Source organism: Mercenaria mercenaria, chromosome 18 (assembly GCF_021730395.1).
Source record: "Mercenaria mercenaria strain notata chromosome 18, MADL_Memer_1, whole genome shotgun sequence".
Lineage (NCBI taxonomy): Eukaryota > Metazoa > Mollusca > Bivalvia > Venerida > Veneridae > Mercenaria > Mercenaria mercenaria.
In genome coordinates this window covers 48332431-48393378 of record NC_069378.1, presented here as the reverse complement: position 1 = coordinate 48393378, position 60948 = coordinate 48332431, and the positions used below count along the sequence as shown (strand labels likewise).

Below are 60948 nucleotides of genomic sequence, written 5' to 3'. Positions count from 1 at the left end.
ACTCCAGGGCCTACAGCATAAACAAATTCTTATATTTTTAAATGTAAGTTTCAATTTGAGCCACTTTGCCAATCAATATGAAAATCATAAACAAGAATAGGAGAATACAAAGGTGTACATGTATAGTTACGTAACTTTGTTTTTGTTTCATTTCTCACAAAAATTATCACCTTAATTTGTCTGTGTCAAAATGTTATATAGTTTAGAAGAATAACATGTTATAGAATGATATGCAGATCTTTATAGTTTTTACATTTAAATTTCACTACAAACACTTTTCGTTAAACATATAGATGCATTATTTTAATGTACGTGCATGGATTTTAATTTATAACTGTAGCAATTAAATCAAAAAGTTATTGAGGCGGTTTGGTTTTAAATATATCAAGGTTTTAAAAAATGTTTTAAAGTTTGTCATGATTAAGATATAGAATTTCAGTGTACGGATCGGTGCAGTTCGCTTTGAAATTGATATGAGAAGATCAATAGCTTAAGTTCAAAAGTCAAAATAATTTGCACACAGAAGTAAAAAGAAAAGAAAAAGAAAGCAATAGCTGGAACGTAGTTGACTGTTTTACACCGACCTCGCCGAATGAACTTCTTTATTTGTTTATGTTACACCTTAGAGGCCTCCTAACATATGTTCTGAAAATTATGGAATAATTGGATTAAAATACTGAAAGTAAGCGCCTTTTTTTATATTTCTGTGTTCCACAACTTTAAAATACCCAGCCAAGAAGTTAATTGAGAGTAATGAAGACGCCATTTTTTGTTTTTTTTTTTTTGTTTCATTTTTCCCGAAGATTCCGTATTATAATATATACAGAAGTTCTATTTAAAAAACAACAACAACAACAACGTATAGAAAAATGATCATGTAACTGCAAAACCGTAACTGGCGTCAACGACTGTGAAAGAAAATGTGTCCATTAATGATTTAAATTACAAAATAGCGTTCTTGGTAAATCGATTCAATCACACTCTTTCTTTAAAGAGATCAAAGATATAGAGAGTAATTATAGTTATAAGAAAATGTCGCCTAATGCCACTTTGAACTGAATTCTGTCACAGAAACTTGATATTTAGTCAGAAAATAAAAAAAGAACCATATATATGCCGAAAAAATGACCCAATCTATATAAAAAATCGTAACTTTTTTTATATAGTGGGTGTTATTTTTCGGAAGATGCATGATTCTGTGAAAAAAAGAAAGAGTAAATAAAAAGAGTGTATGTACTAGTCTAAAATTCAAGTCCATTTTCTCAGCGTGATTAGTTTTGAAAATATATAACTGCAAATAGATAGCCCCGACCGTTTAGAGTAAGGTTAGCATTTAAGCTTTTTAAGAAATTTAAAAAAAAACGAAGTTTGGGTCACTGTTGATAAGGATGCTGCATTTTAAAGTTTAAGAAAATTACCAACCATAGAGGCAGCCATTTTCAAGTTTATGATGTCATTTACACACTTAACTGGCAAATTATTTATTTAGCAGATAAATGAATTACTGTAATAGTTTTTTTAATAAGTTTAAGATGCAATGCGTTATTTTGTGACGTATTAATTGGACAAAGTAGGTCAGTTTTTTTAGAATTAAGAAATACATTTCAAATATATATAAAGAAACTGAATCCGCAAGTTTGTCTTACATTGCCTTTCAAACAGAATGACTGTCATTTTGATCAAATTTTGAAGTTTCGATCATAACTTTCTCAATTTTAATTCCACTTCAAAAATTTTACTACCTTTAAATATGTAAGGGCACCAAGCAGACAGAGTGGAACTTAGAATAAAAATCCATATTCCTTTATTTTTTGTAGTTTTCCGAATAGGATAGTTGTCTTCATATTCAGCCGGTTCAGAAATGGCAGACACAGACGTACAGCCTACGGACTTAAATACAGGGAGAACCCAGACCCCAGCTGAAGTAATTACAGGAACAGACCAACAACATGGTGACGGAGAACCAAAACAAACAGTTGGAGAATTGCAAAATATCCACAACGGTCATCGTGAAGAAAATGAACAGCCTGACAAGAGCGAGTTACTCGAGTTGAATAAAGAGCACGGAGAGACGACCCTTACACTTCCAGAAGTGGTATGTTAATTTAAATCACCCTTACAGGTCCAAAAGAACCAGGTGCTATATTGTATATACTATTTTACTGCATCTAATGTAATGTATTATGCACATGCCACTATGATAAAAGACTTATATTTACTTATTGTACTTTAAGTCTTTTTCATCCTACACCCTTTTCTGCTTAAGGAACGTCTGATTTTAATTCTAAGCGCAATTTTCGACAAAACCTGTTTCCTATCTTTAAAGGAACTAACATTTCTATTGTAAAATAAGGTTCAACCAGCAGGAAACAGACGTCTCAGTGGATCTGTGGGGAGCAAGAAAGACAAAAGTCCTGGTTCAGATACCATGGACACTGCAAGACACGAACAAACACACCAAATTAACCAGGTTCATTCCTTTTTTTATCAAGAACAAGAATTTATAGATCCTATATATCATTGCATTTCTTGATGGTAATATATTCTGAATGACAGTTGGAATACATAAGGAAATGTGAATGTTGATATAGTTTTATATGTCATTCGTTACAGAACCGGTGTGTTTTAATCATTTTAATAATCTAGTAATTTAATACCCAGTACTTGTCCCACCTCCGCAAGTTACATTTTATATAATAAATTTAATCCCTAATACTTGCCTCAAGTGGCATTTTATAATTATAACAATTTGCAAATGTATTTGCAACAATACATAATTCTACTCTGTCATTACTTTCTGAAATATTGACCATAATGTTTTTTTCACCGCTTTCTGTTACACTCTTTTTTGTTAAATTAATATCATTTAAATCCATTTCATGTCTTTCGAAATTTCCAGCCATCAGGAGTCACTCCGACATTGTCAATTTCTGCAATACTTAACGACGTAGAGTTTGAGGACAACAGAAAGACACCGGAGTATACAACCGGCTGGGACGACAGTGTTTTATCCTCGCAACGTTCTCAGGTTGCCCGTTCAAAAGGTAACACATTCTAAAGTCAGTTTGCTGGTTGGTTGGATGGCTGGTATATAATTAAACTTACTAAAGTCTAGAATTAACTCTAGATAAAATGAAACTGATTTGGTTAAAGGGTTAACGTTGAAAAAGTACCAAGTTTCATTTCTGTTATGATCAGAATTCAATTTAACCGTAGCCGGCATAAAAAGCAAGTGTTTTATGAAAGAGCTTACTGGTTCTACAACACATCAGATATTAAATAGTGATTTGAATACCGACAATTTCCCATTAATCGTCCCGCAGGTAGGAAAGATGGCCCAAGACATCAGTATGTCAGAAGTTTTTATCACGGAATGTTTTACTACATAACAATGCTCTAGAAATAATTGTGTTCAGTTCAAAGCATATTCAGAATTTTGTTCAATAGGAATTTCGTGGTTTATGCCAAAAGAATATAAATACGAGGATTTCAATCTTTGAGAATGAAATGATTTTATAGCTTCACACAATCACAGAAGCCACAGAATCAGTCGCCTACGAGTATTTATGCTGTCACAGTATCGCATTTTAAATAAATGGCATGGGGTTGGAGGAGCGGGAGTTTAATAACATATGGTCAAAATTGATAAAAACTATGTATATTTCAGACAAAGAAGATGTTGTCGCACTACCAGACATCACACCTCGCCGGTTCACTAAGCGGAAACGTCCGGCTAAAAAGCGTATATCAAACTCGCCGCCTAAACATTACTTTGAATACAGATATATACTACATAACAGGATACGACTGACAAAAGTTTACACAAGACCACCTAAGTTTGCTGTAGATATATATTAATATATATTCATTTATTGAAAAGCTTGCCGGTCAATAGTCAAGACTATTGAACGGGGCCCGAAATTGTTCTATAACATAACATCATAAATGAGAATTTTTTAGTTATTTTTTTCTTCAAGTTTTGACTTAAGACCAGCAAAATTTGTTGAATTTGGACCAGTCAATGACACAAACTTTTAACAGGAAATTTGTACAAGGGGCCAAACAATAATCTATATTTGTAGACGCTGATCTCACTTTTTTAACTGATTTGATACCGTGGTATACAGATTGAATATACCTTTTAGGCACGGAAATTATATTGTCTATTTAAATATCCTCTGCAGTTCTGACAAATGGAACAGACATTTTTGTTTTGGGTTTAACGCCATTTTTCAACAGTATTTCAGTTATGTAAAGGCTGACAGTTAACCAAACCAGTGTTCCTGGATTCTGTACTAGTACAAACCTGTTCTCCACAAGTAACTTCCAACCTCCCTAGATGAATCAGACGTGGAGGACGAATGATTTCAGACAAAATGTATTTTATGAAATCGTTACGGAGAACATACGCCTCTCCCGTGGATCGAACTCACGACCAGTCGATTCGTAGATCTGCCCTCTAAAGAATCAACCAATCTAAAAAGTTGTTTCATTAACATAATTATTTATGGAGAATATTTTATTGATTTTTTAAATTATCAATATATATATATTATAGCTGCTTAAGAGTGAGGCGAACTTCATTCGGATGAGTAAAATGATCGTCATTCTCGGTACCATGCTTCTACGATATGTGTTGAGAACCTACATGGACCGCATATACCCGCCTAAAGACCTGAGACAGTTTCTACAGTACTATAAACGCAGGCTTATCAGCTTCGCATCCACACAAAAACTTCTCCAAAACAGGTACAGTGTACAACTATAACTCCTATACAAACTGGACACTCGTCTAAACCGGACAAGGTCTTGGTCTCTAGATCGATCAGTTAAGAGAGGTTCTACAGTATAATTATACCACAAGAAAGCATAATGAAAGCTCTATAAGGCTTTAAATTCAAATGTAAAAAAAACAACAAAAAACAGATGATATAGCTGTCCAAATATATGTAGAGTCGTAAAATGAGGTCATCAAGAATAACAGATTCAATAAAACATTCCAGTATATTTAAAGAATATCCTTTTTTCTTGATTTCCATTTTCACTCGTACTATCTCAGCAAAATTCTGGTCACAGCTGATGTAAGCAGTGATAGTTTTTGAAGTTTTATTTCCGTTCTACAAATTATAAGGTATCAACAGGACAAACCTATTTTCAATTTATTCAAACAAATTCTGAGACATAAACAAACACTAAAAGCATATTTAATCTGTATGATTTACCAAATCACATATTGAAAAGTGTTAGTTTGTTTTGGGTTTAACGCCGTTTTTGCAACAGTATTTCAGTAACTGTTATGTAACGACGGGTAGTTAACCTGAATTCTGTACCAGTACAAACTTATTCTCCGCAAGTAACTGCCAACTTCCCCATTTGGATTAGAGGTGGAAGACGAATGATATCAGACACAATGTCTCTTATTAAATCGTCACACACATACGCCCCGCCCGGGGATCGAACTACCGACCTCACGATCCGTTTATCTGCGCTGTCCCTATTGAGCTGAGCGGGCGGGTTATTGAAAAGTCATTCTAGAGTTCAATGTCATCCACACTCCCTTTTATTTACACTCACTTTCGCAAAAACACTTTGTACTTTGGAACGGTCGAAAATTTCATTTACAAGTACTAGTATATGTTATTTCAAACAACAAAATAATGAAATTAACAGAATATGTTATAATTCTTGTTGGTGAGTAATGCATCATTGCAAGGTTTATATAAACACACTAAAACGTACATAGAAGGATCGAATTTTGTTTTGTAGGTGGAGAGTCCTTTTTGATGACGAAAGCTACGAGGTAAAACTTGAAGATCTGGATCCTGCTTTGATATTCTGGTTCCTTCGTCATGTCTGTCACTTTAAGAAACAGACTGACCTTGTTTGGAAATGGAAACCAGCCAACAATGACCTTAGCATTGCTGCTGATATCACTAGAATTCGCGACTTGAGAAATGGTTTGTTAAATGCGACGAACTATGCTCTGCACGACGAGGAATATGAACGAAAGATAGAAGAATTCAAAACGGTAATACATATTTAGGTTCAATTTGATTTCAGATGATACATAAATTGCCTTGTTGATAAAATAAACGCAAGGTATGGTTTTACCATACCGTAAAGGCTTTTTAAACTCAAATCTAGACTGACATTGATTAATATATGTCATAAGAATCCTTTGAAATAAATACCTCTGCCATGTAAACATATACACATGGGATGTTGCGAGGCTTACTTATATGGATATATACTATGTATTACGGATTTTGTCTATCACCAAGTTTTGAAAGAGACATCTCGCACGATACCAAACTTAAGGTCTATGATCATGTATAAACTCGAACATTTTAACTAGGTTCCAAGATGCATTTTTGTTTGTTATTTGGATGCATCTTCATGACAAAAAGCAATCGCTGTATCGCTACAGCTTTGTATTATGTTCCTCGTTATATCTTATGCAGGTAACAGCTAGGTTAAGCAGCGAGAAAAGATCGGCGGAGATGTTTGAACTGGTCAATGAAATGAAGACTATTACAGTTAAAGTAACAGACAGAGAAGAAAACTTAGACCTACTGAAGAAATGGGCTGAAGAAACGAAAGACCGATACATTGAGAAAATTGGTATATATAGCACTTTTATTAAAACAAAACACAGTACTATAGTGAATGCTCAGACGATGTACATTTGACTACGACTTTAAACAGCTTAAACTTGAAGTGATTTACCTGAGAAATTCAGGGAGAAAACGATGATACGTCTTTCGGTACATTATAATATGACAACCTCTCTTAAAGTGTCATGTAACAATACAGAATTTGTGTAGTACATCGTTAACCAAAAGTCCTTTTTCACACATTTGAGCTTTTCCTAACAAAACACAATGTAGAATGTATCTTTTTGTTGAAAATTGTCAACAAATGACAATTGTCATAATTGTAATAAAAAAAACAGCTATCTGCGTAATTCCTGTGTAGAAACGCCTAGCATGCTTCATAATGACTTTGCCATGGTTGCTTGTGATGGTTATGATGATATTTGTATTGTCTTTGCTTTAACACACTCGGACATATTTCTGTTGTAAGATATTATAATAATTATATAGTTTTACATAACCAAGATGCTATTGCTCCTCTGATTATATGTTATTATACACATTGTATGGCTTGTTAACCGGTAGTCAGAACTACAGCACCAGGTCAGACGGCAAACCATTCAATAGATGTTTTAAATTATTATACAAATTCAGATGAAAAAATAGATTTTCACAGTTTTATTTTCAGTTTGGGTTGAATATAGACCGGTCATACAACACAAATATATGGACCGACTATTTGTATATGTGCTTACCTTATAAACAATTTATGTTGCTTATATCATATTATTTACAGCCCCTGCTAAGCAAGACTGGAAAACAGTGAAAGAATGTAAAGGTTAGTTAAATACAATTTTATAGACATACTGTTTTGGAATAGGGAAGTAGAGAGTAACACCAAACCAAGAGAGTAAGCGCCATAGAATGTCAAACTGAAAAGCAGCCTGGTGATGATTGGATCGAAAGGTTTTCGAATAAGTAAGTTTTTTTTCAAATGCAGATTCCTTGTCTTTAGACGGATATTAAGGATGCTGTACTTTAAAATGATTCATATTTTGAAGTTCGCTTTTAACAGCTTTGTCTTCATACGTGCCAATATATTGAAACATGAATACAATCTGATACACACATTATCAAAGCATCAACAAATCTTAGAAATCTAAGTAAGTCATTGATTTTTCTCGAATGTGAGGAAGGACCATTTCCTTAGTGATCACTACTTTTTTTATCATTTTCAGAAATGACAAGGCGGTTTCTGAAACGATTTAACAGAGCAAAAGTATTTGTAAAGACAAATATCTACCAGCAGGCGAAGAAAAAGTTGCTGAAAAAAGGAGTTGTAGTAATCAAAGGTCCTTGTTTGAACACTGTTTGCATATATTTCACTTACCAAATGTAAATTCATGGTTATAAGAACAGTACGTGTTTTTACACGTTGCCTGAAAAATGCTATACGTGAACATTAAAACTTGTACGGTTTTTGTTTTCATCTATCGTACTTTAACATTACCAAATGTCTACAACGTTTTACTAATCTTCGATATCATCATGATCATCATGATCATCATCATTCCTCCCATCTTCCTACCCCTCCTGTTCCTTCTGCTCCGCCTCATCTCCATAATCAACAAACCAACAATAACTTCCTCATCACCATCGTCATTATCATTATTGCAATCATCATAATTATTAGTGATTAGATATGTCACGACTAAATGCATCAATTCATATGATTTGTCTATCAGGCAATACAGGAGAAGGGAAAACCACGACAGCCTTAGCCTTGATGGCGGCTTTATATGAAGAAGATGAGGTGTTAGTCATGTCTTCAACAGAACAGTGGAAATATATCAACAAACATTCTGTGGGTGCAATACTATTTGATGATTTACTGGGCAGCATGCATTTTGAAGAAAAACAGCTGACTGATTGGGAGGGTTACTTTGACGAGGTGAGTCTGTAACTGATATTTCTATCTCGCCAGAAACGAGTTTGGAGTTTAGAGGGTTGAAAATACCAGATGCCTGATAAAGTAGAGTATGTAAAGAGAGGATTAAGCTATAACTGGCTGAGATGCAAAGAATACAGAATACCATGATCTGGATTTTGCCACAAAATGAAAAACCAAAGAAACAGTTAACTAAGAATGAACATTTTACAATAAATCAAGTTTTTGACCGGCATCATCTGTTAGAATCCTTTAAAAGACAGTCTCTATGCCATTAAATTCTCGTAAATGGCTCTTTTTAAGAGAAAAAAAACCGCATGATTTCTTATTAAGTTTTGTCGCGAAAGGCATTTTAAATAGGTTTAAAATTTGATAAAGAAATAGGTTAAGAAGAATGAAGAGTTCTAGCTTGATCTCAACAGACTTTTGCGTGAATATTTTCAGATGTACCGTGGATGTGCGGGCAGAATAAGTAAATCTGGTACACCGAGAATTTGTGAGATATGCTCAGCGAATAAAAAGGAACGCGCATGCGCAAAAGTGATTATCACTATGCGGAAACATGTATTTGACCAGTGCTGGCCGAAGTTATCTGAACACAAACTGTTCGCAAACGACAATGTTGTGGAGTGTAGCTCCAAAGGTTTGTTAGCAATAAAGTCTCAGTTCACATCATGTCGTCATATAATTATTCGCATTAGAAATGCACTTTTTTCACCAAAAGCTAAGAAATATCTACCGTATTTGAAAATGTTAAAGACATCCACTGGCATAACCATATAATTTAATTTATAACGCCATAATTTTTAATTGATATGCAATGCATCAAACGTGTTAAAGCCATTTAAACCATTAAAATGAAAGCGTTCAGCGTTACAATTTGATAAAAAAATGTTTGAACAGACTAAAGGGTATGCCAGTTTAATAATGAGTAAACGTGGCAAAATTATCCACGTTACCTGCATACTAATATAATAGAAAATGTGGAAACTCCACAGGTCGCTCAACACGACAAACACGAAACCTCTGCAGGCTCGGTTTGTTTGAGCCTGTTCATGGACGGTAGTAGAACTGGATGCTACTGTCCACGCTCTCTAGCCCCGAGGTTGAACAGAACTCAACTTTTATACACGCTACAAGTACATACAATTTAGAGACATTCTCAGATGTTTTCATACGGCGGTGCACATGGAAACTTCAATGACACACTAGCGTGTAATTCCATGAAAAGTGGCGTATGGTCCCCAGTTAAAATAATGGGTTTTGCCCTAAACGAGAATACAATGTAAAACAAATTCCAACTTTTCAGCAAAATTTAATAATATTCGGCTGCAGAACACCTTAAGGAATTGACGATGTTTATATCTTTCTGTGCGACAATGGTGTACATTATATTAAACATGTTTTATTCCAGAACTTACATTTGCGGAAAAGCGCGCAATATTATCAAAACATATTGTGGCGGACCACAAAATAAGGACAGAGGTTGACAAAAGTGCAAAATTACCTATTTCCAAGTTAGGTTTCCCTGAAAGTTGCTCAGTGTTCATCAGCCAAGATGTTTTCTTAGATTTAGGCTCTCAGTTTTTCGAGCGACCTATTGGTAAGTGAAGTTCAATACACATTCCTGGATTATTACAGTAACTCAGTTTTTTACATGATTTATTTCATACAAACTGTTGTGTTTGTTTTGTACGGGTAGGGCTGTTAGATGGGATAGCAGATGTTGGCTTCTTTCTCGTGTCAAACGCGGAAACATACATGTATGAGCAACATACTTACATGTAAAAACAACATAAACCCTCTGTAAAGTAAAATGTTTTCACCAAGCTTAAACAGAATTACTCTTTTAGAAAGGGCCTGTTTTAATCCCAAAGGATCGAAACGAAATTGTGATTAATTCCGTTATTGCATACATTTCATGTATCTGCATATAAATAAACAACTGCCAAAAACTATAAATAAATAGACTTTCTTAGATAATGCAATCTGATCTGCAATTAAATACATTCCTGAAACTATAAATAGCTGCTGAGATATTAAAGTACAATCTAGATTACAAAAACTATAAATAAATGAACTTTCTGCCTGCAGAGATACTTCAACACTATCTAGATGACTTGTATCAAAAGGATATGTACGGGTACCTTACACTTGTCGTTATGATGTTTCAACCAGGTGCTGTTCTGTTCTCAAGGAAACTTGAGGTACTAATAACTGTTTTGAAAATTTTGAGATTATTCATTTAGTGGTACTATGTCAGGGATCTGTTAAAGGGCATACTACGTTCACATTTTAGTAGAATAGGTAATCAGATTAACCAGACAGCTGGCTCATAATATCGGCAAGTCATCAATCAACTTCAAACAAGAGGAATTGCTCCAAAGACGGGTACTTATAGACATCCGATACGGCTCATGTTTCTTTTGATCTTTACCCGAGTTAGAAACGTATTTGAAAGCGCAAAGTCATGTGGTTATAACTACCTTGTCCAGAGTGCGTTAATGTGTAGAGGATATTTGTCAGTTTTTGTTAAAAAGTATTTTCGTGGTGAAATACCAACTGATATTACCATTATTAACCTTTGCAAAAACATATTATAATTTGAATTGTCATTTGTACTAAATACAGATGTTCACAGATGGCCAGTTCAAGAAGGAACTGGTAGACCTTGCTGGAGTGTGTGAAGTACCAGTGACAGATCAGCTACCGACGTTTTGCCTCATGGCATTGTCCAGATCTCTCAGGCCCTATGTGTACTACTACGATGATATAAAATGTTATACATTCGTCCACGAAAGCATTATGGAGATAATGATGTCTACATTTGTCGAAAGACATCCACAATACGTTCTTGAAAGTAAATAGAGCACAATTTTTATTATATATTCATCTTTCGTAGGTAACATATATTTGATATTCTGTCCAAATGTGTTACATGCTTGGCCGGACCACTGGTAGTTGTTTCTGTAAATTTGATTTTAAAATAAAGCAGCAGGAAATAGAAAATCCATCTTGAAAGACATGTTGTTTGTTTTTATCGTTAATTCTTAAACACTCCTAAACATGCATTGCCCATTTACGGGCCAGATTTAACGAGCCATTTTGACACGGATGATATTGTGCCTGAATTGATACTAGTATCGATATGGTTTACATGTACATTTTTTAAAGTATTTTATGATCGTACTAAGTCTTAAGGTTTTACAGTTCCTGCAATTTCAGGGACAGTTTATGCAATAAGCATTACTAAATCGTAATTTTTCTAGTTTTTAGATACCTTTGTTACTTTATCAAGCATTTTATTCGTGACCCCTTATCAGATGACTTGAACGTTTTATAAAGAACCATTATCATTATGTATATTTTCAGCATGTGCTCTACAGTTTATCATGGACTACGTGTCCACTAGGGAGACAATTGAAGTCCCACGGGATCAGATATTTATGATGAGAATAAAGAAACATAACTTCTGGCTTCTCGCTCAACTCTTTGACCATTACATGAGTTACGGAAACGTGGTCAAAATTGCTCAACACAGGGCACTAAGAGATCCACAGTTTCTGAATTTCTTTTTCACTCACATCAAGAAAAAGGACATGAAAGAAGACTTTATATTGCAAGTGGACAAATCAGTGAAGGTAGGTTCCACGTTGTGAACCCGTAATGACAATCGGCAAAATACGTAGTCTTCGTATATGAGTTCGGCATTGTCCGGTTTCTACGGAAAGCCACGAGCGCGTTGAACTATATTTACTTCCGAAGAATGCCGAATTGCTTTAAGAGAATACGTTAACAGACGGAAATTGCCGAATGTCATTACGAGTCCACTGAAAAGCTAGAATATCTTGACAATCGTGTCGTGATTTCTGCAATAATTTTCAAATTTTAAATTTTGTTGGTTTCATTTGAAGTATTCAAAATTTAGGAAATGTATAGTACAGTGTTTTTATAATAAAATCAGTTTTGAAACGCCCTGTAGTTTTGACTACAATCTACCAACTAAGATTCTTTTTAAAAACATTTTTCACAAATGGGATGTGGTTTCCATTTTAATATGATTAAAAAAAAAAGATTATTTAAAGTTTTCATTTCGCCATGAGATATCTTAAAGTCATTGTTACGAGTATAGACCATTTGAATATTTCTATTCAGGAGAAAGGCACACACAGACGTGTTGGGTTTTTGTATGGTGCAATTGACCAAGCTAAACCAAACGTAGAGCTTGCAATAGCTATCCTGAAATTAGGTACATATTCCAGTTGCTGATATAGTCAAATACTTGATTTAGAAATAAACATACATTTATAAAAATAAAGGGGAACATAAATTCAGCGTTTGTAATTTCTACTTTTGTACTTGGTGAAATCATTTAGTATTTGTTTATACATTTGAAACAGTGTCATTTATTAAACAGAAATATGCCTACATACAGCAATGGTACAAACAGTAATAACATATATGTCCTCTGTGATTCAGGATTTCATGTAAAGAGATCAGTCAATCCGGAATGGTGTCTCTCCGAACTGAGGTCATCATTATGCGCTGCCGTTAAAAGAGGAAACTTCCCAATATATTCTGCGCTTGTAGCCACGAAAATAGATATACCTGATGAATTGATGACGGAGAAGGAATACCTCACGTCATTAGATATTGTATCTGACGTTCTTTGGGTAGGCAACTTCTACATACATCACTAATTTACTTTGCGTTCAATCGTCAACAAACGATGTCAAACGTGTATAAGTAATAACTTATTCAGCTTTGAGAGAATTTAATTATTTAAATTTACCTGGCAGTTTTTCCCCCAGGATGAAAGTAGTGCAATGCTTTTGATATTTTCTTTAAAAAATACAAATTACGTAAATTGATAAACTAGATTTTTTACTGTTTGTATCATATTCAAACCGTAGTTTGTTTTTGAATCCGCTGACTTAAAAGTCCATGAATTCAACATAATTAAAACATCCGGATACAGTATTGGTACATATCTTCTGTCCGTCTTTTATTTTCAGAAACGGCCTTGGAGCAAAGAACAAAAGGATATAGCCCTCGTCAGGGCATCGAGGCACACAACACTGGAGGGCTCAGAAATTGTATCTCTGTTGTTGCAACATGATGCCTCTGTCAGTTCTATAAGATGTGAAACAACTGCTTTGTGTGAAGCTGTGAAATCAGGCAAGTTTGTATAATTGTTATTGTATGTGTAAAACTTAACCTCAGCTCAGTAGTGCATCATTTCATAAAGCAACTTCAGTTGTTTAAGATCATATAGAAGCCAGACTTGCTGCAAATGTGCAGACTCATGATCATTAGGACTTTAATTGCTGATTATGACTAAATTTTTCATTTCTGTAGCGGAATGTTAAGAAGTGAAACTTTGAGTGGAAAAACTACGATTTTCCAAATCCAAGTTTTATTAATCTATTTCTTGCTAAACGTTAAGGTTGTGTTGTTTTATGTTTAAGCACATTGGATGTAACACTGAAACAGTCTGAGGCTGTTATGAAAAAGAAAATCTAAAAGTTTTAGACGTATATTAATGTAATCTTTATTTATGTTTAGGAAATGCAAAGACAGTATCGCTCTTGTTGTCTAGTGGTGCTAGTGTTTACGACCGTGATTTGAACGACCAGTCGCCATTACATCATGCTTGTGACTGGAACCGTGTAGAGACGGTAAAACTGCTACTTCAGAAGGGTGCTGACGTGAACACAAAAGACACATCAGGGTTATCTCCCTTCCTTATTGCGGCTGGATGGGGGCGCGAGGAAATCATGCAGATGCTCTTGACAAAGAGAGTAGATCCATTAGCAGTCGACGAATTAGAAAATACTTTTCTGCACATATGTGCTGCAAACGGGCGCACAGCTGTGATGAAAGCCGTGATTTATCGGTTTCCGGAAGAAATTAAACGCATAGTCATTGCTAGGAACAAGTACGGTTGGACACCTTTAGACTTTGCGATGAAATGCGGTCATCTTGGTGTAACAAAACTACTAGTTCGTACAATTCTTCAAATAGATGCACAAAAACCTGGTCACAAGTCATTTGTTCACATGAGGTTTAATGTCGTTAAAATCGAAGATCTGGACAAGGAAGAAAAATGTTTGCATAGATTTGTGGATCTCGATTATGAGAAAGTTTGTTTTCAGATTCCGCGAGGTAAATGGTACATTGAGGCGGGTAACCAGGAAGACTATGACAAAGTGACGCATTTTGTATCAAAGTATGAAGACAGATTAAAATTACGCTTTGCAAAATCTTGATACTGGAGTAGGCTAGTTTCAGTTTTAAACTGTATTGGAAACATTGAAAAACGACTCTTCAAAATCTACAAACAGCATTTACTTTAAGAAGCTCAAATCCTTCCATTGATAATTTTAAAAAGTGCATATTTATATCATCTAAATCACATACTACGCCAGCAGTTATTTTTTTTTAGTTTATTCATTCTGTTTAACGTTTAGGAGGAAATTTAAAGTTTTGAATTTGTACATCACCAATTCACAGAAAGAGTGGAATCAATTGTTTTACATGAAACGCGAACTGCATATAAAGGATGTATAATTATATTAAGAAACGATTGTCAATTAATTGATGTATCCATGAATTCCGGAGAAAGGTTCGCAGGAAGGGCCATACTTCTCACCGTTCAGCGCTAGGGCCTTTAAAAACTCGCCATTTTCATAGAATTTTGCTACATAGCTTCGTTTTCTATTCGTTTTCTGCATTTCAATATTGTCCCAGTTTTCAAACCTTTCCCTTTCAATTTTCATGTCTCTTTTTTTCCCTAGTATGATTTGAAGATGTTCGAATTTCCTAATGTCAAATATCTATTGAATCCTTAATTATTTTATCTGTCTATTAATATATTGCTTTCAACAAAGTTATGTTGCAGCGGGTCTTTTTGTAACAATAGTGGAAACAATTCTTACTAAAGATTACTGCCTATTGCGATAGGGCAGCAACGAGTTTTCATTAAAATGACTGTAGATTAAAATGTCAGCTTAGAATGAATGGCTAAGCCTCCGGGCAGTATTTTACTGCTTACTCAAAGTCAATTTTATATCTAGCATTTTGATGAGGAAGGCCATTCATGACAAAGTGATATTTGTTTTGTTAAGGTTTGGAAAATGATTCATGCTTAGTTGTTATCAAACCTGTGCAGTCCATAAGAAATTTATTATCTTGAAATAAAATGTTTACAAAAAAAGTGCTTGCAAGTGTTTTTGAACGGAACCCGTTTCCCTGCAGCATGCACGTGTTATGGTATGGAAATTCTTAATTTGAGCTGTACCATGAGAAAAGCAACATAGTGCGTTTGAGACCATGGCGCATGGATCCACTGCGCATCCGCGCAGTCTGGTCAGAATCTATACTGTTTGCTTTCAGACCCTATTGCAATTAGAGAACTCGTTAGCGAACAGTATGGATCCTGGCCAGATTGCGCGGATGCGCAGGCTGGTCTGGATCCATGCTGATCGCAAATGCACTATGTTGGTTTTCTCATGGTGCAGCTCAAAAAGAAGAGTATGGACCCGGTAGCTAAGTCGATAGATAGTCCGAAAGAAATATTCATACAAAAATATGCAATATGAACACTGTATGTATGGATGTATAACTGATTATTTATGGCCACCTCCAGCCTGAATAAATGATTGAATGCCATATTGCATATTCTGTCGACTCTTTAATGCAATCTGTAAAAAGTTCCCATGGAAGCATAGAATGCAACCAAAAAAAGAACAGAATAATAGCAGACTTGGTTTGATTGAGTCTGTTCATGAGAGCTAATAAATTGTGCAACACCTCTCACGCCCGCTAGCACCGACGTAAGAGGAACTCTATTACATATTTGTTGAATAGACTCCATGATTCCAAAGGACCAGAAAATATAACAACTATAGGTTGTTCATTTTCATTATATGAAACTCCGAGTTTAACCGTTGCTGCGGAATCTTTCTAATTATTATTTTAGATCTAAAATGATCATATGTGAGATAATATAATTATGCTCATTATTATCTGAACATAGCATTACTTCTAGTCACGTTTTACCTTTGATAACATAATAGTTTCTTACGTTACCAATCTATTTAAGGTATGACCCATGTAATAGTGTACCGTCCTTTTGTCCTACAATAAAAGATAATAGATAAGGGTAGATTTCTCGGAAGCACAGAGCACCAAAAGCACAGCCCCAGAGCCACGCATTTGCCAACAACAAAAAGAAGCTGTAATGGAAAAATATTTCAGACGGGTTGCTTCAAACATCCAACAAGTGCATAATTAATTCATGCTAAATATTGATGGAGGAGAAAGAAATAGTAAAGGGCGAAATGGGGTCGGGGAGGGGTGTGTGTGTGGGGGAGGGGGAGGAACCCGAAGGGAAAAGTTGAACAAGGACGAATATACAAGGGAATTCTTTAGAAACAGTCGCACTACAACGTAAACCACAATAGCGCAGACACTCATGTACCAAAGATAAACATACAACTACGATCAACTGAATAACATAGAAAAACGAACAAGCAACACATAACAGTAGGGCACCGTTATAGACTCACAAGCATACAAACGCACTCACACAAGTAGGAAAAAAAAACAATCAAGTAACGTCTTAGGATTCGGCTGCCAAAACAAAGGGGAGTCACGAAAACTTACTAAAAGTAAAGGGGGAGGGGATGCAAAAAGTAGCGTAAATGCAAGGGAAAGGGGCAGGCAATAAGGGGAGTAAGGCGGAGGAAAAACGATTACAACAAACAAGAAAACATACGCAACAGACAATACAAGGCAGACAAAAAAGAACAATTGAAAATAGGGGCACCGCCTTGGAACGGTCAGTAACCTATATACAGGAAACTGGGGGTTTGACTTAAATTTTTCAGAGGGGCTTGAATTCTTTTTTTCTAGTAAGTTTTTACTTTTTTGAGACTTATTATTGATTTATTGTACAAAAGTGAAATATTTTCATTTGATAAGTGATTTCTTGCTGTCAAAATGAATTTACCTCTGGAACAGAAAGGGGAAGAGTTAGACATCTTTAAAAATACCGAGTTACATGCGGTAAAAGTCTCTATTTTAATTGCCTTTACTCTTTAGATTACATATTGCAGTGGAAGAAATGTAGGCAGGTTTTACTTCTGCCCCAAGGATTTTTTTGAATGAAGTGAACAAACTTAAAAACAGTCCCACCGGACTCGACCTTGATTGTTCAATGTTGGAGTTAGAATTCTGCCTCATTAAATACTTTTACTTGAGGCACCCTAGAAAAAAAATGATATTCCCAGTTTTATTTTGTATTTTATAATTGTTTACCAATAGTTTGGCGTTTCTTTTATCAAAATTAATGGCATAATAAATTCTCTGCTAACGTTTTTGAGAGTGGCCATCACATTGAAATGCTTGAGAAAATATCATGAATTATACAAATGTATAAAAAACGGCACGGTAAAAGTTGTTTAAATTTTGCATACAAGTCTCTCACTGGATACAGTACACTTAACGAATCTTATAAGTCTGCATGTATAAATGGGGTAATAACTCTGTCAATATTGGCCAGATCATGCTGAAATTTTCAACAAATACAGATGACATACATGCTATGATAATCCGTTTATTTCATTTGATAGAAAACAAACTTTAACAAACATGAACGAAAAATATAACTGAGTGAAAAAAGTCAATGTCATTTTTTTTTATTGTCAAACCACACCGACAAACGTCGTTACTTCAGTATCGCGTATGTCCACCGCCACTGTTGATAACAGCCTGACATCGACGTCGCATGGACGTGACGTACCGTTGCACGTAATTTTGAGGAAGATCCGTCCACTCTTGAACATTTTCGCTCTTTTCTCGTCAATATTTAGTGGGGTATAGCGTCGCGCAACATGTAAATGATACGGACAACACAACATTAAAAATCAAGACATATCGATGCAAATTTAATTTCATTTTTATGAATGTTTTTGATAAAAATTAAATTTAGGTGACGTTCAATTAGTCTGATACAAACAATTAATGAGAACGAATTAAAATTATAACATACCTCTGCTTGCTGCACGCCGGCGTTCAATAAACCGACGGCTATTCAGTCATGTTGTTCGATTGATATCCGCCCCATTTCGTGTTTTCCTGATGTGTGGATTGATAATCCATGCACGATAGACGTATAAAAATTATTACGCGCCAACTCACGATTTTCTCGTGCAATGTGTGTATTTCGTCGTTGCATGGTTTACCGAGCCGTGTAATATAAATTTATAAATTTTACGACGGGATAATACTAAGAATGTAGCCAATAGCAAACACTCAAAATTTTGTGCAGAAATTCCCATAAATGAAAAAGCTAATACTGAAATGAAATATGCACACTTTATAAGATTCGTTAAGTGTATATTGTTGTAACATTGCTTTGAACATTTTGAAATATTCACCATTAGGTGGGTCATACCTTAATTTATTTTTGTAATGTCATAGTAACAAACAATTTCTACATACTTTCAAATTTTCTCATATTATCACTTCATATTTGTGCAGACATCTTTTAAGTGTAATTGTATTTGTCCTACATTTTATTTAACAACACAATTATAATAAGTTTGAGTTTTAATAAAATCTAACTTTCATGTCTTTTTCACCAAAAGAAAATTGAATGATTTAAAAAAAATAATCTGATACTCCGGATACCATTGGAACTCAAAATATTGATAAGGTATCAAACATTCGAAAAATAAAAACTAATGCATATATGTTTGACCCTTAAAGTACTCAATATTTTTAAAACACCGGCTAAGGTAGCGGACCAATATTGACAATCAGTAATTTCCGCACAGTTACGTATTCTCAGCTTCGGAATGAACGGAAAACCGCGTGCTAATGTGTGCTACGTGAGCGTCCACAAATAGCCTACCAAAACCCAACATGAAAAAATAGCCGGACGGAATTACTGATTGTCATTTCACGTTTACTACCTTAACCCTGCTAACCTTCTAAGATGGACTGGTCTATCACTCATTTTGGGCAGTACCATATGTCATTCAAAGGGGGTGAAAAATGTACTGACTGAAAACTGTAGGCTGATCTTGGTCTGCACTGGTCACAAGGGCAGAATCACTTGCCAACAGCCAATAGCAGGCTAAAAGCTAACAGTTTGCGGAATTAAATATCAACATACAAGTTAGAACTCACTATTACATCTAGTGATCCAGGTTGTTGAAATATCCTGGCAAAACGTTTAAAAAGTAAATACATGTATAGTTTATTATCTGAAAGATATAATTAATCTTTTTTTCATGTTTTCACATCAGAGCTTGGTACATATAATAACATGTTTTAAAGGTAATCAGATGATAAATTTCTAGCAGGAACCAGGTTATAAGTGATAAGCGGTGTACCCATTAGCTGCTTAAATAGATATTTAACAGAATACGGATTATATATGGAATTTATCGAATAGCAAAAAAAAAAATAATAAAAAATAAAAAATAAAAAATAAAATAAAAAAAAAAAAATATCAGTAATTAACATTTTCATTCTGTCATGTCTATATTATGGCTACTACTGTAATGAGTCACGGAGTAGTATCACCTTTATTAATAATCAGTACGGCATAGACATTAGTATTGATAATTAAACTAAAGTGAAATCACTAAAAAAGATCAAACAAACAAAAAGCACAAAGCGAGTTTCAATGAACAAGTGAAGTGAAACCATACCTTTTGTTGTGAACATTGATTAAACAGATTAATTACAAAGTCGTTTTGAAAAAGTCAACGAGTTTATTTGTCATATTAATGGAAAGTAAAATGGTGTAAGTTGCTATTGTTTATTAAGTTTTTGTTTTTAGCATACAAAACAGCCAATTTTGGCGTTTTGATTATCTTCATTTAATCGGATACTAGGATGCATTTCTAATTTCAAGACATAAACGTTCAGGTAAAAACAACAAATTTAAAGGGCAATCATGTAACTATGAATCTGGCAAAGAAGTTTTCTTTTGCATAATGACCGGTACCTGTAGGATCTGTTGAAAAAGGTAGTTCTCTCGTTTAGCGCTATTCGATATGGATATCACAAATATATAACATACGTCGCATGAAAAATGACGTCAGTTGAACAACCGTTAACAACCCGCGAGGTGGCATCAGGTGCTTCTAACACGGCGGATGAATACACTGACCGCATAAATATCAACACAACAACATCTGCAAATGACATACATGATGCTGACGCTTCAAATGATGATACAGGAAGAGGAGAAAGCAGGCAGGAAAATAGCAGACAAAACGACAGGGATCCAAACAAGGGTGGTACACAAGGTAAATAAAGCTTCAAGCAAATTCTTTCAGAAATTGCGACTGTCTAAGACACGCTTCAGCAGGCTTTATCGGATTATTTTTCTGAATTACTTCATTTAGTTCATAATTATAACTCGAGGCATATAACTGCATAGCTTATCATAGTTATTAGATATATCAACTATTTCTGTGTCTTCTACCGGTGCATCAACGTTTTCATAAACAACGGTATTCTAGCCTACAACCTTACAGACAGGAAAAGTGGTAAACATGGTAAAAAGAAAATGAGATACGCGTTGTCGTCTTTTCAAAATTTACAAACACACTTTTAAAAGGATTGTAGTTTGGTTAGCTGGTATATCATTTAAAGTTAATTAAATTATATATTCGCTTCGTTCAACCCAACGTTAAATTATCTGAGGAACGTTGAAGGCAGTAAAATTTTCATTTCTTCTGTAGTAAATAGTGCACGGGAAAGAGAATCTGCGAGCAAACAAACGAATCGAGACGAAGCGACACCGGCATCTCAACGAGCAGTACGTGCACCTCCTGAAGGACGTGATAAAACTCCATTGCCTGAGATAACTACAAATAGAGAGGTTTGATACTGTTGCATCTCGTACTTGTTTAATATGCCTCATGTATATCAATCTGACTGAAGTACTTGATCTTCTAAACGAAGATCTGAAAACGACACATTCACATTCGTCTTCTGTATATTTTAGATTTCCAATATTGCTATTTTTATTTTCGCAAATCTATTTTTGTTTGAACCAATCAGACAACTTGTTCGAATGTCAAAGAGTAAGAAAAAGTTTTAATTAATCCAGGGCTCGAACCTGGGACCTCTCGTTTACAGCGCAAGTGCCCTACCGACTGAGCTAACCGGCTATCTGAAATCTTTCGACATAAAACTTGTTGATATCGAAACTCAAGGCTTTATAAAGCTTACAGGATGCTGTAAGGTAGCTTTTGATTGGCTAGCGGAAGGGTTGTCAGAACGAGGCCATCAATAGCTCGTTGTCAGATCCTATGCGTAGCGTAATAGGAGATGTACTTTAGTCAGATTGCATGTATATTGAAAAATGATAATGACATATTGACATTGCACACAGGGTGAGCAAATGACATGCTAATATTTGTAAAAATCTAATTTTATCATAGAATATCTATTAAATCAACGTCGCCTATGTACTTATAATTAAACAAAGATAGACATTGCGATTTCATACTTGTACGTGTACATGTACGTATAAAATTTTCGTCTTTTGTGTTATTCAAAAGAAGCGTCTTAGGTGTCACAATTAAAAAAATTGCATGCTTTCAATTTTAATATGGCACGTCCTTAAAAGGCATATTTACACGTTCTAAACGTGCAAATTTACCTGAAGCGAATCAAAAAATATATATTAATCCTATGATAAAAAAGCATGTGTCGCCGAAATGATTTGAATAATCGTAAATCTACAAAACAGGAAGACAAAAAATCACCGCTAGATGGCCCTGAGGCCAGTGACGAAGATGATGGAGGATGGGGAACTAAGAGGACTAATCAGTCTCAATCAAAACCTGTCAAGGCGCCCGGTAAAGCTCCTGTAAGTGAGACATTTCTATTTAAAATCAAAGATCTCCAAAGTCTTCAAAATCCCCTTATCGAAAACAAATCTCTATTATTGATACCCTTCCTTAGTAGTTGTCAACAAGTATTCTATTTTAGTTGACACAGAACAATATACTCATCCAAAAGAAAGGTGCACTTTTTAAGTTTAAATATTCAAAAATTCCGAGTTTTTGTTCATTTTTTTATATACAACACTGTACTAACTCTCAGGTATAATCAAAATTAATGCACACAATTTGTTTACGAATGATTTAAATTTGTACAAACTTAAGTTTATGAAATAACGAGAAATAACAGAAAATAAGTGCAACTTCTTTGAATGAGTGTATTAATTTCCTTAAACGCTTTAGAAACGTTTTACTGAGTCACAGATTACCGGAAACAGTCACAGATTACCGGAAACAGATATTTGCAAGTTATATGCTAGAATGTTAGTTTTCTTTCAGGCATCCCGTCGGCCACAGAGAGCTATACTTCAAGGAACATCCCGCACCACAACCAATGTGAAGGCATTGCCACAACCCATGTCTAATAATCTAGTCATCCGGAACGGGAGAGTACCTGCAGCTTGGCAACAGACAACCCTTTTCAAGAATGTGAGGCAGTCGAAAATATCACCAAGACCGGGCGGGGGTAATAAGCGTTATTTATTCAGCTTAAACAGTTCCATTATACGTTTGTCTTAATCAAGACTTGAATGACTGTATATATAAAAATACTATAAGTGTTGACCATGAAAAGACGAAAGCGTAAAGGCCAGACCGCTCGGTAAGCAGTGTAAATTCGGAACTATCTATCGAGAGGTCATGAATTTCATGAATTGGATGAGACAAAAATGTATCTGATTTGATTTGCCCTGTATCTTAACTTTGTGCGGAGAGGTGATCAGGCACTTATGTACTGGCGCAGATTCAAGAAACAGTGCTAATATTTCATTGCTGCATAACATAAAAGAAATAAAAAGAAATACAGTTTTACCAAAACAAACAAAAGTGATTTTGATAATTCATTTTCTCTGGAGCTTAAAAAGGAAAAATATAATTAAAATTAAGTAATTTAATTATTTCAGAACGATAATAGTACCAAAGTTATTCACAGTATCACTTTGATGTATTTTCGAGCTGGTTCCCGGTCAAGGGTATCGATCAGCCCTAACCTAATCTTAATCTTAACACGAACTTGAATCAGTCCCTTTTTTTTTATTTCAGCTCTTGTAAGCAACTGATAAACAAACCCCTAATACTGGTTTTCGCACCGCTGCGCTATTATGTACTTTGACCTTACATACATGATTATTTTCTTAACGATTCCAGGAGCCCAGCGGTCTGGACGACTACCAGCGTTGTCAGGGAAAAAGCCGCCTGGTTCCCCGGCGAAACCACTTGTTCAGACGACATTTAGAGTTGAAGAAATGATTACTAAACGACCCAATGCAAATACAAAGAAAACCAAGCCAAAGGTTCGTTAAATTAAATGTAATTTCCTTAATTTAAACTGTTTTCTTGCTCTTGTTTAGACATCTTTATTTCGAATGCCGAGTCTGGGTTAATTATAATGAATGAAACTGGAATAGTAATTGTTTTTGTAGGATTACAGAAAAAGCATATTTTGCGACCATAACAAATGAAAACAGCCTGCCTTACAGTTTAAGCGGACAGAAACTTCAAAGTTATACACTTAGATCTAGATTTATGAATATTTGTAGCCGACAATAGATATATTAAGTTTAACCCTTGTCAACTACAGCTGGCTAAAAGTGAGACAAACTATATCCGGCTGGCAAAGATAGTTGCTCGAGTGGGTTCTGACCTGTTACGTCTGGCCTTCTACAATTACCTTGAGAGGCAACAGCCTCCCAAGAAGCTCCACCAGTTCCTAGCAGCTAACAGAAGAAGACTAAAGAGTTTTGCAGGAAACTACAAGCTTATTACAAGAAGGTATTATTTTTTACCTCAAAAGTGCGTCCGTGGTCGAGTGGTTAAGGTTGCTGACTTCAAATTATTTGCCCCTAACTGTTGTGGGTTAGAAATTTCGCTTGGGATGTATAGTTCTTTCGTATTAGGAAGTCATCGAGCTGGCTTACGGAAGGTCAGTGGTTCTACCCAAATGCTCGTTCATGCTTAAAGACATTCTCGGATGTGTGCATGAAGTCTTCCTCCGCAAATCAAAACGGGAAGGTCGTCGTGTCAGTGTGGCGGTTTGCAAATAACAACATGAGTTTCACTTGCGAAAACGGAGCTTTCGAAGCACATGGAAGTTGTTTTTTTTTTACCTTTTTGCTTTTTAGCTGGTCGATGGCGTACCACCAATGCTGATACTTCACGTTTAACACATTAGCATAGTAAACAGAAAACAGACTAGCTTTTACAAAAAAGATAACCTTGTATTTAAAATAGGTCAAAAGTGTTTTAATGTACAATGTATTATAATTAGCTACTCTTGAAACGACTGGTAGGTTATTATTTATAACTTATTTCTTATAACAACTAGATGGGATATCATGTACCCAGACGATGACGAAACGAAAGCTAACCTAGAGCAGTTAGACTCAGCTTTGATCTTCTGGTTCCTTCGTTTTATCTGTCATCTCAAGCGCCCAAACGACTTTATTTGGAAACGGAAACCACTCTCGGATGATCTCAGTGAAACAGCAGATATCGCGAGAATACGAGATTACAGGAACTTCCTCATCAACCTGTCATCACCTGCCCTATATGATGATGAGTACGAGAGGAAAATGAAAGAGTTTAAAGAGGTAACTTTTTCTAAACCTTGTCTCTTTTGTTCCCAGACAATAACTGATTGTCAGTGATGTAAATGATGGTCTTTTCAGTAGTTTTAATGAGATATTTTGTATTTTTGGGACCGCTATAATGAATTGAGATCATGTACCCAGCTCATTTGCGTTTATGTTCATAAAACGGCTTACAAGTCCCCCACTTTATTATATTGTGAGTCCTGATCCGGATATTGTTTAGCTTTGGTATGTTGTATATTTACCGTTAAATGCCGTCATTCCAGATTTACATACCCAAAATGAGCAAGTATTGCTAACATTCTTATATTAGAGAAAGGTCAAGAAAGAGTTTCTCAAAAGCATTGTTATAAGTTAGACCATTTTGAGATAACAGTTTTCCGTAAAAAAAAAGAATGCTGTGTTTTGCCCTAACCTTCATTTCAGAGGTATGTCATATATATTATTCTATTTATCAGCTGACGTTAAGAATATGTGGAGAAAGACAGGGTGAAGAGATGCTTAAGATCATTGATGACATGAAAACGACAGTTGTTAGATACTCTGAAAGGGAGCAGTACCTTGATGTGCTGAATCAGTGGGCTGACGAGACAGGGGATCGACAAATAGGTCTGTTTGTATTTTGTTTCTCATTGATATATCGTAGAATGAAAGCTTGACTTTTCCCGGAATCACTATCGTCTCCATATCCCAGGAAATCAGTAGTTTTATCGTCTAGGCTTGCACTTGCTAATTTAGTCAAGGAAAGGGTGTCTAACGGATTTCCTTTTATACTTAAATTAATCATCTGCAGATTCCTTTGTACTCCTTGTCAAATCATTCTGCCGTCCAACATGTCCAAGTTTTCCTAATACGGCTGCTATTGTGCTTGTATGTACATTCCATGCTTTCAAAAGATCTTTACAGACTTTATTAGCTATCAAAATAGCAGTATAACAGCGGTCGTAAAAAGTATCTCCGAACTTGGCGTTGTTAGATTTTCTGGTCCGTTAGGATCATGTAGCCGATTGAGAGCTACTGTATGAGCATAGAACTACGCTTACGCCGGTGTCAGGGTGTGGGGTCTTCCACATCTCATCCCCTCTCACGAACATACTCGGTCAAACCGTGTCTGCTGTAAGTGTGTTGCTTGGTTACAATCTGTGCCCCCAAACGACGCTCTTATAGATTTAATTTGAAATGAAGGTACAGGAGAGCATAACTATATACCTTACAGAATGCTGTGACTGCGATAGTAATGGAGTAAATAATTCGTTTTTACACTTCAGCTCCTGCTAAGCAGTCAGGGGAGACAATCAAAGAGAGGAAAGGTAAAATCCTAAATAAATATAGAATATTTTATATCATTTAGTATCATATTTTCGCGTCCGTCATTTTGAATTTTTTTTCCCCAAATTGTCCGACTTATAAGTTCTTTTTATACTTTTATCATAATCTTGTAGACCCTGTTTGGTCGTATGTGATCATATAGTTCAATTAATGTTCTGTATAATAGCAGTAAAAAGAGGTAAAGGAACCAGCACGGAGACCACATAGTCTACTTGCATTATGGCAGAATAGATAGGTTGAAGGGCACTATTTTTTTCACTTGAAATTGACACAGAGGTATGCATAAGAGCCAGTTATGTTTAAATTTTACTGTGACTATATTATTCTCATTTTGGAAGAAACAGTTAGACAGACGATTGCATTTTGTTGAAGTATCAGAACGAGTATCAGGTTATACCAATTTGATATGGAGTAATTCTAAAGTGATCAAAATATTACCGTGCGAAAAATATTTCTAGAAGATACAGTACCTCTACCTTTTTAGTGATTTGATGTCAATTTTAATTTAATTCTTGATGGGGTAAGTAATGCTACACTGAAACGAGCCTAACTTTGTGTGAAAGCTCTATTGACATTGCCCACGACATATAGAACATATGGGGGGAGGTATGGTGGGAGAGGGGGGGGGGGGGGGGGGGGGGAAGCATCTAGTGTAATTGAACCCAGAGGTCCGCCTTCGCCGGTGCAACGCGGCGTTAAGTTTATTGCATGTATCACTACCTGTCGTAAACAGACTATGTCAGACCGAAAATTCTGCTATCATTTTGCTTGGTTGCATTCCATTGTTCAAAGGATCTGTTTGTAGACGTTTAGTTTGATGGAACTGAAATTTTCTTCAGAAATGACGACTCGTTTCCTTAAAACACATCGGAATCCCAAAGTGTTTGTGAGGACGAAGATTTTCCAAAAAGCTCAAGAGAAATTAATGAAGAAAGGATTTGTTATTCTAAAAGGTTTGTCTTTGTCGTTATTTACTTCAGTATTGAATCTATAATGACAAAAAGTTTGTCTCTGATTTTTATAAGAAATACAGTTTCAAATATAAGTAACTCGTTACATGTACAAAAATGTGATTTAAAATGTTTATCGGTTGTATTTTATACTTCTGGCATTCTTTAGTTTTGTTTGATTTGTTACATTAGGTTTAATTGTTTTAGTAACTGATAAGAAATGTAAAAAAGGATTACTGAATATAATTATACTCAAATTGTGCGACCTATTATTGATCATTTGACACTTGAAGTTTAAGCAGATTGTGATGTCAATGTGTGAAACATATGCGCCGCCATGAGATCAAAAAGCTTAGAAAACAACTTGCTACAGTATAAGTATGGTGCTCAATGCAGGTCTTAAATATTCAAAGGTGGCCATGTACTTTATTGCAGGGAATATAGGGGACGGTAAAACCACTACTGCGATAGGATTGATGGTTGCAAACTTTGACGAGGATGAATGTTTGTTAATTACGAACCCTGACCAATGGCAGTATATAGAACCTCGGACTGTTAGCGCCCTCTTGCTGGATGATATATTCGGCAGTGGATCTCTAGATGAGAAGTTGCTCAGTAAATGGGAGTCTAAATTTGAACAGGTCAGTACAATAGTTGACATAGATATCCTATGGCAAACACAGCATTTGGCTCTACTGGCAACACACAAGAAAGGGTTGATTTAATTGTTGGTCCAGTATTCATAAGACTTTATGTCTAAAGTTTAGGTGTAACTTAAAATCGCACAATATTCAATTACCTGGCACTATCGTTTTGTCACAAATACAATTTTACGCCAAAACTTTAATAGACCATATGTGATCAAAAGTTTTATCAAAAACATAAGGCAAATAAAAATACATTTTTACGAAGGAAAAATGGCGACAAAAGGTGTTTAACGCAGTGGACCCGTATTGACAATCGGTAATTTCCGTTTGTTTCCGTAATCTCCGTATGCGATTTCGGCATTTTACGTTGTAATGAAACAAATAGTTTTCTTCTGTTGGTCCGAAGCATGCCGAAATCATTAGGAAGATGCGTAATTGCCCGTAAATTGTCGACTGTCATGATCGGTCCACTACCTTAAATCTAACAGCTTTCTGTTCGAAGGCCACACGAATTAATCCTTCTTTAAAGGTTCAACAGTAACTGAATTCTTTTTCAGATATATGGGAGTTGTATGGACACTAACGAAAGCACAGGGGTTCGAGTCATTATCACAATACGACAGAATATATTGGATCAGTGCTACTCGAAGTTGAAGCAATACAAGCTGTTTGCCAAGGACAATTTTGTGGACTGTGGTTCAGACGGTATATAGAAACAAGAGATATATCATTTCTTAACATCTTTTCTGTATATTTCTTTCATTCGATACTATTTAGTTTCTAATGATTATATTATACTTCTAAATTCATTATTACGTGCGGGTCTTCCGTGGCTGAGTGCTTAAGGTCGTTGACTTCAAATCATCACTTGCCCCTCATCGATGTGGGTTCGAGCCTCACTCGGCGCGTTGGATTCATCATGTGAAAAAAGCCATCTAGCTGGCGTACGGAAGGTCGGAGGTTCTACCCAGGTGCCCGCTCGTGATGAAATAATGCACGGAGGGGCACTTGGGGTCTTTCTCCACCATCAAAGCTGGAAAGTCGCCATATGACCTATAAATGTATCGGTGCGACGTTAAATCAAAACAAAATAAATAAATTGAATAATGTGTGCTGAGAGCAAGCATTGTTACAAACTCTCAACAGTGATTACCTCCCCTAGTGGCCGTCACAAATGTTACATGACCATAAAAATAACCGTTAAAAAAAATTAATTTTTGCACCTGGCTGAGAAAAAAAATCTCTGAAAAACACTTTCAACTCAATTTCAGTAACTGAAATCTAATATGAAATGATGAAAACATCCGATTGATCATAATCATGTTGTTTTTTGTTTTTTGTTTTTTTTTGGTAGCTGTTATAGTTTATCTATTTTACTCGCCAATATTTGTATTAACTTCACTGACAAGGTGCAATTAGTTATTTTACATACAGTTTCCAATCCGTACGCGCATTTCAAAAATCATATTTTTCAATTGGTTATCAACAAGGGTTGTATACACAATTTCTTTCATTTAACTACTTTAAGGTGATTAAACGTATCATTATAGGCTCCCCATCTTTTGCATGACACGGCAACTAAATTCTAGATAAGTACATATTTGTAAGAATACCGGCATATTTGGTTTGCTGTAATAAAAACACATTTTCCAAATCTGTAATCATATGGTACATTTTAAGAATTTGCATTATCTTTTATAGAGCTTCCTATAACGGAGCGACGTCTCATATTAGGAAGACATTTACTGGCAGAAGATCAAATGGTTGCCAAGTCAGAAGTAGATAAGGCTGCAAAAGTACACAACTCGAAGCTTGGATTCCCTCAGTGTTGCGCATTGTTTGTGAAAAAAGAATCATTCTTGATCATAGGGTCTCAGTTCTTTGAGCGGCCTATCGGTAGGTTTATAAAACAAATCTTGATTATACCAATTTCAGTGGCAATGAGCAAATGAGAGAACACAAATTTGTTGGTTACTGGGGACAATAGGTAACGGTAAATTCTATTCATTCCATATTGCTTATTGGATACTTTCAGTCACTTGTTGGGTACAATTACAATGAAATACACTATAAAGGACTCTTCGTACGAACGTCTGTGGGAAGTTTTCCTGTTTTTTTTTTTTCGAAGTTTCAATATAGATGTATTATCTAAAGTAACCTATAGTACTCGAATAAAGTTTAGATTAAACTCAGATGAAAAGATTTCGGCAATCTAGATCCATTTCTCTTGCGCTCTTTAGTGTTAACAATATCTTTAATTTGTTTATGAGCTTCGCATTAACTTGCTTTTATCATATATTTTAGTTTTTCAGTTAGTTGAAAATCATTTGATGAAAATTTTTAGAATAAATTCGGATTCGGTGTTCGGTGTAAGCATATAATGTTTAAAAAGATAAATAAAAATATGACATAAGATACATCTTCAAATAAAATTTTCTTTCCACAGAGTTATTGTTTGAGCAGCTGGACAGAATGTATGATGGAGACAAATATGGGTACCTAGCATTAGTGGTGTTGATGTTCCAGAAAGACGGAATATTGTTTGTTAAGCAACTTGAAGTAAGATCTTACTAACTGATTAAACTGTTTATGATATTAGTTTGTTTACCTGTGCTATGCACATACAGTAAGAACACACGGTACCTTAACAAAACAAATAGATTGTCTCAAAGTAACTGATCAAAACAAGCTTTAGCCCTTAATAAGAATATCTATATAATACTACCTCAATATTTGGTGAAATCTTTTCACATTTATTATCGCACATTAGCATACAAGTATATAATGCACCGAAAATCGCATCAATGTAGGTGAAATCGGTAAGTATTGATAAAATACATGAACAATCTATAACAAGTACAATTTAAATGACAGATCTTTTGGCTCTATGGACCAAATTTGCATACTAAAAAGCTTGCCAGTGGATTAGAAGTTTCTTCAAGGAATATCTACTACTAATAGCTACTCGCCAGTAATTTGGGTGAAATCTTTCAACATGTTCATTTCCGCCACATTTAGCATACAATGTATATATGGCACTGAAAAATGATAATGTGGGTGAAATCAAGGTAAGATATTGATAAAAATACATGAACAATATATATTTCTGCATTCTTTCAAACGATTTACTACTTTCTGCACAAAATATTTGGTTATTTATAAGAGCGTATTTAATATAAATTATTTTTCTCCTAACAGGTGTACGTTAATCCATTAATCGATTCATTTCTTTAATAGGAATTCACAGAAGGAGCGTTCAAGACAAAGGTTTTGGACCTGGCCTTTTTGTGTAGGGTACCTGTATCCGATCACTTGAACAAGTTCACTCTCAATGCCCTAGAGAATCAAGTACGGCCGTATGTCAATTTCTATAAAGATAGAAAATGTTACACGTTTTCGCACGAAAGCATTACTGAAGCAGTCATGGCGTCGTTCGGTGAAAGACATCCACAGGAAGTGTTAGAAGGTACGCAAGAAAGATCTGCGTGTTGGTTAAATTATACATATAACAAATGCACAAAATTGAAATTTTGCCTAATTTTCAAAATGATTTAAAGGTATATTAAATCCAAATTTCATATTTAGAAACATGAATAATTACTTCATATAGTTAATTACAAAGTTTGTTTGTGTTAACAGTACTATGCGTTACATTTGAAATAGCACACACTTAATACATGTATAGGTAAACACAGTATAAATGGGTACTACCACTAAAAAACTGGCTGTTTTTTTTTCAACAATCAACTGTTACTGCATGACATTTGATTATGAATGTAGCTTTATATGCAAACTTAATCAACATATTTAGCGAAGTTAAAGACATTTGATGAGAATTTTATACATCTGAAGTAAATATCTAGACATAAAATATTTTAGGGAAAGATGGCCACTGGATATCTTTCAAAGGATAATTTCAATTTTTCTATATTTCTAGCACAGTGATATTGTACGTTACCAACGTACTATTATCCTAAATGTATGCAGAAATAATGCCATGTTTAATATACTAAGTATTGAAGTGCAAGATTCGTAATGTGTATTTTAGAACGGATGATTTTCGTGTCAGTTTTATTTCGAAGTTTGACGAGCAAAAGCTATTCTCTTGTTATAGAGACTTCCCGGTTGTTCATACTTTTTGAAATGATACGTCTAAATGTTTACGATTTCTTTTTCTTATTCGTAAGCCGCTCTTTGTTTCATTACATAACGTAATAAAAAGTAAATCATCAAATCAAAAGTAGGCCCAAATATAAATATTTGCTTATAAGAAAAGATTACAACTAGCGATCGATGCCGATATGTATATTCGTGCGGTAACTGCTATAATCAAAAGCAATTTTATTCTACCTCAAAAGAAGAAAAAAAAATCCCCTTTTAATAGAGTAATGCAATATAATATTGAAATTTTATAATAAATGTATGTGTGTTTAAACTTGACTGTAAGATCATGAATGCTTTTAGACATGACAAATATTTTTTCCTCTAAAATACCCTTTGTAGACAAAACCTTTAGTATATATTTTTGTTAAGGATGTTACTGCTGCGCATCTTCTTGAGGATTTTTGTATGGCCGATCGGATGAAAATCACGAAGAACGCGAGATGAGATTTTCATGATGAGAGTGAAAAATGAAAACTTCCTTGTCTTAGCAAAGGTTCATTTTCCTTATCTTCTTTATCATGTGGAATTTCTTGCCAAATCATAACGCTGTTAAGTTTTAAAATATATTTAAATCGTACGTAAATGTTCTATTCAAGTTAAAAGTCCCAAGCGCACGAAAAAAACACCATATCAGTTGATTCTTTTCAAATTGACCGATGGCCGATATACGGAAGCTCCAGGGTGACACGTGTCCGCACTTTATCTCTTGACAAAGAGATTCTACCTCCTGCAGACGATGGATGATATATCTTGTTGTTGGATCGGGATACTATCTCGTGGCCCTGAATTGATACCTTTAATTCTCGAAATATGATGATAATAATTTTTTTTCAATGTAAATAACTTGATCAATACATATATTTTTGTAGGTTTTCGAGCATTATATTTCAAGTGGAGAAGTCAAGACAATTTTCCATCACAGAGCCATGAAAGATCTCAGATTTATTCAGTTCTTTTTTGAGTACATCCAACAAAAAGAAAATTACGAACAATTCATTTTGACCGAAGATAGAAATATCCTAGTAAGTGAAAATTGGGCATTTATGTAAGTGTTTTTTTGTATACTGTTTTCAAGTTTTCAAACTTAAAGGTCTCAACACAGTATTCAGAACCTATATCAATATATATCATAAAAAAGATTCGCACAGATAATGGCCGACACTGGGGTCCATATCAGGCTAGTTTACTGAATGGGCAACCTAAAAAAACAAAGAAAAATATCAAACAGGGAATGCCACGCACCAAAAACGTAGCCTCCTCAAAACGAAACCCCCAGCACGCAGGCGCGTGCACCACACACACACACACACACACACACACACACACACACTCAAAGCCAACACATAAGGACAAAACGAACAAACAAAGGAACACAGTGGGGCACCGCCTTGGAACGGTCAGTGGCAAAAACACCACTGGGGAGCTTAAACCGGTTTATGGTGCACCTAACCTCACTCTTACCCCCACCATGTTCCAAAGACAAGGGACAGTGTAAATAAAAGTAATCCCCTCTAGGTGAATCTCTTACACACGTAATGGAAACAAAAAGGCATGGCATGTAAAACACAAAAATGCTCGTGTATAAATATATAAAAAACAAACCTTAAGAACCAAAAACGTATGTACTCAATGCCTTTTCAGAAGACAGAGCAACAAGAGAAACACCCTTAAGGGCCCGACGAAACAGGCCAGAAGACAAATATCAAAACAGTTTAGTCCTGGTAGGATTTAAAAACTGCTTATCATAGAGTCCTCCCCCTCTTCCGTCAGACGCAATCAAAGAGGGAAGCGTAGTGTCCAACTGTAAACGGGTTGAACACTAAACATGCGGTATGTCTCAAAACAGTTGGGTCGTAACCTCTTTTAATAAAACGTTTGATAATCTTTCCAAATACATTTGGAAAATTACCGTGACCCAAGATCTTACGAAGTTTGTAAACCACATCCCCATAAAAAACGGGTTTAGAAATACCTTCTCGCAGAAGTGTCTTTAAATTACTATTGAATTTTAAAACTAAATCAGAATTACGTGAATAAAATTTAGCAAAATAAACTTCTTAGATATTCTTTACATTAGATTTGCGATGTACTACATTTTGAAAAGAAATAATGATCACAAATCTTGGAATGAATCTCCGTTTATTAAGTTTTCACTTTTTATCCCGAAAGACTGGCTTTATTTGAAAAATAGAATTATAGCGAGCTCATTATCGGTACGTAACGGACATGCTTTGGCGGTATTACAATTTTGTTCAAAGCGTTTCGCCCACAACATTCTACTTATAGTGGGTAATTGTACGAAACTTACAGAGAAAAGTAAGCACCGGCTATAATAACCGCCGAAACTGCACTTACTGAATACGTTTTTGGGGGGACATCCTTCAGATTTAAGACTGGATTTTTGTCTCAGACTAAATAGATGAGTATAAAATAGTTCTCACAAGGATAAAAATCATCTCATTATGCCTTTGATACATTACAGGAAAGCAAGGAGTCCCGCCGGCACGTCGGTATGTTGTATAGTGCAATAGACCAAGAAGTGCCGAATGTAGAGCTTGTAACAGCTATTCTAGCAACAGGTATACCGTCAATTCGTATGAACTTTACTTCTCAATAACTTCATGTGACATTAAATTCTAAATAGCTTCATATAACCTTTAATTCTGAATAACTTCATATGACCTTTAATTCTGAATAACTTCATATGACCTTTAGTTGATCTCAACAACTATATATGATCTTCAATTTTAAATAGCTTCATATGACCTTTAATTCTGAATAACTTGATATGACCATTAATTCTGAATAACTTCATATGACTTTTAATTCTGAATAACTTGATATGACCATTAATTCTGAATAACTTCATATGACCTTTAATTCTGAATATCTTCACATGACATTTAGTTCTGAATAACTTCATATGACTTTTAGTTCTGAATAACTTCATATGACCTTTAGTTCTGAATAATTTCATATGACCTTTAATTCTGAATATCTTCACATGACATTTAGTTCTGAATAACTTCATATGACCTTTATTTCTGAATGGCTTCTTTTGACTTTTAGTTATAAATTTATTTCATATGACCTTTAATTCTGAATAAACTCACATGATCTTTTAATCTGAATAACTTCATATGACCTTTAGTTGTTCTGAATAACTTCAAATGACCTTTAATTCTGAATAACTTCATATGATTTTTATTTTTAGATAACTTCAATTGACCTTTAATTCTGAGTAATAACATAACTTCATATGACCTTTAGTTCTGAATAACATTACATTACCTTTAGTTCTGATAAGTTCATATGACCTTTAATTCTGAACAGCTTGGTTTACTTATACTGATTTAGGCTGTTTACATATCAATGTTCTTAGCACAGACTAATCAATGCTAGTGACAGAAATTTATCATACTCTATTGTTGTGTATTTGCAATAACAAGCTAACACTCAACTTATGGCAAAACGAGTAAGCAGGGTTTCGAGCTGGAGTTGGGTTGTGGGAGAGCGGGGGAGGGGGATGTCGATCACACCAGCTACAAAGATCTGAATAAAATAATTATTTGAAATAAGTTCAAAAGAGTTGTGTAAAATATAAGTAGAAACTATAATTATTGCGTTAATGAGAACAAGAAAGTTTCTTTTTTTTCAGGTGTTCACGCACGGATGCCAATGAAAGAAAAATGGTGCGAAGCTGAATTAAAAGCGTCACTGTGCATGGCCGTGAAAAGAGGAAGTTATGATATTTACAAAAGTCTGATAAAGACAGGTATAGAACCACCAGACGAACTGATGGAAGAAGAACAGTACCTTACGTCAGTGGATGTCATGAGAGATCTACTGAATGTATGTATACTCCAGAGAAAGAAGTGAATGATTTTTCAGTAACAAAAGTTTTACGGTTACTTTCTTAAAATCTAGTAAAATAATTTGAAAACATTACAATCGGCACTTTAAGTTAGTCCGCTACCCCCAGATACTTCATCCTGAATATTAACACTGGTTGCTGAAATTGAAAAGTCATATCTAACAGAAGCTGCATGTAAGTTTAAATGGACTAGAGGGCGATAAAATAAGTCTAATGTAAGTGTATGTTCGTTTGTATGGCTGAATTCTACTTCACTTATTTAATGGCCAGTCACATTACAAGTGCATTTCCTTTCCTATGAACATTTTTCTATCTTACAAATTATTGTCGTTTCAGAGACGGTACTGGAGCAATGAACAGAAGGATATGGCACTGGTTCGAGCCAGTAGGGGTATTAGACCCGAAACCCAAGAGATAGTTACATTGTTGCTACAAGACAACGTGGCGGTGAACTCCATCAGAGGCGGCTCTACACCACTATGTGAGGCAGTCAAGTCAGGTTAATATGCAGGCTTATTTCCTGTAATGCTGCTAATATGTCTTATCAGATTCAAACCAAAAACGCGCGTGCAGAAACTAGACTACGTATGACAAATTAGTACTTGTCACTATATTTAGGGTGCAAGAGCGAAATTGTAATGAGTCATTTTCAGACTTTCAATCTTAAATCTAATGCCCCGTGCACAATTGTCAAGTAATTTTCTCAAAAACCTGTTTCTACGAAAGTCAGTTTAACAGACAGCAATTGGCTTACTATTGTAAGTTGTGAAATAAAACTGTCTCTTTATTATATATTTTCAAACTTAGTCGAAAGAATAAAAATCTGTTTATTTACACAATGATAGTGTTAGTGTTTAAAATAATGAAACTTATTTATTTTTTTCTATATTTATTTTGTGGCTTGGCTTTAAAATTTTGGAAATGAAAGTTTCGAATTCATGTCCACTGTTCATAGGGTAACTATCAAGCTTCCTTTAAATACCACAGGAGAAATGCTTAAAGTGTTTGAAAAATAAAATGAGATCCATGTGATAAATTGCTATCGCCTCAAAACAATGAGAACCGCTATTAAGGATAAATTCAAATGACAGACATTATGTCGTGATTATGTATTACTTAAAACAAAAAATGTGCCCGTATAATTGTTCCGCTTATTTCTCTGCTGATTATGGTGGCTGATTTCTGCCATTTCATTTTGACGTGTTGGTGAGGCAAAAACACAACACGAAAACACGAAAACTTGACAAATACCTTATTTATACCTTATTTGTCGAGTTTTCGTGTTTTATGTCGAGTTTTCGTGTTTTCGTGTCTGCCTGGCGAAAACACAAAAACACGACATCACGAAAAATTAAGGGCGCTAATACGACATATTCATACCCACCAACACGAAAACTCGACAAATAAATATGTCGTGTTGGCGCCCTCTAAACGTCGTGTTTTCGTGTTGTATGTTTTCGTATTGTCGCGTCTACGCCCCGACAACAAGAAAACACGAAATGGCAGAAATCAGCCACCATACTTGATTGATATTTTTTATTGTTTAATTAAAGAGCAAAAGCTTGTTTCATAACTTTTAAGATTATGCTTAGTTTTAAATTAAGCGACCATTGAGACTGATCTGTTACTACGTACGGTTTTACCTTAAGGAGTTGACGATACTTTAGAGACTGAATGAGTTATATAAAACCAGGCATTGGCTTCTATCGCGCCGTACAATCATTCCTTAATAAACTTTCATGCAAGGTAATTAGTCCAAGAAGTGGACTATAGGAATTCATTTTTTTCGCCGTCCATCATTCCGTCTGTCTGTCCACATTTTTGTGTCCGGTCCATAACTCTGCAATCCATGAAGGGATTTTGATATTACTGGAAACATGAACCCCATAATAAGACAATGTGTCCTGCAAAACTTTCAGACCCCTAGGTGAAAAGTCAAGGTCACACTTGGCAGTTAAAGATTAACATGACATCAAGAAAGCCTGTTTCTTGTCCGGTCCAAAACTCTGGCGTCAATCAAGGGATTAATTTTTATATGGCATAAATGTTCCCCATAATTAGACGACGCGTCATGACCAACATCTAGTACTCTTAGTCAAAGGTCAAGGTCACACATGGTGATCAAAGGTCAAAAGAGAGTTTTCCTGTCCCGTCTATAATTTTGTCTTGCAAAACAGGATTAAAATACCAGAGATCTCTTTTTCAAACATTGGCTTTATTAAACTTGTTTTTTGAGATTTAAATAGATCTGATGATCGTATTTTTAATCCTTCTAGACTATAATCATAAACCGGAGAACTAGAAAAAAACTTGCCTTCAACGCCAACACAAGCGTTGCAAAAGCGATACATTTATCGACATCAAATCGATACGTTTTAATACTTTCTCGAGTTACCTTTTGCCGCCCATTTGGTATTGACATTCACTCAGTTTGATTTAATCGTTTTAAAAGAAACTGCCTTTGCTCTCTTTAATCATTTTTGATAATGTTTGCGCATCTTCATAAAAGTAATGACTGAACTTCAGTTATACAGTACACATCTGTTGAACAATAAAATTGAATGTTATTTCTTTTAATTGCATACAGGCAAACTGAAGACTGTTATGCTGCTTTTAACCAGTGGGGCCAGTGTTAATGATAGAGATGCCACCCAACAGACACCACTGCATCACGCTTGTGACTGGAACAATATAGAAGTCGTCAAAATATTACTGAAGAGAAACGCCGACGTCAATGCGAAAGATAGTCTTGGATTCACGCCGATGCTTGTCGCGGCCGGATGGGGAAGGGAGACAATCATGGATTTATTGTTGACGAAAAAAGTAGACCCTTTTGCAATGGACGACCAAGAGAATACAGTTCTACATATATGTGCTGCAAATGGGAAAGCAAACATTATGAACAAACTAATGACGTCATTTCCGAAGGAAATGGAATCACTTCTTATTGTTAGGAACAGACACGGCTGGACTCCGCTAGACTTCGCGCTAAGATGTGGCCATTTTAACGCTACTAAACTACTTATACAAGCAGTGTTTCAGGTAAAACCCACGAACTTGAAAACCCAGCCGAGAACCTTTGTTCACACACGTTTCTTTGTCGTGAAACTGGAAGATTTTAACGTTGATGAAAAGTATCAATACAGATTTCTCGATGAGAGTCTAGGTAAAACGTGTTTTCAGATGCCGCGATGTAACTGGTTCATCCAGGCGGGCACTAGAGACGAATTTGAGGAAGTGAGGTTATTCTCGATGAAATATGAAAATAAGCTAAGGCAATGTCTTGCAAAATCTTAAAGACAAAATGATAAATAGAGACGAATTGTAGACTTGTTTCAATGGAACATGAAATCAAAGTAATGGTAATGCATTGTGTTGCAAATTGTTTTTTTTTTTGCACTTTTCAGCCTAGAGTAGTTTTTAGTCTATTACCGACTGACAAGAGTTACAGAGGTTGTGATTTCAGTACATGAATGTGTAATAAATCAATATTCATAAAGTGTGCTGTACGATATTATGTGAAAATCATTGTGTATAAATACGTCGCAGTTATTACCTCAGCGTCAAACGTCATGTAGAGGCTGAAAATGAATAAAATTTAATATCTTGTACATGTAGATGCCGTCAAAAATGTTTATGGTTGTTGGTATCGTGGTAGAATCGAAATGATACATGTCAACCAGCTCATTGCAAATGTTATACAACTACTCTTTCTCACAGTCGAGCAAACAAGCAAATGCCATCGTCAGCTGACTGCGATAAGTGTTTTGTATATTCTTTAAACAAATAAAATCTTCATGAACATTTGTTACAGTTTCGAATTTGATCGCAAAGTATATCAGCATTATTGCACCTCAAAATGGTAGCAACTCATTTTGGTAGTCACTATCAAAATTTGGCCGAGTTTTGGTAGTCACTTCCAAAATGTCTTTCACTCAACGCAATTTGGTAGTTTACAAAAATGTACTACCAAAATGCGTTGGATATGTATACAGTCAATTCAAAACGGTATTAATAATAATCCCATGATTTACAAAAATAATATTTTGTGACGAATGGACAATATTATTTCAAAGAGAGTTATGATGGAACTTAGTCGCTCATCCGACCTTGAACTTTTGATCTTAAAAATATAACGGCCCTAGATTCATTCAAGCAGGACCATTGGAACACACGGGAGAGACGTCAATTCAACTCTAACTTTGACATACATTCAGAGATATTGAAGAAACTTGGCACAACTGTTCACCACAATTATTTGATGCGTGGTTCGCATGACCCTGGGACAGGATTCACAAACGCCGATAAGTAAACATGGACTGTTTGAGATTAAAATTCAGGAGATTCACGAGCAAAGGTCACATAAGACGAGTTGTATAATAAGCCCACAACCACATTTTACCATTCTTTTACGTTGTGTTTCAAAGATATCTGTGATGGAGTCTCGAAACCCCTCACCTTTAAAGAGAAAAAATCTTTTTTGCCGCAAATATTTATCTAAGACCCCTAAAACAAGCACATAATTCACCATTTATGTTTATGTGGGATATTTAAAAAATATCTAGGTGGAGGACCCACGTGCCATCCTCACATTTATACTTCGTTTTACAGAATTCAACATTTTTGTGCTTTAAAAAATCTCGGTGGACAATCCATCCGACAACACTAGCACATTAAAACAACAAAACAATACAATGATATTGCACAGGAAGCGTCGTTTGAGGCCCCTTTCACACACTTAGGAATCTACATTTTGGTTGTTTTATATGAAAACTATATCTCGGGAGGGGAACTCCGAACCTCCTCCCCCGTCATTTTTATAGGAGACATTCCCTCCTTTTATCTCTTTGTTTTGTGCGTAATGTAAAAATGAGCACAGCCCCTGATGTAGAAAAAGCTAAAAACTACTTTCCATTCAATGATCCTTAACACATCATATGTACCACTGCGAATGTACCGGCCGAATTTTGGTAGTGACTACTAAAATTCGTTCCTACCGTTTTGAGGTGTAACACAGCATATTTCTTGACTTTCTATATTTACCAAATCTATTAAGAGATTACTTTCTAGCGGTCCCTCGGATGTTCATCAACAATGATGTCAGCTATATATCTTTTTCACTATATTGGGCTCTTTAAATATTAAACGAGAATGCATATCGTCGTGTTGAAAATTTTATTTGAGCCGCGCCATGGGAAAACCAACATAATGGCTTTGCGACCAGCATGGATCCAGACCAGCCTGCGCATCCGCGCAGTCTGGTCAGGATCCATGCTGTTCGCTAACAGTTTCTCTAATTGCAATAGGCTTTGAAAGCGAACAGCATGGAGCCTGACCAGACTGCGCGGATGCGCAGGCTGGTCTGGATCCAAGCTGGTCGCAAACCCACTATGTTGGTTTTCTCATGGCACGGCTCATTTTATTTTCGTTCGGTTTAGAGAAACACCGACAAATTAAGGTCCTATCACAACTTTTTCCAGATGGTTTACGAAAGGTCAAATTAAGGTCAAGGTGCGAAAGTGGAACTATCACAACTTTTTCAGCTTTATATTGTAGAGCAAAACCCCAGATGCCCCTCTGAGAATTCTTTCATGCATAAGTGGGTACCTATGTTGAAACAACGACCTTTCGTAAACCATCTGGACGGCATTCTAAGCATTTTACTCCTCAAATGAGATTTCGAATCCATATTGTTGAGGGGCACGTATATACACGTATACAAGTACACACAGACTGTGTACACATATACATAGAAATTCAAGATATATGGAAAGATAGACAACCCTGGAACAAATCATTTACAAACTTTCTAAAAGAATACTAGTACCTGGAATTGTCTCTGGCAATATAGCCCATTGAGAGTTGCAGCTAGTTATATGTTGTGTTGCATTCACTTATGGTCAGTATTTAAAAGCAGTAGCTGTGAGCTATGGTTAGAAACAGTTTCGGAGCGAAATCCGTAAATAGAATATCACAATCAGTTATTAGTTTTCATTTCCGAACTTTTCTGGGACGTGCAAATGTTAACTGGTAATTCTCAACTTATTTCGTAAGACGACCGTTGCAAGGTTGAACATATCTGCATATGTCTATGAATTGTGCTTTGGTACTTGTAACATATTTGCACGAAACCCGGGGCTAGAGGGTATGAACTGAAGTATGCATTTCTACTATCATCCATGAACAGGCTCAATCAAACCGTCCCAGTAACATGTTCATTTTTGTCGTACTGGGAGACCTGTGGAATTCCACTTTTTCTCTATATTCAAACGCTGTTCCATTATCATTTCTGATTATTGTGACTACATAGTCCATTTAATGTTATCTTAACCATAAATTCTGCATAAGAAGGTGCTGAGTGTGTGGGAAATGTTGCAGATGTCATTACGTCTGATGAACAAACAAGTTATGAGATCTGATGTTATGTTACTTAGTTGTGTGGTCTGCGTTTAAAAAGCCATCTCACACATTACAAGTATAAACTGTCATAACATTGAGCCCTGTATCAAACAAGTACAGTGCAAAACTAAATATACCATTATATTTCAATGTAGAAAAACTCAATGCTTTGTCAATGTCCGTTTTGTTTTACAAGTTGGCGAGATATTTCCCAAAACCTATGAAGAACCCGAATATGCAGCTTGCATTACAATTTCTTGGGGAGGACGGTTACAAAAGTTGAAAATAAAACACTGGCGTTTTTCATAAATATATTTTTCACTCAAGGATGCAAAACACATGTACATTAAAGTCGTCATTAGATAGTATCATTATGCAATCAAATATAATATATATATAAAATATACCATCTAAGAACATAAAAGATGGTCGGTTAACTGCCAAAATTAATGTCATAACTTTGCAGATAAACGAAAAAATTACTTGTCCATATGAGCGAAATATGTCTAATAGTATGCTAAAACGCGCAATAGACTAGTTTACACTCAAATGATTTTCACATCGATATATCAATATCTCATACCAAAATCATTTCTCTCACCCTACACAAACGTAAAGTAGGACACACACATACTGAAGGGAGTAGACCATTAACGAATCGATTCATACATATTATTCGCTTCTTAAAAATAATAACAATTGCATAAAATATTTCAAAGAAATAAAGTATTTGAACAGGTCATCAAAACGGATTCTTGTTCGGCTACATGTAGTTGTTCATTCTATATTATAAATGGTTTACATTTTAACTTTAACTTTTGAATGTAACATCATCTGTAACAACTCCTCTTAAGAATTCTTTTTGCTGTCTTCCAAAAACAAGATCTTTATTTTGTAATCATTTTGTTATAACTGACGGGTGTCTTGCTAGAGCATACAGTACGATTGCGATAAAGTGGCACAATTTACCTTGTTATTTGGACAAGAACATTCAGACAAAATTAGGATGTCTTCATATTATTCTTGCCTTTCACGAGGCAAATTACTTCCCTTGGTGTTTCAAAAAGGACTGATACAATGTATTCTTTATTTATTCGTCGTTCTATTGGAGACAGCAGAGAAATCCGTGCCAACTTCGTACTTTTTTCTGGGAATAATGTGGAAAACTGAAAAGCTTTTATTTTTCTTATCAAAACTAGCATAATGTTCTTGTTTTTGTATAAATAAAGCAATTGATAAAAATATACAAGACTGAATATAAGTATTATACTACAAAAGGTGTTGTTTGATGCCTATATCAATGAACAAGTAACAGTTTTCTTACACGGGTAAAAATAAAATACACGAAAAAGAGATTTTGCCTATTACTGACATTCGTGCATACCGTTTTTTTCTCTGTATTTAGTTATACTAAAGAATGGTATCAATCATGTCAGTTTGTGTTTTTAGTAAGATTCAAAACGTGTTAACAAAAAGGGCAACAAGCAGTGTCACCATGCTGGCAGCAACTGCTACAGCACCATTCCCAGACTGGCAGGAATCAGCAACTGTGACAGAAACTGTTGTTGTTCCGGTCCGAGTTGGTTTTCCATCGTCAGTAGCTTCAACTACGAGAGTATAGTTGTCTGCTGTACCTTTGTCGAGAATCTTTCCTGTGTCAACTTGAATAAGGCCCGAGGTTGCATTAATTTTAAAGACGGAAGCTGGGGTTTGAGCTGTAAATGAGAATAATCAAAAAATAAAATGTCATAATACTTTTTGTAAAATCATTGTATTCAGAGATTGTCCCTCATATCAACAGGTAATATCATTCAACAAAATAAACGTTTATGAGTTCAATACATTTCACAAGAGTTGAAACAGTATGTGGAAAATGAAACTACATTAATCAGTGATCAAGAGATTTACAACGTCTATTAATTCTCAAGAACTGGTGCGGTTTTAAATACTAAAGTTTATACGTACCAGTTATAGAATAACTGATTGTATTGGCGGTATCGGCGTCTGTTGCAGCAACGGTTGTCAAGTGTGTATCTAAAAGAAAAATGCTATTGGTCTATTCTCAAACAAACCAAAGATATGTCTATTTGGTAATAATTATACTCCTTCATTTGCTGGCTGCCATGTGCAGCGTTTGCTTTTACAAATATCGGGACTGACTAGACAAGATACATATAGCAGTTTGGCTTATATTATTATCTTTAATATTTCTTTATTTTTGCATTATACAGATGCAAAATATATCAAATCCTTACTGTATAAGATTAAAGTAGACGGCTTTATGTTAGATGATAAGAATAAAAATCCTAGATGCATTAAAGTAACAAGCACATGTATGGCAAATGAATGTACGAAGATCAAATTTGAAACTGAATGAAGCAATCAAGATAATTGATATATCTTTCTGGTGGTGAGCAACAAATGCAAACACAATTTCAGATTAAAATGTATGTAGCGAATCAACGTTAGCAGTAATAAGTATCAGTAATGACTAAATATCAGTTATTAATTAATGACAAAAATTAGCATAGAGTTGTCTACATGTCATGCATCGTAAAGATTAACATGTACTTTTCATTTATATATTTTATCAAAAATGCACAAAGAAGACTCATCATTCTAATACTCATACTGTTAGAAAATCATTAATCGTGACATTATTTTGCATTTTGAATGTGTGATATATATCAAACCTTAACTACTTTACTATATATCATGAAAAAAAAGTGTTTACTGCGTACTTCTTTCACATGACTTCAGTCTATGACCTTTAGCAGTACTTACCTTCTGACGAACCATTTGTGATACAGGGACTGTAACTAGCTGAAAATACTGGATCAGCCTCGTTTACGTCAGTGACAGTGACATTGATGGTCGCAGTCCCAGTTCCCGGTACAGTTGCATTATCTACGGCCCTATAAATACAATTCACTTAATGTTATTGTAAAAATACAGGTTTTTAAAATACATATAAAATCACAGCTAAATACATATTAATATAATTAAACATACACATTTGTTAATCTTACCTGTGGTGAACTGCAGTACCTGTTTACAAATGTGAAATCTTGTGGCAAGCAAAATGTAGATCTTCACTTTATGGTCAACTTTACGCATGCCAAATTTTACGCAAAGTGTCGTGTTCTACCTTAACATACAGCGTGATATTTTACTCAGTTATCGAATTGTTAAACATTATATTTTAAGATTAAAAGCTAATAAAAACATCTGATACCAGCAATGTTGCATCATGCACGTACACATAAATATATCCTAACTGATTTTGCTGTGAAGATCTAAAGTCGTTTTTTCATTTTTGACTCAATTATGACAGTGAAAGGGATATCTATTATATATAGTATACCATCAAACAAATAAACATTTTAACAAAAGGGAAACTAACGAGATTTCTACGAAGTAACTAAATCTTAACTACGTAAAATATCATTCAGACATCAAAATTGGTTAAGATATGATAGCTTAATGCAGCAGCTTAAAACTCACCGGGGTTAGATGTTAAGCTTCAATGATGCTGTCTTTTGATGGTTAGTGGTTATAAAAGAATTGGATGACAATCAACACTTAGTCTAATAAAACTTATATAGACGCACAAATCTAATACCCTGTTATCAATATCTGTGTATTTACCTTCCATAACATTGAAAAAAATAAAAAAAAAACAAAATATAAACCACAGTCTCCTGTATTGAACCTTTCACGTAAAATTATATCGTTGTGACTGACAATTCAACAATTGAATAATAATTCACTTGGTTTAACCTACGTTCAACAAAATTAAATTTTCATTATGAAACAATTGTATAATGTTACCGAGGTAAGCATCCGATTCAGATTATTCTTAATGTTCATCTATAAATGATCTAACAAGCCTTCATGAATAAATAAAATTGCGATAGAAATTTTTGTGACTTGAAATGAAAAATTGAGTACAAACTTGATGTGTAATACGTAAGATGTAGTTGTTTCAAAATCAAGTGCTGCAGTTATTGTCAGTGTACCGTTTGCAGCCACAGCAAACGGATTAACGGCGGTGTCTAAGGAATACGTAACAATTGAAGCGTTTGTAACGGCGACAAATGTTACAATCTCAGTAGAAATCGTTTGGTCTTCAGCAATAGAAAGTGTTCCTTGTCCATCTGCCGCACCAGATATAGCTGGTGTGGTCCAGTCAGTAATTTCTGAGTCTGCAATATATATGAATACATTGATATTAAAAATTCAATAAAATGTATTTTCAGTACCTATGTATAGCAAAACACTGAAAACATTATGTGAAAAAATATCAAATAGAAAGGCTGTAGTTGAAATGATATACAGAAAAGTTGCAGACAGAATATCTATAGTAAAAAAGAAAAAGTAGAAACTTCACAGGTCGCTCAACACGACAAAAACGAAAATGTTGCAGGCTCGATTTGATTGAGCCTGTTCATGGACGGTAGTGGAAATGCATGCTACTGTCTACGCCCTCTAGCCCTGGGTCGAGCAGAACTCAACATTTACACATGCTAAAAGTACAAAAAACAATTTAGAGACATCCGCAGATGTATTCAAACGGCAATGTACATGGAACCTTCAATGATACACGGGTTGTGGCGTGTAATTCAATGAAAAACGACTGGTAGTACAAGAAACTTATCAAATGCATTTCATATGATTCTATTGGAAGCTGGTATTGTATTACATTTTTCACGATTTTTTGCTATATGTTTATTTTTTCGATAACAGAGAAATACAGCAGAATGCAGCTAAGAACTTTGACCCAAGCATTCAAGAAGGTGAACATTAGCGACTGATCTGTGTACTGTATAAATACAATCGAACAACCCTATTTAATTGAGCTGAATAGTAAATGGAGGTTTTAGACACAAAAACATGTCTAGGGCAACTGCTTTATGCATCGTTGAAGGATGGCACCGCCGTATGAATACATCTGCGGATGTCTCTAACTTATAACATGTGTAAATGTTGAGTTCTGCTCAACCTGGAGTTAGATAGCGTAGACGGCACTACTGTCCATGAACAGGCTCAGTCAAACCAAGCCCGCAACATTTTCGTTTATGTCGTGCTGGGCGACCTGAGTATCCCACTTTTCTATTTTCACAATCATTCGGAAGAATATCCATATTTATCACTTGATGCATCACATGCTATTTTTCAAATAAATTTCATCTTTTATTTTGATTGACCCACGCTTAGATTTATAATGCCAACATTATATCTTTTTCTCCTTGTTTTAAAAAGAACTTAAAAAGAACTTTTTTTATAAAACCACTAAGATTATCATTATGTGCAAATGGAATTTTTTCTATCAATGTCTATACATTTGTATCTTTTGAATGACATATATTTCATTTTTGTTGTTGTTAAGAATTGATGAACCCAGATACGGTTTATTGTCATTTATTTTGAAGAATTATTAACTTCAGCACGAAGTTGATGCTATAGCGTCATACACAGACAATATATAATGCCTCGTATACATGCGGTATCAGGATAAATAGATTTAAATGATTTTATATTTATGTTAATTTGTACTACTTTTCAAACAATTTTGTTTGAATGTATTTATTTCACGACATGTACAACCTGACGATTTGTTCAATTCTAAATAATTCAATGCTCAAAAGTCAGGGATGCGCTTTTTCTTCTTATGTTTCCTTTCATCGTATCTCTTTTATATGAATATAACCGTGTCAATTATGCCAATTAAATAGTCAAAGAGATTACTCTGTCTATGTCATGCTCTCTCTCTCCCTCTCGGTCCTTGGATTAAACATAAGATAACAAATGGAGACAATCAAAAAGAAAAGATCTGTTTTGAAAATGCGATTGAAACTTCTATATCGTGTGTTGATTCAACACCGAAATAATTTTACGGCATCTTATTAATGATTTTTAAAAATGATTAAAATCATTTTTTCGACCTCACCTCATGACAACCATATATAGTAGACACGGCTTTGTGTCAGACAGATAGACGAGCGAACGAACAGGCTTGTTACCAGATCAAAACCAATATCACCTCTCCCGGATATAAGTATAACTTTCTCAATAAAGGTGAAACGCACAAATAATAATAACTAATTTTGGTTTAGTTTTACTGCATAGTATTTTTTCTCTTTCCATAGTTTACCTTGATCTGTTTTGTTGGTATTTCTTGTCGGTATTCTAACGCTAACAGCAATGCGAAGAAAACGAAATGATTAAATTTCTAATGTTGGCCATTTTTAAATGGAATTGTAGTAGAGTACTAGAGACCCATTTTTTTTTACTTCTAATACTGTAATAAATTTTGACCATTTAAAACATTCAGCCATGTAGAGCAAAATTTTATTATCATTTGTTTTCACATACATACAAACAGACAGACATACAGACAGAAATAACGACACATTTTTTTCTAATGACAGTTTACGAATAGCACTATAATTAAATATGTAATAATTTTATGTTTTTTAAAATATATCATGTCATGATACAGTACACTTTAATGAATCAGATGCATGAAAAAGGAATTTCTTTAATTGATATGTTTTAATAGAATGCCAAAAATATACAGAAGCTAAGTATACAAATATCGAAGTATATTAGCGTAACAAGTACTTGTAAGTATTTCTTCAGCAATCTAATTACTATAGAATGAAATTGCTTACCTCCATGTTGAAAGAAAAATAACAGAACTCCAACTATACAAACAGTCTTCATTTTAGTTATTCGTAAATTCTTTCGGTAGGGGCAAATCCTATTTTATAGCCTGATGAGTGGGGTGCAGTTTCTGTTGTGTGATATTTCAAAACAGACAGATAATTTTAAATGAAAAACGTCATAAAATAAAGGGTTTTAGTTCGCACCTTTCAAACATGTTTTGATAATGTACAAAACAAACACGTCTGTAAATCATGTACATTCATCCAATCAGAAGCATATACAATACGTTTAAAAGCTAGCAAAGGTGTGTCTAGGATGTATTAATATTGGGTAGCAACACGTCATCGTTTTATTAATAAAAAGTCGTATGGTAATAATTGACAGGTATTTTACAACAAGGAACATTGGAAAAGTTTAAACTGAAATCTAAGGTGAATTAATACCTCAACTAACCATTCAAATGCAGTACTTTATTATATTATAATTACTTTTAAATATTAAAATAGTTCTTATTACCAAATTACATTACTTTATATCAGGTTATTCATTACATGAATTGCGGTCCCTTCATGTAGCTGAGTCAATTATATGAATAACATTTCGATAGAGACAAAGCTAGATAGTATCTTATCAATAAATATTTTAATAAGTTTTCAATTAACGAAGAAAACAGTTTAGTGGTGTATTTATTTGTTTATGAAATATTTGCACGATTTTGCGGTTACTTAACTACAACTACAAATACCTGAATTACGTATCAAATAAATATATTCACACGCAGTTATGAGCATTAATTGTTTGTTATTTCAAAAGTGATTTTTGAAACTTTGAACGTAATTCCAATTCCTGTCAATAAATTTATTAAAGCAATATTAAGAATGTTACAATTGAAAAACTATATATTCATATATCACAAAAGACCGCTATGACATGACATGACAAATTCGGTTTCATAAAATTTGCAATTTTATCATTCTTATTTACAGACAAAATAGTATTTATTATCACATTACATACTTTATGTAGTGGAGTAACATTATTTGAACAACATTTCAATTGAGACAAAGCTAAATTGTATATGCCAACATTCTATATTTTTATTATCTTAATGACTTTCAAGGATATTCCGTAAAGAGAAAATATTAACGGGACGACGGTGAGTGTACCTGGCATTGAATTTGGTGAGCAACAAAACTTCTTTTTGCAAGATGTTTCTTTTTACGTGGCAACCCACATATTTTATGTTCATTTTACATGAACATAAAACGAGAATATAGAACCAGTTGTAGCGAAGTAATTGTGAAGGCAGTGGGCTCAAAGGCTGGTGACAGCATAATTTACACTAATGTCTCCACAAGTTCCAAGTCTGTGTTTTGGATCAATGTCAACAAACCGATTACTGTTTATGATATAAATCCAACGAACAGCTGATATCAGGCATCAGCAACTAACCGTCATCTGTCAAAAACACTATGATCATTAACCCGATATGAGGCCGATATTAAATCATACTTGTATGTTATCGGGCGGATATATAAAATTTGCTTGGCCTTTATTAATGCACATGAAGGAAGCAGTAAATAAGGATAATAAACATTAGTTGAAGAACGTATCTGTACAAACAATCTACAAATACACTTAACCTAACCTAAATGACTCATCCTTATCTGAAAATGTCCCCATCATTATGAAATACGGTTTAACCATCCTGTCTCGTACCTGGGGGAAAATCCCTAAAATTATCAAACAAATGACAATGTTACAAAGAATGCAATCTAAAGTTTGCTAAAATATATGACCTCTAAACTTAATAAAGTCAAGTACACTTGACAAAATTATATATTGCACCTTGACATTACCAATTTATTGCAATGTTTTATTAAGATGTACTGTCTCATTTCGCAATAAATACTTTAAAAGTAGATATTAACTTTTCCCATTAGAAATCCTCCTCAAATGAAATTTAAGAAATAAACGAGTATTATATGAAAACCAGAGTTTGTAGCTGGGACTTAATATTTACTGAAAATATGACCCACTTCATAGGATCTGACCAAATAATCATAAATATGTTCAAGAATAACCAACAAATAAACAAAAACATTTTGCCTATTTCAAACCGAAAATATGTTTTCCGACTGCTTACGAACCCGCCGCGCATCTTCGTTTTTTTCGGGAGAATGCTCCGAAACGAGGATAAATTTATAAAAAGATGCAAAATATATTAATATGCCCCAACGATAACGTGATGTTTACAAACATGGCATAGGGAATTCAACATTTTTGTAACTGGTCAAATCTTTTGCCGTGTGGGTTCGAAACTCTTGGCAGTTAATTTCACACAGAAAATCTTCATGAAAATCATTCTTATAATACAGGTAATATGCAGTTATACTAAAAGTTTTCAGGTGGACAATTTAGGCCCTTCCCGAATAACAACTTCATCTGCACAATTATTCAATCAATCTCTTTTCAGCATAGTTTAAAGAATATAGATGACTAACTATCTTATATTACACTGTAGTAACAAATTGTGATTGAAATTTAACTTAATACACTGATTTATGTATATATTGCTACATTAATTCGATACAATTTACACATTAAACACGTTGTCTTGGCCTAATATGTCACTGTCAAATTGAAACTGAAATATTGTATATCTCATATTTTTCATGCAAATCATGTATAATTACCATCATGGAAATACAAAAGAATACAGTTATTTTGTGGCGCGTCTTTAAACAGATATTCGTTTGAATTAACTTTAAAATCACGTGATCCCGAAGAATTTCCGACCGATTACGGAAAAGCGATAAACACGAAAGAAGGACAAAATGACCACGCATGTCAGTCTAAGAAAATACAAGAAAACTCTTTGCTTCTCTGCACATGTTTTGACTTCAAGGGAATATTGCACGTCTATCGTAATGTTTAGTAGTATATTTCAAAATGTGTAGTCTTTTTTAAAGATTTATGTTTTTGTTTTTTATTTGTCTTTATTTGGCACCTTTAAAACAACGATTCCACTACTGATTCTTTGTCCCTGCCCTGGCATAAAAACTGAACTAGATTCGTCAATAATCATTTATTTTTATTGTCACCATCTGTGAATATTAATTTATAGGCAAGCGATCAAATTGATCTACAAAAGTTCTGGCCCGCCCGCTTAGCTCAGTAGGGAGAGCGTTGGTCTACGGATCGCTGGGTCGCGAGTTCTATTCCCGGGCGGGGCGTATGTTCTCCGTGACGATTTGATAAAAGACTTTGTATCTGGTACAGAATCCAGGAACATTGGTTAGGTTGACTGCCCGCCGTTGCAGGACTGAAATACTGTTGAAAAACGGCGTTAAACCCAAAACAAACAAAACAAACAAACAGAAGTTCTGATCGATCTTCTACGGTAACATGTAAGATAACAAACGAAACAATACTATCAAATGATAAAATGTATCTTTCCAGCACGTGCACTGAACCTTTAGCTTCGGAGAGTATGGAAGAAGACGCCCTTTCCTTGTGTCAGCAATATAATTACCGTGTAATATCAAATAGAAGGAATTATAACTTTAAACCCTAAGTTTGCATCTGTAACAGGTATATGAATGGTGGAGATAAACGAGTTAAGCGGTAATCACGACTTTTTTCCCATCCAGGGAGGGACATTTACATAGCGAACATACAGATTTAACCGCCGTGTAGTTACACGCATTGTAGACAGACAATGTTCAATTATGACATCTGATTTATCCCATATTTAACTTTACAGAGGTACTTGAATAGAAATATGCAGGGAGTAACTTCTAACATGCGTGGGTAAGATAATAAAGATGTAAATTACAAATATAAACAAAAGTGATCCAGCGTTTGATATGAATACTTCTCATGACAGTATGTCAGAAAATCAGAAACACAGGTACACATTGCTGTTTTAAATTCCTTGGGTCCAAGTTGGGAATAGTGACAGGACCCATATCGAGGGAAACGACTAAAGTAGGGAAAATTAACCTCGTATTACACAGGGTATCTTTGTATCATAAATATGTTACACAGTTTCTAGAAAAAAAATAACATGGAATACGTTGTTCGTAAACATGCATTGGATGAATTGAAGGCAGATCCGTATTATTTAATACAATGTTGTAGTGTAGGGCTGTGACACCGACAAACGTTATCGGTTTTTTTTACGACCGCAAATCTCTAAACATCTTGCAAATCCGATAAAGTATCATAACATTTTAACCAGTAATAAAACAAATGATTACATTTTGTCGAAATATATATAAATTTACAATGACTGTTTAAGAAAACATCAAATACTTTTTGTTAAGTTCTTGAAAAGTTTTGCTTTAGAGACGCATTATAACGTAAGTGTTAATTTTTCGAAGTTTGTCGGCCAGGGTTTGCAGCCATGGTCTTGAAATACCGCTCGAATTGTTCGGTTTTTCATTCCAAATGCAAAGCTCTCGTTAAGTCATAGCTAGTCAGGGATCTTTATCGGCGCTAGGCTATATATATATATATATATATATATATATATATATATATATATTATGAACACAATTAAATGGGAATAAAAGTAATTCAATAATCATCACCGTAGCATATAGAAAATGTATTTTCTAAGACAGTCTTGGCAACAGGTATGAACCTTGTCGAAATGTTTGCAAGTAAACGATCTGAATACGAAAATAGCGAATGTAAAAATCGGTAATTATTTTAATCTAAGCCAAATATATACAATCAAATTCAATTGCACTTACATATCACAAACTTTTCTTTTATTTTGGTTATAAGATTGTTCACTTATAATGCAATGAAATAAAATGCCAGGCGAATAATTTTTATTTTTGGACAGACTTGACGCGACGCGCCTTAAAGATGTGTTATTACTAACTTTCCATGGGGGCGCTTTAAAATCAAATCTAAAATTATTTCCAGCGTTTTAAGTTGAATTTGACAGCGATTATAGGCCACATAGTATAAGCCAGAATTGGAATTTACACGGCAAATTTGTCGGGCATGAATTAGAAAGGAAAAGTTAAACATGTAAAATGCATTCAATCAAATATCTACAAACGTATTGCTCATTAGTATTCAAATATAGCAAAACCTCACGTTTACAATATGCACAAGTGTTTCCGGCGGGCTGATGGGTATAACTGGACAGAAATCCGAATGAAATTGGCATATTATATAATTCATGTATATAACTTATAAACATACAAACTCAAACATAATAAAACTTAAATAGATAATTTATATAGCGTTTAACTGCTGTACGCGTTTCATTGTCGAATAAATATAAATGCCAACTACAAGTGCCGTTGCCATCACGCTCAGATCGCTCCACAAGGTTGATTTTGGAATCGAATGAAAACAATAAACGTTCACGTTTTATTAATTCTGCGTGAAGGAAACGGTGTATAGTGTTTTCTTATAAGAGATATTATATCAAATGTAAATATACTTGAATGAAAGTAATCTTTAATCTTAATGAAATCTAAATTAAAAACTATATTTTAGCAGTCTCATTATGTAGTAGAATAATGTTTATTTTATGCTAACTAATGAAATACTGTATTCTATAAGTTAAATATTTTCATATCTCATCGCTCACACTGTGAAAATATGAAATCTATATTTTCACACTGTGAGAGATATGAGCTCCGCCCCCTCATACATTGTGTATGAATTTTAAATTATTTGCTTAAAACAGGATGAAAATTATAGTCGCACTTTGTTCTTTATAATATATAAATATATTTCTCGAAGTGAGAAAATATTCACATTTTCACTCGCGCTATGCGCTCGTGAAAATATTTGAAATTTTCCTCTATTTATTAATAAGTCAAAACTATTGTCTGAGGTACACCAGACATATCTTTTTCTTGTTCAAGTTTTGACTTCAACCTAGGAAAATTTAGTGTTTAACTATAGACAGGTCAACTATAGACCGGCGAATTATAAAAAGAAAATGTATATTAAATCTATATAACATGTATTATCCCTTTAATAGACAAGCCATTGCGTACGTAATTCATATGTTTTAATGGTTTAATAACAAAATGCCACTTTTAAATAGGCTTTTGAAGCAGATCGGGGTTTTGAACAAAAAAGTTTTAATCTTAATGAAATATATATTTTCAAAAAAATATGTTTTAGCACCCTCATAATGTAGTGAAAGAATGATTACCTGCATTATGGAAGACACAAACAAATGCTAACAAAGCAACTAAAGTCCAAGCAGTTTTCATTTTAAATACGCGGAAAGGGCACGTTTGAAATCTGTCGTGAATTAGCTGTCTTCTAGCAGGTGCTCTATTTTATATGCTCATCCGCCGTGGGTTATGTGGGCTAATGATTCAAAACAAACAATTATGGAAACACGTCATAACATAAAATATGAGGGTTGAATATTTATAACATATCGTGTCTGAAATGATACCAATCGAACTTCTCTGTAAATCATTAGCATTCAAGTCAGTCAGTGGTTTATACGTTACTTTAAAGGTTGGCTACAAAAATACGGGCGGGGTTAAACTACATGAAGATACGGCACCTAAGTAACAGCGTGTTTTTATTTTCTATTTCGATATTAGAAAAAGTTTTGACTATTTTAAATTTTATATATGGTGTCAATTTGTGTCGTACATGTACAAAAATTCGCCTTCTTAAACTAATGAATAAAACGGAGGCAGTTTATTGAATTTACTAAGAGTAGTTTCCGCTTTTGAAAAAAAATGAACTAAACAAAAACAAAACCTTGTCTGGAATTGCGATTTCGTTACTGCACCTATACATAAATCAGTCAAGGATTTATAATAAAAGTAGCAATGACAGAATTTATTTTTCAAATTTACACTAACATTTGATTTAATTGAAATAAATACAAATGGTTAAGGCACATTCAAATCGTTAAGTGTCATTATCTTTGGGAGCTCTTTTACCTGCTACAAAAGGACAAAAAAACTATTTCTACTGTTTTGATCCTGATCACTAGAAATGAACGCTTCCTATGGTTACATCTATACAATGTTTCAATAATTTGATCTAAATGGTTTCAAAGCAGACTTGTTAGGAGAAAACGTTGACAGGGAGATAGGCTAAGAACGCCAAGCAATCTTTATTCATTCAGTTCACAAATATATATTCATCTCTAACAAGAATAAAAACAAGAATGTATAACCAGGTACATTAACTCTAAAGTAAGTGTGAGGTTTATGACTCGGAGGTTGTGAGCTCCAGTAATAGTGTTTCGGACCAATAGTAGTAAACCGAAATTAATTGATGATAATAAACCGATAAGTTTCCAGATATTTATAAGGCATTATTTGCCACAATACTATCCTAATTGCCTAAGACATTCAAGGATAAAATTGGCAATATCTTGCTTTCTTTATCTCGGCCAAATCAGCACATTTTCTGGCAAATAATTTGATTCAGAAAAGGACTGTCGTTGAACTCACATTGTCCTGTCCGGCAGATCTAGTAAATCGACATTCAGTTTTGAATCAAGTTGCACTCAACGCTGTAGAATTGAACCAGTCATTGCTTTTTTTGTTGTGAACGAGTGTCCGATTGCAACGTTGAAGTTGTAGCGATGTTTTTCATCATACAGAAGGACATATATTGTTAATCAGTCTCATCAAGTTTTCCTTCTTTGAAAATAATTATGACTATATATCAGGACAATGTTTACATTCAGGAATCATATAAGATGAAAACAAAAATCTTTCTGTTGATTTGTTTGTGGTTCAAGGCGCAATTTTAAAAATAATGAAAAGCCATTTAATTTTAACAAATAAAAAGTTTATTTAATAAAATAGTCATTAATTATGTGATTACATTATAGCTTTATTACTTTAACTTGAGCTGTCGTAGGACAGTCTTGTTTGAGGCTAAGTATCAAAGCCACATGATTAAAAAGAAGCACTATGAACATTTAGCTAGTATATGTTAGGAACAACGTGGGGTCGAAACTATGTGAATTTGCAAACGTATCACCAGGCCGATCTCTGATGCATATCACGCTTGTTTGGTCATTTTTCATTCACAAGGAAGCGTTGCCTCAGAAGAGTAAACATTTCTCTACAAACAATGTACAAATATCTCTATAGGTAGACTTTTTAACATGACCTTACTGACTCGTCCTTGACGGTAAAGTCCCTCACATAAATCAAATATCAAAATAAATAAACACGTTTAAACCAACATGACTCATAAATACGTAGGGTAATTCATAACCTTATTAATTAATTGGTAGTTTTACGAAGAATGCAATCTCATGTTTGCCAAAGAATTCATATGACCCCTAATAAAATTAAGGAATACGCGTCTTACAGTAAACTTGACAAAATTGTATATTGCCCCATGATATATCAGATTTATTGCAAATAATATGATATCAGTTTCATTAAAAATGTACTAAATCATCTTTCACTTCATACTTTATAACTAGGTATAAGCATTACACGTAGAAATTCCCCGTGAATTGTATTTATAACGTTGCTAAATATAAGAAAAGTTTCCATTTTACGTTTGGCGTTATGTAAGGTCATTAAATGTTCAATGTGCGCTATATAATTTTATAAAACAACTACATATTTCGATATACCCTAGGTTTCACTCTATTTAAATTCATTTATGTTTCGGCCTGATAACCTTTTTCAAAATGAAAACAAAAATCAAGTAATAATCTAAATATATATCCTTCAAATCTTCCTATACAATAAAATTCAAATTTTGGCATACAGATAGGTAACTTTTTAAAAAATAAAATTATAAGATTTATAGCGTTGTTGCACCACTTTAGGAGCACTCTATCACTTCACGGAAGAACGAGTACATAATTATTGTTTGATTCAAAGCTAATTTTACGTCATAAACGTTTTCTGTTTCTTTACGCCATTCAGTTGACGTAAACATTGCACCACACACCATAGCTATCTTTGTCAGCATTGTCGTATTTTTGATACTAGTTTGTCAACATCGTTTCAACGCTACTCGCGAACGCTTATAGTTAAAATGATTCAAATTGGGCAACACCATTCATAATTTGAAGGGATGTTCACCGAAAACTTACGGACGTGCAGGCAGATATTGGTCGCAACAGTCGCATAGGCAGAATCGCTTGCCACCAGCAGGCTAAAGGTTACCTTTTACTTCCATCAAGTTTGAAACAGAGTGCATTTATGACTAATAAAAATGATAAATTGAGCAATATAAGTGTTAGATATTGATGAAAAGGCGAAAAAAGAATTTTGATTTTCAACATTATAGATTGTATATTTCTTTCTGCGAAATATGTGTTGTAATTTATTCGAATGTTGGCTTGTACCGGTGTCAACTTTTATAGTACCCACATTTTATCGACTTTTGAGAGAAAGAAAATTCAAACGAGTGACGAGTGAAGGTTTTTCTTTTAAGTACAGAAAACGTTGGTCGAATTGACTTGGTTTATTATAGATAAAGGTTTCAGAAGACAATGCTAGCAGAAGATGAATAAACGATTATGTTTAAATTCGTTTAATAGAAATCCTAAAAATTTTAGTATAGCCTTGGTTTGTGTCATTTTATCCGACTCGTTTAATAAATTCAGAAAGAAAAAACCAGACCTGTTGTATTCTCTATTAATTTGATAAAATGCTGATTACTTGTGATGTCGATGGATCGTAAATAAATATTCAATAACAAACTATATTAAGTTCCGACAGGTTTTGCCGTCCTAATAATAATCTGAATCTTTAAACCTTTGGTTGACTGTACTGCACTTCTTACATATCCATGCGAATGTGAATTTATTTTTGATATAAACAGAACTGTTGGAATAGATTAATCATATCAAATATCATACATATGGCACAGTACCAGCATTTGAAGTGTCCAAACAAGTCATAGAAATGCAATGAGTTGAAAAGTTTCTTTGCTCGTACATTGAAACGTTGCAGGAAGTCATTAAATTTCATTTTTAAGAGTTTTATGTGGGACAGACAAACATTGTGCTGTATATTACAGTCATATGATAAAAGTGTCACAGGACTTTTCGAGTTTTCTTTAAATCGCTGTTAAGCGGTATATCGTTTTTTTTAATCAAACACTTTTCACCAGTTTTGTTTATGAAAAGACTTTTAAATTTTCTTTAAGTTTTTAAATCTAATAACTGATAAAAATGTCTCTCTCGAATGGGCAAAACCTTATATTATTTCACCATTTCTACATTTCAATTATACTAAGATGTAAATATGCGGCTATGGTGTTCCTTCCGACTAATGGCTTCAGCCAGAGGGGAGTTATGACGCGAGTGTCATTATGGCAAGAAGAAACATTCTTGCAGTTATCAACCATTTCATTGTACACGTACACTTCATCTTCAATTCTGTATTTTCAATTGTCATATTCTGCCGATCGATTAATTTTTCAACTAGAATGCAGTCTAAATTCAATCTATCTCACACTGATTTCAACACCCGTCGATGGCTATATTAACGTGGCTATATGACGTCGACGTCAGAACGCGCAGTTGTTCTAGTTACAAAGAGACATTATGATTATGACGCTTAAAGTAAAGCTTTGCAATGTCTGTTCTTCTATTGCGAACGTAATGACTGTTTTCAAGACCGTTTTTACTATCATTTTAGTAAGGCTTATAATTATAGCAATAAAATATTTATATACGGCTCGGGTAACATGAATTTTGGCAGAAGACACACCAACGCTGTTTATTAATCTTTTTTTATTATATATTTCCGCTTCATTTTATTTCTTTTTTCTTCATATCTTCAACATGGTAATACGTATTAAGATATGTAATGAAATTCAAGGAAATATATTGGCGTTGCTAGATGACGTTAACGAAAGAACTCGCAAGGGTCCGGGCCAAAAGATAATAATAGTAATAATAATGGAACCTTTATTTAAGAAAAGAACACATTAAGAAATATACAAACAATTATGTACTTATTATTTCAAACATGACCTTATAATACTAAAACAAAAGCACCCTACATGTACAGTAATAATACATGTATAATCAAAGCTATTGACTTGAAACTTAAATTAGTTATTTGCTGTCAGGGTCTACATCGGGAGAAACAATCCCTATAACTCTCAACTGCATTTTGACAGATTTATGCCCTTTTTTAACTTTAGAATTTCTGGTCAAAGTGTTTGATAAAGTCAAATGTCCCTACTATAAACTTGAAACTTAAAATAGTTATTATTTACTAAAGTCTACACCAGGGAAAACAATCCCCATAAAAGCTGATTTGAATTTTGACAGAGTTAAGCCCCTTTATAACTTAGAATTTAAGAAGAAAGGGAGAGGGAAAAGGTAAAGAAAAAAAACCAAACAAACAACAGTTTTTTTACTTGCAAAACTCTACTTCAGAGTCAAGCAGTGAGAAAAGTCGAGCGCTCTGCCATCAACCAGCATTTGCTATGCCTCGGGTTACCCATCTGGTGGCTGGGGTGGTTTGCTGTGGGTGTGATCCGCTGGAAGTGCAGCACCTGTAGATCATATTTGCATTAAGTCGTAATAAGTGAACTATAATGTTATGATCTGATATGTAACAGAGCAATTAGATCATATACCTTTTACTGAAACAGTTTTATAACATTAGAATAGTATTATAGAAGAGTTTGTGGAAAATATAGTCTTATATAAATCACTTTGAATGACCATTTACATGTTTTATT

At 34.4% G+C, this 60948-nt stretch overlaps 4 protein-coding genes across 6 annotated transcripts; 3 read left to right on the top strand and 1 right to left on the bottom strand.

Moving 5' to 3' along the window:
* Window positions 1–554: 554 nt before the first annotated feature.
* LOC123539143 (uncharacterized) lies at window positions 555–15747 on the top strand. 2 transcript variants are annotated; one of them, XM_053529967.1, is made up of 20 exons: window positions 555–682; window positions 1830–2095; window positions 2354–2470; window positions 2900–3044; window positions 3668–3843; window positions 4559–4749; window positions 5767–6028; window positions 6462–6621; window positions 7390–7431; window positions 7832–7945; window positions 8339–8544; window positions 8986–9184; window positions 9956–10144; window positions 10636–10748; window positions 11173–11401; window positions 11914–12182; window positions 12697–12790; window positions 13021–13214; window positions 13557–13719; window positions 14107–15747. In XM_053529967.1, exons 2-20 carry the CDS (start codon window positions 1862–1864, stop codon window positions 14808–14810), a joined length of 3801 nt encoding a protein of 1266 aa, XP_053385942.1. In that variant the 5' UTR covers window positions 555–682; window positions 1830–1861; the 3' UTR covers window positions 14811–15747. The 2 variants fall into 2 exon arrangements, with proteins under 2 accessions (XP_053385942.1, XP_053385941.1); XM_053529966.1 differs by having other exon boundaries at window positions 558–682; window positions 1818–2095.
* Window positions 15748–20317: 4570 nt separating this feature from the next.
* Window positions 20318–32093, top strand: LOC123539212 (uncharacterized). Its single transcript, XM_053529824.1, has 16 exons — window positions 20318–20867; window positions 21306–21445; window positions 22322–22441; window positions 22914–23100; window positions 23781–23926; window positions 24214–24404; window positions 24958–25222; window positions 25681–25831; window positions 26491–26532; window positions 27391–27504; window positions 27937–28142; window positions 28706–28853; window positions 29850–30044; window positions 30595–30707; window positions 31386–31614; window positions 32086–32093. Exons 1-16 carry the CDS (start codon window positions 20651–20653, stop codon window positions 32091–32093), a joined length of 2472 nt encoding a protein of 823 aa, XP_053385799.1. The 5' UTR covers window positions 20318–20650.
* A 633-nt stretch (window positions 32094–32726) lies between these two features.
* Window positions 32727–39797, top strand: LOC128550629 (ankyrin repeat and KH domain-containing protein 1-like). The gene is made up of 6 exons (XM_053529978.1): window positions 32727–32805; window positions 33182–33334; window positions 34795–34891; window positions 35971–36164; window positions 36523–36685; window positions 38774–39797. Exons 1-6 carry the CDS (start codon window positions 32764–32766, stop codon window positions 39481–39483), a joined length of 1359 nt encoding a protein of 452 aa, XP_053385953.1. The 5' UTR covers window positions 32727–32763; the 3' UTR covers window positions 39484–39797.
* A 3082-nt stretch (window positions 39798–42879) lies between these two features.
* LOC123538509 (protocadherin Fat 1-like) lies at window positions 42880–55603 on the bottom strand. 2 transcript variants are annotated; one of them, XM_045322663.2, is made up of 5 exons: window positions 55448–55603; window positions 46541–46790; window positions 45370–45500; window positions 44551–44619; window positions 42880–44300 (listed from the first exon to the last, which is right to left on the bottom strand). In XM_045322663.2, exons 1-5 carry the CDS (start codon window positions 55506–55508, stop codon window positions 44041–44043), a joined length of 771 nt encoding a protein of 256 aa, XP_045178598.2. In that variant the 5' UTR covers window positions 55509–55603; the 3' UTR covers window positions 42880–44040. The 2 variants fall into 2 exon arrangements, with proteins under 2 accessions (XP_045178598.2, XP_045178599.2); XM_045322664.2 differs by lacking the exon at window positions 55448–55603 and adding an exon at window positions 49260–49419.
* Between the last annotated feature and the right edge of the window lie 5345 nt (window positions 55604–60948).

Excerpts from the sequence above, each read along its gene's own strand:
- LOC128550629 (XM_053529978.1), top strand. The coding sequence starts at position 32,764 with ATGATGAGAGTGAAAAATGAAAACTTCCTTGTCTTAGCAAAG. Across the intron at positions 32,806-33,181 it reads ACTTCCTTGTCTTAGCAAAG|GTTTTCGAGCATTATATTTC; the intron begins GTTCATTTTCCT and ends ATATTTTTGTAG. Across the intron at positions 34,892-35,970 it reads AACAGCTATTCTAGCAACAG|GTGTTCACGCACGGATGCCA; the intron begins GTATACCGTCAA and ends CTTTTTTTTCAG.
- LOC123539143 (XM_053529967.1), top strand. The coding sequence starts at position 1,862 with ATGGCAGACACAGACGTACAGCCTACGGACTTAAATACAGGGAGAACC. Across the intron at positions 6,622-7,389 it reads CCGATACATTGAGAAAATTG|CCCCTGCTAAGCAAGACTGG; the intron begins GTATATATAGCA and ends TATTATTTACAG. Across the intron at positions 9,185-9,955 it reads TGTGGAGTGTAGCTCCAAAG|AACTTACATTTGCGGAAAAG; the intron begins GTTTGTTAGCAA and ends GTTTTATTCCAG.
- LOC123539212 (XM_053529824.1), top strand. The coding sequence starts at position 20,651 with ATGACGTCAGTTGAACAACCGTTAACAACCCGCGAGGTGGCATCAGGT. Across the intron at positions 24,405-24,957 it reads TACAAGCTTATTACAAGAAG|ATGGGATATCATGTACCCAG; the intron begins GTATTATTTTTT and ends TATAACAACTAG. Across the intron at positions 30,708-31,385 it reads TGTTTGTTAAGCAACTTGAA|GAATTCACAGAAGGAGCGTT; the intron begins GTAAGATCTTAC and ends TTTCTTTAATAG.
- LOC123538509 (XM_045322663.2), bottom strand. The coding sequence starts at position 55,508 with ATGAAAACTGCTTGGACTTTAGTTGCTTTGTTAGCATTTGTTTGTGTC. Across the intron at positions 46,791-55,447 it reads TTGTGTCTTCCATAATGCAG|ACTCAGAAATTACTGACTGG; the intron begins GTAATCATTCTT and ends TATATATTGCAG. Across the intron at positions 44,301-44,550 it reads AATCAGTTATTCTATAACTG|CTCAAACCCCAGCTTCCGTC; the intron begins GTACGTATAAAC and ends TCTCATTTACAG.